The sequence below is a fragment of the Salmo salar genome, chromosome ssa28, assembly GCF_905237065.1.
Source record: "Salmo salar chromosome ssa28, Ssal_v3.1, whole genome shotgun sequence".
NCBI classification, from domain to species: domain Eukaryota; kingdom Metazoa; phylum Chordata; class Actinopteri; order Salmoniformes; family Salmonidae; genus Salmo; species Salmo salar.
The window spans coordinates 32357717-32426789 of NC_059469.1; the positions used below are offsets into that span (position 1 = coordinate 32357717).

At 43.2% G+C, this 69073-nt stretch overlaps 3 protein-coding genes across 4 annotated transcripts; all 3 read right to left on the minus strand.

The window, feature by feature from the left end:
• Positions 1–7301: 7301 nt before the first annotated feature.
• LOC106589896 (nuclear protein localization protein 4 homolog) lies at positions 7302–42999 on the minus strand. Of its 2 annotated transcripts, none has more exons than XM_014180310.2 (16): positions 42677–42999; positions 41488–41568; positions 38974–39083; positions 38547–38777; positions 33094–33142; positions 32897–32991; positions 32619–32793; positions 31769–31948; positions 30284–30370; positions 27462–27660; positions 25049–25209; positions 18459–18530; positions 17474–17566; positions 17044–17160; positions 10199–10301; positions 7302–9752 (listed from the first exon to the last, which is right to left on the minus strand). In XM_014180310.2, the coding sequence occupies exons 1-16, from the start codon at positions 42689–42691 to the stop codon at positions 9589–9591; spliced, it is 1932 nt and encodes a 643-aa protein (XP_014035785.1). In that variant the 5' UTR covers positions 42692–42999; the 3' UTR covers positions 7302–9588. The 2 variants fall into 2 exon arrangements, with proteins under 2 accessions (XP_014035785.1, XP_014035787.1); XM_014180312.2 differs by having other exon boundaries at positions 32619–32742; positions 42677–42984.
• Positions 43000–46084: 3085 nt separating this feature from the next.
• On the minus strand, positions 46085–48501 carry cnrg (Retinal rod rhodopsin-sensitive cGMP 3,5-cyclic phosphodiesterase subunit gamma). Its single transcript, NM_001141834.2, has 4 exons — positions 48421–48501; positions 46607–46839; positions 46456–46496; positions 46085–46331 (listed from the first exon to the last, which is right to left on the minus strand). Exons 2-4 carry the CDS (start codon positions 46750–46752, stop codon positions 46255–46257), a joined length of 264 nt encoding a protein of 87 aa, NP_001135306.1. The 5' UTR covers positions 46753–46839; positions 48421–48501; the 3' UTR covers positions 46085–46254.
• A 3541-nt stretch (positions 48502–52042) lies between these two features.
• LOC106589895 (oxidoreductase-like domain-containing protein 1) lies at positions 52043–55415 on the minus strand. Its single transcript, XM_014180309.2, has 2 exons — positions 55208–55415; positions 52043–53069 (listed from the first exon to the last, which is right to left on the minus strand). Exons 1-2 carry the CDS (start codon positions 55256–55258, stop codon positions 52662–52664), a joined length of 459 nt encoding a protein of 152 aa, XP_014035784.1. The 5' UTR covers positions 55259–55415; the 3' UTR covers positions 52043–52661.
• Between the last annotated feature and the right edge of the window lie 13658 nt (positions 55416–69073).

A 69073-nucleotide genomic window follows, 5' to 3' on the forward strand; every position in this document is an offset into this window, starting at 1 on the left:
CCTCTGGGAGGGGCTTCTTCCTGCCCTCATGTCATCCACAAAGCTTTCGACGCCGTCAAACTTGGTGGTCAACTCCCCCAGACGCTCCTTCAGAGCATTAAACTCCTTGTAGAGATCTCCTAGGGCATCTGATAGAGGAGGGATCCTGGTGGAGGAAAGGATGAAGGAGAAAAGTGTCACGAGGGAAAAAGAAAAGTACAGTCTATTACAGTGCAAAAACAAGCTACATATTGTAATAAAGTATTCTTGGGATCTAACTAAAAGGTATAAAGTAACAGTGAAATATCTTATTTTTCTATGTATCCAATCATACACTATGTTAAAATGTCTGATCTCACCAATTAAATTCTCAAATCTAAAAACCAACTAAAACACATCTGAACAGGATGTACCCACCTTCCGTAGTCAGGAAGCACAGAGCTGTGGTCGTTGAGGAGAAGGTCTTTGACCTGGTTCATGATAGCAAACTTCCAGTTGTCCAACACCAGGGTGAGGTTGGCACAGCCTCCAGTGTTCACCTTCTCTGCTGCAGTGGCATGAACAGAAGAAGAGGGGGGGGGGGGATGATTCCCAGTGATGTAGTGGAGGTTAAACGCAAGTAAATGTTTTTACATGTTAGAAGACACTCTTATCCATAGCGACTTAGAGTAGTGAGTGCATACATTTTCATATTTGTTTGTACTGGTGCCCTGAGGGGAATCAATCCACAACCCTGGCTTTGCAAGTGCCATGCTCTACCAACTAAGCCACACACACACACACACAAAGTAAACGCAGTTTATGCACCTTTTTTTTTAAATGTTGAACAAGGGTTCACCCACCTTTTGCTGAAAAATGCATTGAAAGTATAGGGAGCGTTACTTTATTCACCGTGAACCGCAAATCAGAGTTTACCTACCTAAAAATGTACTTTGTGAATAAATGTCATTCTGAAATGTAAACAGCCCAGGGCAGCTACTCACCCTTCGTTCTGTAGTCCCATTCCGTCCTTTTCTGAGCTGCACACAGAGCCGCCAGGCACAGCAAAGCCACCGCAGTCCTCATCCTTAAGTCAGAACAAATACATTATACTTAAGCAAAAAAGGCACAAGGGGGTGTGGTATATGGCTAAGGGCTTAGCTTAGGCAGGACGCATCGCGGAGTGCCTGGAGACAGCCATTAGATGTGGTATATTGGCCATATATCACAAAAACCTGAGGTGCCTTATTGCTATTATAAACTGGTTACTAAAGTAATTAGAGCAGTAAAAATAAATGTTTTGTCAGCCAATCAGCATTCAGGGCTTGAGCCATGCAGTTTATACTAAACATGATACCTGAAGTTACATGATATAATCATAGTTTAATTTGCTCTGCAGACATCCATTCTATTATAAGGAATGTCTAATAACCTGATTATTTTCTCAGTGTTGTTCACCAATTACTTTTTCACTGCGTTTGCGGAGAATACATGTGGTGGTAAACATAAGTAGGCGTACTTACCTGCTCTCACTCAAAAGCTCCTGAATAGTCCGTCAGTGTGTTTGTTAATCCTACCGTAGTGCAACGGTGTAGAGTGCCGACAGAGGGACCTGCTGATATACAGTCACTATGACATCACACTGAGGTTTCTCCAAGAGAAGGGTGTGTTCTCCATGTCTCCTCCACCCACTAAGAAAAAAGACTTGCACAGCTACCCACGTTATTATTTTTCATTGTCCATTGCTCATAACAAGGGCAGCAGGGAGCCTAGTGGTTAGGAGCGTTGGGCCAGTAACCGAAAGGTTGCTGATTCAAATACCCAAGCCGACAAGGTAAAACAATCTCTCCTTGGGCAAAGCACGTAACCCTAATTTGCTCCAGGTTGGGTTCCATGCGTAGTAGAAACAGCTGTTTGCGCATTCAGAAAGTATTCATACCCCTTAATGTATTTCACTTACTCACAGCCTGAATTCAAAATTGATTTACACACACACACAATACCCCATAATGACAAAGTGAACACACGTTTTTAGACATTTTCACAAATGTATTGAAAATTAAATAGAAATCTCTAATTTACATAAGTATTCACACCCTTTTGCTATAACACTCCAAATTGAGCTCAGGTGTAGCTTTTGATCATCCTTGAGATGTCACTGCAACTTGAAGTCAACATGTGGCCAATTCAATTGTTTGGACATGATTTAGAAAGAAACACACCTTTCAATAACAGTGGACAGAGAAGAAATTATACCTTGAAGTCCAATGAACTGTCTGTAAATCTCTGAGATAGAACTGTGGTGAGGCATATATCTGGAGAAGGCTATAAAACTAGTTCTAGAGCACAGAAGTCTCCATCATTGGGAAATGGTAAAAAAAATACCTAGACTGCCTACCAAACTGATCAACCGGGCAAGAAGGACCTTGGTCAGAGAGGTGACCACTCTGACAGAACTACAGAGTTCCTTGGCTGAGATGGGAGAACCTGCCAGAAGGACAACAGTCTCTACAGCACTTCACAAATCTGGGCTTTATCAAATCAAATTTGATTTGTCACATGCGCCAAAAACAACAGGTGTAGACCTTACAGTGAAATGCTTACTTACAAGTCCTTAACCAACAATGCTTTAAGAAGTAAAACAAAAAGAAAAAACATCTATATATAAATAAGTGTTTAGTAAAAAAGACAAAAGTAACAATTAAATAGCAGCAGTAAAATAACAAGTGGGGTACCGGTACAGAGTCAATGTGCGGGGGTACCGGTTAGTCGAGGTAATTGAGGTAATATGTACATGAAGGTAGAGTTAAAGTGACTATGCATAGATTATAAACAGAGTAGCAGCAGCGTAAAAAAGGCATCTGGGTAGCTATTTGATTAGACGTTCAGGAGTCTTATGGCTTGGGGGTAGAAGCTGTTTAGAAGCCTATTGGAACTAGACTTGGCGCTCCGGTACAGCTTGCCTTGCGGTAGCAGAGAGAACAGTCTATGGCTACGGTGGCTGGAGTACGACAATTTAGGGCCTTCCTCTGACACCGCCTGGTATAGAGGTTCTGGATAGCAGGAAGCTTGGCCCCAGTGATGTACTGGGCCGTACACACTACCCTCTGTAGTGCCTTGCGGTCGGTGGCTGAGCAGTTGCCATACCAGGCACTGATGCAACCAGTCAGGTTGGTGCAGCTGTAGAACCTTTTGAGGATCTAAGGGCCAATGCCAAATCTTTTCAGTCTCCTGTAGGGGAATAGGTTTTGTTATGCCCTGTTCACGACTCTTGGTGTGCTTGGACAATGTTAGTTTGTTGGTGATGTGGACACCAAGGAACTTGAAGCTCTCAACCTGCTCCTGCTCGGTCCTCCTTTTCCTGTAGTCCACAATCATCTCCTTTGTCTTGATCCCGTTGAGGGAGAGGTAATTCTCCTGGCACCACACGGCCAGGTCTCTGACCTCCCTACAGGCTGTCTCATCGTTGTCGGTGATCCGGCCTACCACTGTTGTGTCATCGGTAAACTTGATGATGGCATTAGAGTCATGCCTGGCCACGCAGTCATGAGTGAACAGGGAGTACAGGAAGGGACTGAGCACGCACACCTGAGGGGCCCCCTGTTGAGGATCAGCATGGCGGATGCGCTGTTCCCTAGCCTTGCCCCCCAGGTGGTATCAGGAAGTCCAGGATCCAGTTTCAGAGGGGTTTAGTCCCAGGGTCCTTAGCTTAGTGATGAGCTTTGAGGGCACTATGGTGTTGAACGCTGAGCTGTAGTCAATGAATAGCATTCTCACATGGGTGTTCCTTTTGTCCAGGTGGGAAAGGGCAGTGTTGAGTGCAATAGAGATTGCGTCGTCTGTTGATGTGTTGGGGCGGGGCGGGATGCAAAGTGGAGTGGGTCTAGTGTTTCTGGGATAATGGTGTTGTGAGCCATGACCAGCCTTTCAAAGCACTTCACGGCTACAGATGTGAGTGCTACGGGTCGGTAGTCATTTAGGCAGTTTACCTTAGTGTTCTTGGGCACAGGGATTATGGTGGTCTGCTTAAAACATGTTGGTATTAAAGACTCAGTCAGGGACTGGTTGAAAATGTCAGTGAAGACACTTGCCAGTTGGTCAGCACATGCTTGTTGTACACGTCCTGGTAATCCGTCTGGCCCTGTGACCTTGTGAATGTTGACCTGTTTAAAAGGTCTTACTCACATCGGCTACAGAGAGCGTGATCACACAGTAGTCCAGAACGGCTGGTGCTCTCACACGTTTCAGTGTTACTTGCCTCGAAGCGAGCATAGAAGTAATTTAGCTCGTCTGGTAGGTTCGTGTCACTGGGCAGCTCGCGGCTGTCCTTCCCTTTGCAGTCTAATACTTTGCAAGCCCTGCCACATCCGACAAGCATCAGAGCCGGTGCAGTACGATTCAATCTTAGTCCTGTATTGATGCTTTGCCTGTTTCATGGTTTGTCAGAGGGTATAGTGGGATTTCTTATAAGCTTCTGGGTTAGAGTCCCGCTCCTTGAAAGCGGCAGCTCTAGCCTTTAGCTCAGTGCGGATGTTACCTGTAATCCATGGCTTCTGGTTGGGGTATGTACTTACTGATGAAGCCAGTGACCGATGCGGTGTGCTCCTCAATGCTGCTGGAAGAATCCCGGAACATACTCCAGCCTTTTCTAGCAAAACAGTTCTGTAGCTTAGCGTCTGCTTCATCTGACCACTTTCTTATTGACCGAGTCACTGGTGCTTCCTGCTTCAGTTTTTGCTTGTAAGCAGGCATCAGTAGGATAGAATTATGGTCAGATTTGCCAAATGGAAGGTGAGGGAGAGCTTTGTACACGTCTCTGTGTGTGGAGTAAAGGTAGGCTAGAGTTTTTTCCCCTCTGGTTGCACATTTAACATGCCGGTAGAGATTAGGTAGAACGGATGAGTTTTCCTGCATTAGCCACTAGGAGCACCGACCTCTGGATGAGCATTTTCCTGTTTACTTATGGCCTTATACAGCTCATTGAGTGCGGTCTTAGTGCTAGCATCGGTCTGCAGTGGTATATAGACAGCTACGAAAAATATGTAAACTCTTGGTAAATAGTGTGGTCTAGAGCTTATCATGAGATGCTCTACCTCAGACGAGCAAAACCTTGAGACTTCCTTAGATTTTGTGCACCAGCTGTTGTTTACAAATATACATAGGTCGCCGCCCCTTGTCTTACCAGAAGCCGCTGTTCTATCCTGCCGAAAAAGCTTAAAACCCGCCAGCTGCATGTTAATCATGTCATCCTTCAACCACGACTCGGTGAAACATAAGATATTACAGTTTTTAATGTCCCGTTGGTAGGATATGTGCTTGTAGTTCGTCTATTTTATTATTGATTGATTGTACGTTACCCTCTCGGCGACGGATCCTTACAAATCGCCCGTCGTCCACGATACCTCCTGCTTTTCCTCCTGCGAATGATAGGGATCAGGGCCCTGTCGGGGGTCCGAAGTAAATCCTTACCGTCCGACTCATTGAAGAATTCCTCCAGTACAGGGTGAGTAATCGCTGCCCTGATAAAGAAGCTATTTTCAGAAATATTAATGTACAAAATAAGTTACAAATAACGCGAAAAAAAAGTACGCAATAGGTTAGGGGATTGTAAAACTGCAGCCATCTCCTTCGGCCCCATTATTCAATTCTCTTCATGGGAGAATAGCCATACGGAAGCTACTCCTGTGAAAAAGGCACATGACAGCACGCCTGGAGTTGCAAAAATGCACGTGATGGACTCAGAGCCTCCCGAGTGGCCTAAGGCACTGCACCGCAGTTCTAGCTGTTCCCCTAGAGATTCTGGGTTTGAGCTCAGGCTCTGGCGCAGCCGTTCGTGACACCAATGGGGCGGCGCACAATTGGCCCAGCGTCGTCCGGGTTAGGGGAGGGTTTAGCCGGCAGGGAAGTCCTTGTCCCATGGTGCTCTAGCAACTCCTGTAGCGGGCCGGGCGCAGTGTGCGCTGACATCAGGTGCACAGTGTTTCCTCTGACATTGGTGCGGCTGGCTTCCCGGGTTAAGTGGACTTTGTGTCAAGAAGCAGTGCTGCTTGGTTGGGTTTCGGTGGACGCACGGCTCTCGACCGTCGCCTCTCTCGAGTCCGTACGGGAGTTGCAGCGATGAGACAAGACTAACTACCAATTGGATCCCACGAAATTGTGGAGAAAAAAAAGGGCAAAAAAAATATTAATTTTTCTCTCGCTCTTTGGCCTGAACGTAAAGCGCCAAGTCTGAAGAAAAGCAGGCACAGCTCATCACCAGTCTAACACCATGCGGCAGGGACTGGTAACAATGAATGGAGCTAAACACAAACAAATCCTTGATAATAACCTGCTTCAGATGACCTTCGGAGTGCAAATGACCTTAAGTATTTTCCCCAGTTTATGTTCCAACAGGACAATGACCCCAAGCATGCAGCCAAAGCTACGCTGTAATTGTTTCATAACAAGAACGTAAAAGTCATTGAGTGGTTTAGCCAAAGACCAGACTTGAAAATTGCTGTTCACTACTGCTCCCCATCTAATTTAAGAGATTGAGAAAATCTGCAAAGAACAATGGGAGAAAATCCCCAAATCCAGATGTGCAAAGCTGATAGACATGCCCAAGACAACTCAACGCTGTAAATCAGACCCAAAGGTACTTCTACAAAGTATTGACTCGGGTGTAAATACTTAGGTAAATTAGATCTGTATTTCATTTTCAATACATTCGCCAAAATTTCTAAAACATGTTTTCACTTTGTCATTATGGGGTTTCATGTGTAGATGGGTGAGAGACCATTGAATCCATTTTGAATTCAGGCTGTAATAACAAAATGTGGAATATGTCAAGGGGTATGAATACTTTCTCTAGGTACTGTAAAATGAGTGTTTAACTAGTGTTAAAATTAGTGATAACTAATCAGATATGCTAGCATCAAAGTTACAGGGTCTGGTCAAGGGCATGGAGAAAAAAACCAGACTAAAATCAGATAAATAATCTGTAGAAGATCTCCAAGAAGCCACCAGAAATAAATTAAGGGAAATAAGTTTGTGGTGCTGGTGCTGCTTCAAAAAGAACCCAGTGGTTGAAAATGCAGAGTACACATGCAATATGCGTTTACATTTTAGTCATTTAGCAGATGCTCTTATCCAGAGTGACTTACAGGAACAATTAGGGTTAAGTGCCTCGCTCAAGGGCACAGAGATTTTTCACCTAGTCAGCTTGGGGATTTGAACCAGCAACCTTTCAGTTACTGGCCAAACGCTCCTAACCGCCAGGCTACCTGCCGCGGTTGGAGGCCCGACTTTAACCACTCCGTTAAGAGGACAAAAATCAGCCTAACAGTACAAAACAAACACGGTGCTTCATTGATAGGAATTGTTTATTGTTTTACTGGTATTTCTGATATTAAATTAAAATCCAGGTCTACAGCATCATACAACTTTCTTTCAGGGTCCAATTCTTCAGCTCAGAGTGGGAAGTTAGGATGTACGGTAGCTCTGGTCCAGGGCGTTACGTGTGGCTGAAACTCAGCATCAACAAGCTGCACACCCTGGACCAGAGCTGGGACTTATTTTATGCATTTTAAGATCATCGTTCTCAACTCACACAGGGGGAAGTGGATAGAAAAATGGGCAAAATAACTTTAAACCATTCTCAAATTAAATAAAAAAATATTTAAAAAACTTTTTCAATGGAAATTACTCCCGAGCGCTTACAAAAAAAAGCTAATCTGGGATAAAAAGCATAATTTGAAACCCATGACCCCACCTCTCCATTCAACTGACAAGGATCATTTACTGATATCAGCCCCAAAATGGAGGAAAACCTCAAGTGGCGACAGGCTCAACCGCTTGGACATGCGCTCGCTACATACAACCCTCTCCAGGAAATACTTGAAGGCTGGAAAAAAGTTGAGGTATCTCTGTTAGACTAAATCTGACTGCTACAGTGTCAAATTAGGGAGTAAAAATAAAATAAAACAATTCAAACCAAAGACTTCATTGAATGCCATCAAAATAGCAGTGTCAAGGTTTGGGCACTTTATAAGAATATAAAGCTGAATGAATTGAATTAACTGACACCTCCCCTGTGCTGACGAAGAGATACTGTGGAATAGGTACTTGTTCATGCTAACCACTAACCCATTCATATTCTCAGACATTAATGGTGTACCTAGATCATTGTAATCTGTATCTAAAAAGGGGACATGAGAAGAGATAACATTCCCTACTGAATTAATTGTGCTGTGGACATCAGTTATTTGACGTCAAATGATTACCGTTGGAATGAGTTCAGTTTTACAGCTTTCATAGTGTGGAGAGAAAATATTAAGAACAGAAACAAAAACACACCCTGAGCTCTTTAACCCTGCCTGGCCACCATCTTTCCCCGTTCCTTCACAATCCCTCTTTTTCCCCTCCTCCCTGCTTCCCTTGCCATCTTTCTCACTCTCTCCATCCCAGGTGCACAGCACATTGGCCTGCTAAAAGGCATGGCCCATTAAGGCATCTTTCTCTCTCTCCGCTATGTTGACCTGTGACCTATAGAGTCTTTGAAGGCAGAGTGATGGAGATCCATATGGACCGTCAGGGGGAAAAAAACACATTCCATACTCTCTGGCCCCTCTGGACGGGCGCCAGTCAAAAGAGGAGAACCGATGCAAGACAGGGAAGGAGAGAAAGAGGAAGATGCAGTGTTGGTAGCTAACCCAGTAAGCAAGCATCTGCCAACAAAACAAACATGGCGTACTATAAGCTTCAACTGGAGCTTCAAAACATTATCAAATTTAACAAATAACCCAAAATCGAATGGTTTCATTAATGCTAGGACCACCACTCCAAACTCACTCCTGAGGGCAGGGCATCAAGTTAGGGGAAGTGCCTGAGCAACCGAGAACACATTACTCCTGCAATACAAAACACTAAAATAAAGCAGCTAGGTTTATGATAGTTTAATTGAATAACTCTGTGAAGAGGTTTGGGCCAATCAAGAGATCTTCTGGATAGACCGTCAGTGTCTGATAACTCTTGGAGAAATGAGAAAAACAAACCCGATATATACTGTAACTACAATCAGGGGGAAAAAATGCTTCATGTGCAATTAAATAAACAGAAATCAAACCTTTCTCAAGTAATGTATATTATTTACACAGACTTTCCAGAATAAGTCGCGAGAGCTAAAGGGGGCACTGGTTGGTGTGAGTGAGATATAACTTAAAATGATTGAGTCTTTCCTTTGCTGTTGTCCTGAAGCACAGCAACATTTATTGGAGCCAGGTCATGGAGGAACATGAGGAACCATGGGGAGGAAGAGGGAAGAAGCCTTGTTGCCAAAGTGCTTTCAGCTAAACATGTCCCAGCCAATCACAGTCAGGGGCCACGGCAGAGAACGCGTGAGAGAGATGAGAGCACAGTCATTATTTGTTAAATCATTTGATTTGGTGTAAACAAATGCCATCGTTTTGCGCTTGTCAACTCCATAGCAGTCTGAGATTGGATGGACAGGGGGGCCAGGGGCCAAGAGGAGACATCCAATCACGCAGCTGTTTGCAGTATCCAATCCCAGTGCGAAATCGTTGGTGGATAAGGGAAGCGGGTGGGTAGAAGGGTTAGGGAAACATGGCAGGGGTGCCAGGGCAGGGATGGGGTTTAACCCCTCGGCAGGCTGCACATCTCGCAGAGCTCTGTGCCTGGCTGGTTCATAAAGGTACAGTGGAGGCAGGACCACATCGCCGAGGAGGATGCTGGTGTAGAGGGGCCCCCACCCATGGCCCCGTACTCCTGAGGGCCCGATGACTGCCCACCCACCGTGCCTGAGGAGGGAGAGAGGGGTCAGGGACATAAGAGTGGTGGTGACTCTTACCAGGAAGGACTTTTCAGACTTCCTTTTTATATGTAGGAATGATACATGTAATGAGCTCCAACCAAATGTATCTTTGTGGTCAATAAAGTTCTACTGTATTGAATGCAAGACAAGTTTAACGCAATCACTTTAAAATCAGATCCAAAATCAAAATCAAAATTTTATTGGTCGCATACATATTCAGCAGATGTTATTGTGGGTGTAGCGAAATGCTTGTGTTCCTAACTCCAACAGTGCAGTAATATCTAACAAAACACAACAATACACACTAATCTAAAAGTAAAATAATGGAATTAAGAAATAAGTAACAATCCATTACTCTTCAACAGTGACAGAAATGTAATCATTTCAACTAAGGCATGTCAGTGCCCTACCTGGATGGCCAGCGGTACTTACTGCACAACTGCTCGATAGTGGCCCACTGCTCAGACTTCTTCCAGGTCTGAGCCAGCTCCTCGTCTTTCGTCTTCACAGCGTCCAACAGCAGACCAATGCTGTCCTGGGAACAGATAATTAGAACATATATTTGGGTAAAAAAAAACATTATGCAACTCTTTTCTGGCCACGCCAAGATAAACCCAATCAAATGCAGGGAAACATTGTGATTTTTAACGATTGTTAACGATAGATTACAATCAAATCAAGGATTTAGAGCCAAGTTGCCATAAACAAAGAGATTTAGAGAGAGGGGGGGTACTGTTGACAAACACACAATCATTTCCACATTGAACAAACATGTGGTGATAATCTGAACCTTTTGTAGCGTGACAACAAAACAAAACATAGTGCTTGAATGTGTTTGGTTTGAGAGAGAGTGTGTGTGTGTGTACAAACAACACGGTTGAGCGATGTCTGGAAGGACACATCGTTCCATCTTCCTGTACAAACAGTTTCACGGTTTACTGAAACTTTGGTCGTTTTTCAATACTAGAACACATTTTTGTTACTTCGATATCAAAATGTGTCTCACGTCATATACAGATTGAGAGGATCAAGTCTATCTAGTAATATGTCAATCTTCAAGGGAGCAGTAGATAGCTAGCCAGGTTACTTGCGCCCATGCAGCTGACAGTGCAAGCCGCTTTTGAGAAGCAAGCGAGAGGAGAAAAATGCCCACAGCATGGCTTCTAACAGAAACACCATACCTCCACGCCCACAGCTTGTTGACAAAACTGGCTCCAGAAGTGAACTATGAACTTAAGAGCAGATAACGACAACTATGCAAAATGTGTTACAAAGCAGTGCAATGGAGGTTTAGTTGCAAAACGACAAACTATTTTACACGTGACATTTGTATTGTAACATTCTACTAGCAACTACATTCCATTTTTTTAGGAGACAATGACCTGAACATAGGGTGTGAATACTTTCTGAAGACACTGAGACATTGTTTTACAGCTTGGATTTCAAATGGATTAAATTGAGAGATTGTGTCACTGGCCTACACACAATACCCCATAATGTCAAAGTGGAATTAAAAATATAAAGCTTAAAATGTTTTGAGTCAATAAGTATTCAACCCCTTTTATGGCAAGCCTAAATAAGTTCAGGAGTAAAAATGTGCTTTACAAGTCACAAATTGCATGGACTCACTATGCAATATTGTGACATTTTTGAATGACTACCTCAAAATCGCTGTACCCCACACATACAGATAATTGTACGGTCCCTCAGTCGAGCAGTGATTTGAAAAACACAGATTCAACCACAAAAGACCAGGGAGGTTTTCCAATGCCTCACAAGTAAGGGCACCTATTGGTAGATGGGTAAAAACAAAAAAAAACATTGAATATCCCTTTGAGCATGGTGACGTTATTACTTACACTTTGGGTGCTGTATGAATTAACCAAGTCACTACAAAGATACAGGCGTCCTTCCTAAATCATTTGCCAGAGGGGAAGGAAACAATTCTGGGATTTCACCATGAGGCCAATGGTGACTTTAAAAGTCAGAGTTTAATGGCTGTGATTGGAGAAAACTGAGGATGAATCAACATTGTAGATGCTCCACAATACTAACTTAAAATGAAAGTGAAAAGTAAGCCTGTACAGAAAATAAATATTCCAAAACATGCATCCTGTTTGCAATAAGGCACTAAAGTAAAATGTGCCAAAGAAATGAAATGTCCTGAATACAAAGCATAATGTTTGGGAAAAAAATCCAAGAAAACATCACTGAGTAACAGTTCATATGTTCAAGCATGGTGGTAGCTGTATCATGTTATGGGTATGCTTGTCATCGGCAAGGACAAGGGAGTTTTTTGGGGGATAAAAATAAACAGAACAGAGCTAAGCACAGACAAAATCCTAATGGAAAACCTGGTTCAGTCTGCTTTCCAACAGACACTGGGTGACAAATTCACCTTTCAGCAGGACAATGACCTGAAACACAAGGTCAAATATACACTGGAGTTGCTTTCCAAGATGACATTGAGTGGCCTAGATACAGTTGACTTAAATCTATATTGAACAAAAATATAAAAACGCAACATGTAAAGAGTTGGTCCGATGTTTCATGAGCTGAAATAAAAGATCCAAGAAATGTCCCATACGCACAAAAAAGCTTAATTGTCTCAAATCTTGTGCACAAATGTGTTTACATCCCTTTTTGTGAGTATTTCTCCTTTGCCAAGATAATCCATCTACCTGACAAGTGTGTCATATCAAGAAGCTAATTAATTCTTTAGAGTCTAAGACGTTTGGGGAGGGTGCTAAGCTGACATAACTCAGTAAAATAGCAAAAAAACGTGCATGTTGCGTTTATAGTATTGTTCCGTATAGTTAACCTATGACAAGACTTGAAAATGTCTGTAGCAATGATCAACAAAAAACTTGAATGTGCAAATATTGTACAATGCAGGTGTGCAAAGCTCTAAGAGATTTACCAGATGTAATCGCTGTCAAAGTGCTTCTAGCATGTATCGACTCAAGGCTGAGTCAATACATTTGCAAAAATGTCTAAAAACATCTTTTCACTTTGTCATCATGGGGTAATGTGTGTAGATGGCTGAGAAAAACTCAAATACATTTCTTATTAATGCTGTAACAACAAATTTGGAATAAGTCCAGTGGTATGAATACTTTCTGAAGGCAAAGTATTCATGACATTTATGTGAGTATTATATGATTACAACCCAAAAGTAAATGTGAAATGCACTCTTAACTTCACTATGACAATGTACTTAGACTACATCACATTTATCTGGGCTTGCTAGAAGTAGCCACTAGCCAGCCAGCAGTCATGGGCGAAGCATTGCACCCTGGGAGTTGAAATGCACTCTGGGATTCGTAGTAGGCGGTGTAAAACCCATTGCATCTCACTGGTGTGTAGACTATTGCAATATAGAAGCTTTTCTATGAACAAAGAGATAGTATGTAAGGAAAAAACGGACTAGTTAAGACACTAAATCATTTCCACATTGGACAAACGTGGTGATAATCTGAACCTTTTGCAGCATGACAAACCAAAACATTGTGCTTGAACGCATTTGGTTTGAGAGAGTGAAGGTATGCGCAATACGGTTGGGTGATGTCTGGAATGACATATCGTTCCATCTTCCTGGACAAACATTAGTTTTGCCCGATATACCGAAACTTCAGTACTTTTCCAACTCCGAAGTGTGTGAAATGCACTCAACTTGCTATGACAGCAATATACACTGAACAAAAATATAAAAACGCAATCAAGTGTTGGTCCTGTTTCATGAGCTGAAATAGATCCCAGGAATTTCACCATACGCACAAAAAGCTTAACTTCTTTCAAATTTTGTGCACAAATTTGTTTACATCCCTGTTAGTGAGTATTTCTCCTTTGCCAAGATAATCCATCCACCTGACAGGTGTGGTATATCAAGAAGCTGATTAAACAGCATGATCATTACACAGGTGCACCTTGTGCTGGGGATAATAAAAAGGCCACTAAAATGCGCAGCTGTCTCACACGACACAATGCCACAGATGTCTCAAGTTGAGGGAGCGTGCAATTGGCATGCTGACTGCAGGAATATCCACCAGAGCTGTTGCCAGAGAATTTAAAAGGTTCATTTCTCTACCATAAGCCCCCTGCAACATTGTTTCAGAGAAAATGGCAGATCGTCCAACCGGCCTCACAACCGCTGACCACATTCAACCACGCCAGCCCAGGACCTCTAAATCCAGCTTCTTCATCTGCGGGATCATCAGACCAGCCACCCGGACAGCTGGTGAAACTGTCAGAAACTGTCTCCGGGAAGCTCATCTCAAAGCTCGTCACCCTCACCAGGGTCTTGACTTGTCGGTAATTTGGCGTTGTAAGTGACTTTAGTGGGCAAATGCTCACCTTAGATGGCCACTGGCACCCTGGAGAAGTGTGCTCTTCGCAGATGAATATCGGTTTCAACTTTACCGGGTAGATGTCGTGTGGGCAAGCGGTTTTCTAATGCCAATGTTGTGAACAGAGTGTCCCATGGTGGTGTAGGGGGTTATGGTATGGGCAGAATTAGGCCATGGACAACGAACACAATTGCATTTTATTGATGGCAATTTGAATGCACAGAGATACCGTGACAAGATCCTGAGACCCATTGTCGTGCCATTCACCCACCCTCCATTCGTTCTTGTTTCAGCACGATAATGCACAGCCCCATGGATCTGTACACAATTTCTGGAAGTTGAAAATTCCCCAGTTCTTCCATGGCCTGCATTCTCACCGTTTTAAATTTTTTAAATTTTAGTCATTTAGCAGACGCTCTTATCCAGAGCGACTTACAGTAGTGAATGCATACATTTCATACAATTTCATGCATTTTTTTTTGTACTGGCCCCCCTGGGAATCGAACCCACAACCCTGGCGTTGCACACACCATGCTGGCGTTGCAAACACCATGCTCTACCAACTGAGCCACAGGGAAGGCCATGTGGAATTTCTTTCATTCTTAAATGTGTTTGAGCCGATCAGTTGTGTTGTGACAAGGTAGGGTCGGTATACAGAAGATAGCCCTATTTAGATTAAGTCCATAGCATGGCAAGAACAGCTCAAATAAGCAAAACGAAAAGACAGTCCATCATTACTTTACGACATGAGGCAATTAACTGCACCTCAGATTGCAGCCCAAATAAACGCTTCACAGAGTTCAAGTAAGAGACATCTCAACATCAACTGTTCAGAGGAGACTGTGTCAATCAGGCCTTCATGGTCGAATTCATGCAAAGAAACCACTACTAAAGGGCACCAATAAGAAGAGACTTGCTTGGGCCAAGAAACATGAGCAATGGACATTAGACCGGTGGAAATCTGTCCTTTGGTCTGATGAGTCCAAATTTGAGATTTTTGGTTCCAACCGCTGTGTCTTTGTGAGACGCAGAGTAGGTGAATGGATGATCTCTGCATGTGTGGTTCCCACCGTAAAGCATGGAGGAGCTGGTGTGATGGCGCTTGCTGGTGACACTGTCAGTGATTTATTTAGAATTCAAGGCACGCTTAACCAGCATGGCTACCACAGCATTCTGCAGCGATACGCCATCCCATCTGGTTTGCGCTTAGTGGGACTATCATTTGTTTTTCAACAGGAAAATGATCCAAAACACACCTCCAGGCTGTGTAAGGGCTATTTGACCAAGAAGGAGAGTGATGGAGTGCTGCATCGGATGACCTGGCCTCCACAATCACCCGACGTCAACCCAACTGTGATGGTTTGGGATGAGTTGGACTGCAGAGTGAAGGAAAAGCAGCCAACAAGTCCTCAGCATGTGGGAACTCCTTCAAGACTTTTCAGAAAAGCATTCCAGGTGACCATGGTTGAGAGAATGCCAAGTGTGCAAAGCTGTCATCAAGGCAAAGGGTGACTACTTTGAAGAATTTCAAATGTAAAATATATTTTGATTTGTTAACACTTTTTTGGTTACAACATGATTCCATATGTGCTGCTTCATAGTCCCGACGTCTTCACTATTACTATACAATGCACAAAATAGTAAAAATAAAGAAAAACCCTTGAATGAGTAGGTGTGTCCAAACGTTTGACTGGTACTGTACGCACCAGACATGTCACCCATAGAGCATGTTTGCTATGCTCTGGATTGACATGTACGACAGCGTGTTCCAGTTTCCGCCAACATCCAGCAACTTCACAAGGGTGGGACAGTATTCCACAGGCCACAATCAACAGCCTGATCAACTCTATGCGAAAGAGATGTGTCGCGCTGCATGAGGCAAAAAGGTGGTCACACCAGATACTGACTGGTTTTCTGATGCTCGCCCCTATTTATTTTTTTTTTTTTAAGGTATCTGTGATACTATCGTTTCTGTATCGAGTATCGCTTCCGAATAAAGTGACCCTAATCTTGTTATTGGTATTAAAGTCAAAATTCTGATATCGTGACAACACTAACAAAACATCGTTGACATACGATTGTCCAAATACCATGTATTTTTTTCCCCCTCTGGAGGAGAATGTGTGTTGTGCATGGAAGGGTCAATTGGCAGGAAGAAAGCAATATAAATGGATACATTGCTAATAATTTTTTTTTTGTATCTAGTCTAGACTGCAGAAAGATGATCAAATAGGTAGGGCTGTGTTTCTCTTGTCCATAAAAATACCCAGATATCACTTAGTATTTCCTTACCTTTTAAAAATGAATATTATAGACCTATCAAGGGTAGGCTATTGTTTCCTACCCCCAAAAAAATGACAATATCCATCCGGACCTTTGCCACCTAGGAAATGTGTGTGACCGAACCTTCTCAAATAGACCTAAAACATGAGTATAGGACAGGCTAAAATATTCTGTCAAACCATGAGACTTATTTTCACGTGTTCTTCCCCCCCTCCACTCACTACTCTAGGTGATTTACTTACGTGATTAACACTAATTCCTTAAAAATGTGACTTGTAGGCCTATATTTAGGATTTGTACAGTTTGATAGGTAAAAGGCATATCCTAATAGGCCTATTCGTTTAACATTTGCCATTGTTCATTTGTTTCTAAGTGTTATAAATGATCCTTTTACTTTATGATTGTAGCCCAATTTACATTGCCTACACTTTGGTCAAGCAGAAACATGAGGTTTGTTTAAACTTCCTATTCCATTAGTATATTTTGCAAATGTTTTGTTATCTCTCGTCAACAAAACGCAATTGTAAATTCGCCCAACCCTAGGGTACAAATCTGTACGTGAGTGAGTAAGAGTATGGTGTGTGTGTGTGTGTGTGTGTTGTGTGTGTGTGTGTGTTGGGGGGGGTATTGTGTCTGTACAGAACTTACTCTGAGAGGCATGACCTCGTTGGTGACCAGGAAGAGGAGCAGGTGGAAGTCAGACACCATGTCCAGGAATACAGTGGATGTGCACTGGGACAGGTACGTAGCTAAACTGTGGAAATCCTGTCACACACAGGAAGGGGACAACATGGAATATGATCAAGAATAATAACTTCCTATGACCCCCATAGCCCAGGGACTCTAAGGACGAATTGGCAGACAATCATCAGGTCAGATCGAAAACAGAGAAATAATGGCTGTTGCCAAAGTAGGTTAAAAAGGTCAGAAAAACACATTTGGGAGCCTTCTGTATGTAGGTCATTCTTTGACCACTGAAAGAAAACAAAATATCAAACCCCACACGGCAGAACAACCATTTTAGCTGTTATCGTGTGTGTGTGTGTGTGTGTGTGTGTGTGTGTGTGTCAATGTGTACCTGTGTCTCTCCCAGGATATCTCTGTTCTCTATGGGAAAGCGTGGTGTGGAGCTGAAGGTGTACTGGGGGTCCTTGGGGAAGGTGGTGGTTATCTGGATAGAGATGGAAAGAAGGAGGAGTGAGAAACAAAGTTAACTGACTGGATCCTCTTGTCTTTTGGCCCTCCCACCTCTACGCCAAGTTAAAACTTCTGTCCTGGCACCACAATGGTGGAACCGGCATCCCCTTGAAGCTAGGACGGCCGAGTCCCTCTGCTCATTTCCCGAAAACATTTGAAACCATATCTCAAAAGAATATCTTAAAATGAATCCTATAGCGCAGTCCGTCTGCTAGTTAGAGAAGAGTTAACTGACTGGAAGACAGTTCCATCTTGGAGGGTCCCTTTGACATCAGCGAGATGTAGAGCCAAGACAACAGATGTCAGTTGAATATGAAAACAGAGGGGACCACGAGACGACGACAGAGGGGGACCACGAGACGACGACAGAGGGGACCACGAGACGACGACAGAGGGGGACCACGAGACGACGACAGAGGGGGACCACGAGACGACGACAGAGAGGAACACAAGAGAAGTAACAAAGTGCTCTCAGCTGGTGCCAGTAAATATTTGGCGAGTCCATCTAGTTCTTTAGCTAATCATTGGACAGAACAACCTCATGATGGGTTGGTAGAGTTATGGTGATTTGGATCTTTCTGTACGGCGTGGAGCTGACAATATTTTACAACATTATTGTGGAAGGAGAAAGACATCTTTACAGCGTTGGGCAAAGCTTCAGTTGGACAATTTAGTTGTTCGTAAAACACACATAGCAACTAGAAATGTGAAACGCTAGTTAGACGGAGAATGTAAGTGAACTAATATTAAAACGGACAGAAGCGCATTTCAGTTGACTGCCCTACCACGCCTCATATCATTGGTTGATTCCCTTCTTTAACCTGCATAAAACGGCAATGTACACACCCACATTCTTTCATACTTACATCTATGATAAGGTACTCCACAGGAAGGGGCCGGGCTAAATATGTGATGTCATTGCCAAATTTATCTTTGTCCTGTTGAGGGGGATGAAGAAAAATGACAATCAATGGAGAGAAATACGACAGCTGTAACTGTTCAATAGTTATTTGGTATTTTATTAGGATCTCCATTAGCTGTTTCTGTGGTCCACACAGTACATGAAACATGACATAATACAGAACATTAATAGACAAGGACAGAACTACATACAATGGCACATCAATACATACACATAATATCTAGGTCAAATAGGGGAGAGACGTTGTGCTGCGAGGCGTTGCTTTGTTTTTTGAAACCAGGTTTGCTGTTCATTTGAGCAATAGGAGACGGAAGGGAGTTCCATGGCTCTATATAATACCTACTGCTTCCTTGAATTTGTTTTGGATGAGGACAGTGAAAAGATGGCATGTCTGGTGGTGTAAGTGTATGCGTGTCAGAGCTGTGTGTAAGTTGACTATGCAAACCATTTGGAATTTAACACATTGTTTCTCATAAAAATAAGTGATACAGTCAGTTTCTCAACTCATAGCCAAGAGAGACTGGCATGCATAGTATTTCAATTAGCCTTCTGATTACAATAAAGAGCAAGATGTGCCGCTCTGTTCTGGGCCAGCTGCAGCTTAACTAGATCTTTCCTTGCACCACACGACTGGTAAGACAAAACTAGAACCTGCAGGACTTGCTTTTTGAAGTGTGGTGTCAAAAAAAAACAGCATCTCTTTATTATGGACAGACCTCTCCCCATCTTTACAACTATTGAATTTACAGTACCAGTCAAAGGTTTGGACACATCCACTCATTACAGAGTTTCTTATTGGTACTATTTTCTACATTGTAGAATAATAGTGAAGACATCAAAACTATGAAATAACACATATGGAATCAGGTAGTCAAAAAAAAAAAAAAAAAAATAAAGTGTTAAATATAAAATATATGTTGATTTGTTTGAGATTCTTCAAAGTAGGCACCCTTTGCCTTGATGACAGCTTTGCACACTTGGCCTTCTCTCAACCAGCTTCACCTGGAATGCATTTCAATTAACAGGTGTGCATTGTTCAAAGTTAATTAGTGGAATTTCTTTCTTTAATGCGTTTGAGAAAATCAGTTGTCTTGTGACAAGGTAGGGGTGGTATACAGAAGATGACCCTGACCCTATTTCTTAAAAGTCCATATTAAGGCAAAAACAGCTCAAATAAGCAAAGAGAAATGACAGTCCATCATTACTTTAAAGACATGAAGGTCAGTCAATACAGAATATTTCAAGAACTTAAGATTAAGTGCAGTAGCAAAAACAATCAAGCGCTATGATGAAGCTGGCTCTCATGAAGAACAGTAAAGCAAAGGAAGACCCGGAGTCACCTCTGCTGCAGAGGACAAGTTCATTAGAGTTAACTGCACCCCAAATAAATGCTCCAGAGTTCAAGTAACAGACATCAACTGTTCAGAGGAGACTGTGTGAATCAGGCCGTCATGGTCGAATTTCTGCAAAGAAATCACTACTAAAGGACACCAATAAGAAGAAGAGATTTGCTTGGGCCAAGAAACAGGAGCAATGGACATTAGACCGGTGGAAATCTCTCCTTTGGTCTGATGAGTCCAAATTTGAGATTTTTGGTTCCAACTGCCGTGTCTTTGTGAGACACAGAGTAGGTGAACAGACGATCTGTGGTTCCCACCGTGAAGCATGGAGGTGGAGTGATAGTGTGTGTGGGGGGGGGCTTTGTTGATGACACGGTCTGTGATTTATTTAGAATTCAAGGCACACTTAACCAGCATGTCGACCACAGCATTCTGCAGCGATACGCCATCCTATCTGGTTTGCGCTTAGTGGGACAATCATTTGTTTTTCAACAAGACAATGACCCAACACAACTCCAGGCTGTGTAAGGGCTATTTGACCAAAGAGAGTGATGGAGTGCTGCATCAGATGACCTGGCCTCCACAATCACTTGACCTCAAACCAATTGAGATGGTTTGGGATGAGTTGGACCGCAGAGTGAAGGAAAAGCAGCCAACAAGCGCTCAGCATGTGGGAACTCCTTCAAGACTGTTGGAAAACCATTCCTCATGAAGCTGGTTGAGAGAATGCCAAGAGTGTGAAAACTGTCAAGGCATAGGGTGGCTTACTCTGAAGAACCTCAAATAACATTTTGATTGGTTAACCCTTTTTCGTTACTACATGATTCCATGAGTTATTTCATAGTTTTGATGTCTTCACTATTATCCTACAATGTAGAAAATAGTGAAAATAAAAACCCTTGAATGAGTAGGTGTGTCCAAACTTGACTGGTACTATATGTTTTAACCATGACAGTTTACAATCTAAGGTAACGCCAAGTAATTTAGTCTCCTCAACAGCCACACCATTCAATACCAGATTCAGCTGAGGTCTACAGCGTCAGGAATGAGTTGTACCAAATATAAGGCTCTTAGTTTTAGAGATGTTCAGGACCAGTTTATTACCGGCCACCCATTCCAAAACTGACTGCAACTCTTTGTTAAGGGTTTCAGTGACTTCATTAGCTGTGGTTGCTGACACGTATAAGGTTGAATCAGCATACATGGACACACAGGGTTTGTTTAATACCAGTGGCAGGTCATTGATAAAAATAGTAAAAAGTAGAGGGCCAAGAGAGCTGCCATGGTACACCACATGTTTGACATTAGAGAAGCTTCCATTAAAGAAAAGTTATATTCGACGGATAGATCTGAAGACACAATATGCCATTGGTTCAAAAGCCATAAAACATACGTTTTCAACAGGTTACGGTCAATAATATAGAAGGCATCACTTAAAATCAAACAGTACAACTCCCACAACCTACTAAATATCTATTTATTTCAACCAAATCAGTCATTTGTGTCAGTGCAGTACATGTTGAGTGCCTTTCTCTATAAGCATGCTGAAAGTCTGTTGTCAATTTGTTTACAGAGAAATAGCATTGTATTTGGTCAATAACAAAAATCCTAAAGTTTTTTTTAAAAGAGCTGGCAGCAAGCTGATCAGTCTGCTGTTAGAAACGGTAAAAACCACTGCCACTCTTGGGTAGCGGAATGACTTTGGCTTCCCTCCAGGCCAGATAACGAACACCTTCTTGTAGACTCAGATTAAAGATATGACAGATAGGAAAGGCCATAAAGTCAGCTACCATCTTCAGTAGCTTTCCAAGTTGTATCCAAGTAATAATTCTCACCTCTGCTACACTAACTTAAAAGTCAAACTTACAACGCTTTTCTTTTGATGCATGAATACGATCGCTCACTGTCAGTTGTTGACATTTCCTGCCTAAGTTTGTCACCTTCGCCAATGAAGGAATCAATGAACCAATGAAGGAATCAAAATAACACCAAATGGCTGTGTGAGGAATAGATGATTCAATGAAAGATTAATTCGTTTTTCTGCCCATAATTTTAAAAGTACTCATAAGATTTTTTCCCATCATTCATCTTGGCTTCATAATACAGTTATTTTTGTTGAGTTGTCATAATTTCTCAATTTGCAGTAAGTCAGCCAGCCAGATGTGCGCCCCCCCCCAACCTCTTTCAAACATAGTGTCGCAATTTCCCATCAATCCACAGACCCTTAACAGTCAGTTTCTTAACAGGTGAATGTTTATCAATAATTAGAAGAAGCAAATTCGTCAAGTGCAGCGTCTAGAAACTCCTTATGAATCACATCAGACTAACACACATACAAGTCACAGCAGAATCTTTTGTATGATTTCTTACACACCATTTTAGGCCCAGCTTTTGGAACATTGGCTCTCCTAGATAGATCACTGCATCTAATAGGTACAAAATAATCTTCTTCCTCTTGAGCAGACAGTTTGATGAATCAATATTCTGGTTCCCAAGAAAGTAGACCTCCCCATTTACATTTACGTCATTTAGCAGACGCTCTTATCCAGAGCGACTTACAAATTGCATCACATACACTATCAAGCATTTCACATATTATTTAGATACTGACTGTTAGCACTTGGCCTATAGTAACACCTCATAATTAAAGGCTTCAGATGTGCCAGGTGAACCTGCAACCACAACACTTCAATAAACACTTGACATAAGATCTTCTCTAAGCATTACAGTGATTTGGCTCTGAATATATACTGAACAAAAATATGAACGTAACATGTTAAATGTTAGTGCCACATTTCATGAGCTGAAATAAAAAGGGACCAAGAAATGTCCCATACGCACCAAAAGCTTATTTCCCACAAATGTTGTGCACAAATTTGGTTCCATCCCTGTTAGTGAGCATTTCTCCTTTGCCAAGATATGCCACAACTCTCAGGTGGATGGATTATCAAGAAGCTGATTAAACAGCAGGATCATTACACAGGTGCACTTTGTCCTGGGGACAATAAAAAGGCCACTAAAATGTGCAGTTGTCTCACGCGACAATGCCACAGATGTCTCAAGTTGAGGGAGCGTGCAATTGGCATGCTGACTGTAGGAATGTCCACCAGAACTGTTGTCAGAGAATTTAACCCACTTCTCTACCATAAGCTGCCTCCGTCGTTTTAGAAAATGTCAGCACGCCCAACCGGCCTCAACTGCAGACCACGTGTAACAACGCCAGCCCAGGACCTCCACATCCGGCTTCTTCACCTGCGGGATCGTCTAAGACCAGCCACCCAGCAGCTGATGGAATTGAGAAGTATTTCTGTCTGTAATAAAGCCCATTTGTGGGTTAAAACTAAATCTGATCGGCTGGGCCTGGCTCCCCAGTGGGTGGGCCTAAGCCCTCCCAGGCCCACCCATGGCTACTCCCCTGCCCAGTCATGTGAAATCCATAGATTAGGACCTAATGAATTTATTCAATTGACTGATTTTCTTATATGAACTGTAACTCAGTAAAAATCATTGAAATTGTTGCGTCTATATTTTAGTTCAGGATATATAGCAACACCATAAGTATTCCCGTCTCTTTTAAATATGTTATATCCTGGTATTGCTACTGCTGTATCAAAAGAAATGATCCAAGTAAGTCTCAGAAATGGTTAACATATTATTGTTATCTGATGTTAGGAAGTTATTGATTTCATGAACCTTATTTCTAAGGCTACATATATTAATACGGGCTATTTTCAGCCCTTTCCTGGGTAGCTCATCAGAGATAGACATAATATGGAAAAGAGCAAACAAAGACAAAAAACATTTACCAGTCCGTTAAATCAGTTGGTGTGCATGTGCTGCACGGTTGAAGCTACAAACCCATAGGTTTGGCTCCCATCCCTTCCAGGCTCCCATCCCTTCCAGGTAAACTTTACGTATCGAGGGTGGACAATGAGCCTGACATAGCGGATGTAAGCAATGTCCCCACGCATTCGAGCAACTTTCATGGCCGAGAAGTTATTTTCTCTTCTGGCGCACATTTTCAGGATAGTCCTTGTTGAGGAAGATGAGAGGAACGTACAAGTTCTTGACGCTTTCCAAAACAGCTACCTTGTCCTTGAACTTCAGGAACTTTACCACTATTGTCCTGGGCCTGTCACCTGGGCCGGTGGTGGGATTTCCAGTCCTCATGGCACGCTCCACCTCAAATCTTCCTGTGGTCCATCTTCAATTTCTCTGAGATCATTTCCCTCACCTTATCCTCAGACTCCATCCAGGTCTCATGTTGAGATCCTGCAATTCCATCCACAACCATGTTGTTCCGCCTTCATTGTCCCTCCAGATAATCCGATTTCGCCGTCATCGTTATCATGGATTCACATACAGGATGAGAGCGGTGCTTACGCCCTAGGCAGAGAGCGGTGCTTACGCCCTAGGCAGAGAGCGGTGCTTACGCCCTAGGCAGAGAGCGGATGAGGGAGGTGCTTACGCCCTAGGCAGAGAGCGGATGAGGGAGGTGCTTACGCCCTAGGCAGAGAGCGGATGAGGGAGGTGCATACGCCCTAGGCAGAGAGCGGATGAGGGAGGTGCTTACGCCCTAGGCAGAGAGCGGATGAGGGAGGTGCTTACGCAATAGACCAGGGGTTGGCCATTCCAGTACTCCAGGGCCTGATTGATGCCACAGTTATGCCCCAGCTCCAGTTAACACACCTGACTCCAATAATCACCTAATCCTGATCTTCAATTTAGAATGCAATTAGTTCAATCAGCTGTGTTTGCTAGGAATGGAAAAAATAAAAAAGTGTGACACCAAATCAGGCCCTCGAGGACTGGAGTTGCCCACCCCTGATCTAGATAGATATTAAGAACTTTGGGTTACATTCATTCGGTCATTCTCACATTCTTGGAAAGATGTCATGTGATGAAAACGTTTTGTTAGTTCTATAAAGCAGTAATCCATTAGGTTTACCTCAGGTCCAAGCTAGCACCATTTATTCACACAGATCTCCCTTTAGGCTAACTCAATCTACCGGATGACATTAAAAAACAACATTTGTTCCTGCCATTTTAGCCTAAAAAGAAACATTAGGAGCAGTAAAATGACTGACTGGTGAGAGATTTTAGTGACTGTCTCCTTGTGAGTTTAGTGTGTCTCAGAATGCTGTATGAGTGCTGCAGACTTCCCCCAGCTCCCGTGTTTACCAAATAACTGTACCTTGTAGAAGACGTCTGGTACGTACTGCTCCGTGCTGGACTCTTTAGCGTAGCCCAGCTCAGGGGCGTCTCGGCAGGGCAGTAGACACTCATCTCTGACCAGGGCCATGCACTGGTTAGACACCTGGTAACCCTCAAAGTGCACCTGGTTATCAGGACCACCTGCAGGGAGAGGAAGTGAGGCACACAGTCACCCTCACTGAACATCTTGAATATCACAAGAACAGGAAGTCATCATCATCATCATCATGTAAGCATGATTGCGCCGTTATACAATAGCGCAGGCCCAGGATAGCCACATTATATTCATAGAATCACAGCCATGGCTGTGCTGAAATTTACACATCTCATTGGTCCATGGGACAACATTTCATTCACACCAAAGTTCACTTCCAAAACTTGAAGTGAGCCGTCAGGAGAATGCAGGCTAGAGGTTTGTTCTTATTACACGTATACATTAACAAAATGAGTCGGTCGGTGCAAACACTCGCACTCCCGAGGGGCGCAGCGATCTAAGGCACTGCATCACAGAGCTAGAGGCGTCACTACAGACCCTGGTTCGAGTCCCATAGGGTGGCGCACAATTGGCCCAGCGTCGTCCGGGCTAGGGTTTGGCCGTCATTGTAAATTAAGAAATTGTTCTTAACTGACTTGCCTAGTTAAATAAAAAAAGAAATGTATTGTAACAACGTTCTGCTTTACTATCCTCAAAGCAAAGTCCAACATATACAGTTGAAGTGGGAAGTTTACATACACCTTAGCCAAATACATTTAAACTCAGCTTCACAATTCCTGACATGTAATCCTAGTAAAAATTCCGTCTTAGGTCAGTTAGGACCACCACTTTATTTTAAGAAAGTGAAATGTCTGAATAAGAGCAGAGAGAATGATTCATTTCAGCTTTTATTTCTTTCATCACATTCCCAGTGGGTCAGAAGTTGACATACAGTCAATTAGTACTTGGTAGCATTGCCTTTAAAATTGTTTAACTTGGGTCAAATGTTTCAGGTAGCCTTCCACAAGCTTCCCACAATAAGTTGGGTGAATTTCTCCCATTACCCCTGACAGAGCTGGTGTAACCGAGTCAGGTTTGAAGGCCTCCTTGCTCAGAAACGCTTTTTCAGTTCTGACCACAATTTTTTTATATGATTGAGGTCAGGGCATTGTAATGGCCACTCCAATACCTTGACTGTTGTCCTTGAGCCATTTTTCCACACCTTTGGAAGACCCATTTGCGACCAAGCTTTAACTTCCTAACTGATGTCTTGAGATGTTGCTTCAATATAAGCACAACTTTCCTCCTCATGATGCCATCCATTTTGTGAAGTGCACCAGTCCCTCCAGCAGCAAAGCACCCCCACAACATGATGCTGCCACCCCCGTGCTTCATGGTTGGGATGGTGTTCTTCGACTTGCAAGCGTCCCTCTTTTTCCTCCAAACATAACATGATGGTCATTATGGCCAAACAGTTCTATTTTTGTTTCATCAGACCAGAGGACATTTCTCCAAAAAGTACAATCTTTGTCCCCATATGCAGTTGCAACCCATAGTCTGGCTTTTTTATGGCAGTTTTGGAGCAGTGGCTTCTTCCTTGCTGAGCGGCCTGTCAGGTTATGTCGATATAGGACTCGTTTTACTGTGGATATAGATACTTTTGCACCTGTTTCCTCCAGCATCTTCACAAGGTCCTTTGCTGTTGTTCTGGGATTGATTTGAACTTTTCACCCCAAAGTACGTTCATCTCTAGGATATAGAACGCGTCTCCTTCCTGAGCGGTATGACGGCTGCGGGGTCCCATGGTGTTTATACTTGCGTACTATTGTTTGTACAGATGAACATGGTACCTTCAGGCGTTTGGAAATTGCTCCCAAGGATGAACCAGACTTGTGGAGGTCTGCATTTCTTTTTTCTTCTGAGGTCTTGGCTGATTTCTTTTGATTTCCCCATGTCATCAAGCAAAGAAACACTGAGTTTGAAGGTAGGCCTTGAAATACATCCACAGATACACCTCCAATTGACTCAAATGATGTCAATTAGCCAATCAGAAGCTTCTAAAGCTATGACATTTTCTGGAATTTTCCAAGCTGTTGAAAGGCAGTCAACTTAGTGTATGTAAACTTCTCACCCACTGGAATTGCGATACAGTGAATTATAAGTGAAATAATCTGTCTGTAAACAATTGCTGGAAAAATTACTTGTGTCATGCAAAGTAGAGGTCCTAACTGACTATAGTGTGTTAACAAGAAATTTGTGGAGTGGTTGAAAAACAAGTTTTAATGACTACAGCCTAAGTTCATGTAAACTCCCAACTTCAACTGTACAGAGTCAGACAACAAGGACACATCTACACCTGCTTCTGGTCTGGTAGATTCTGTTGTAGAAGTCATTAAATGGCCTTGTTAGGTCCGTGTACCTGTGGCCACCACAGTGATGAACTTGGACCCAAAGTGTCCGTCGGGTGAGAGTCTACAGGGGTTACACTGTTGGTTCTGGAAGTGTCCAGCCGTGATGCACTCCTCCGCACTAAGGAAGTACGAGTCCTTGTTCCTGGTGTATTTGACTGTGCCTATCCTGGTGTCTTCAGAGAGAAGGTCAGTGAAGATCCACCCCACCTATAGAAGAGACCAGATAGGAAAACTATGGTCAGCAAAGTGAAGCTCACCACAACTCATCAAACTCCACATCGTTGGACTAAGAATATATTATACCTTTGTCGAGTAACCTATATTCATAACATAATTCTCTGGTGTGGACAGCTATAGTAACATACGGTGTGCATTCAGGAAGTATTTAGACCCCTTGATTTTCCACATTTTGTTACAGCCTTATTCTAAAATGGATTAAAAAAATTGTTTCCCCCCCACAATCATCAGATAATACTCTATAATGACAAAGCAAAATGTTTTATTTATTAATTTTTGCCAATTTATAAAATACAAAATAGAAATATAACATTTACATAAGTATTCAGACCCTTTCCTCAGTACTTTGTTGAAGCACCTTTGGTAAGTACAGCCTCGAGTCTTCTTGGGTATGACCCTAAAAGCTTGGCACGCCTGTATTTGGGGAGTTTCTCCCATTCTTTGCAGATCTTCTCAAGCTCTGTCAGGTTGGATGGGGAGCGTAGCCACACAGCTATTTTCAGGTCTCTCCAGAGATGTTCGATCAGGTTCAAGTCCGGGCTCTGGCTGGGCCACAAGGACATTCAGAGACTTGTTCAAGGCCACTCCTGCGTTGTCTTGGCTGTGTGCTTAGGGTCGTTGTCCTGTTGGAAGGTGAACCTTCGCCCTAGTCTGAGGTCCTGCTCTGGAGCAGGTTTTCATCAAGGATCTCTGTACTTTGCTCTGTTAATCTTTGCCTTGATTCTGACTAGTCTCCCAGTCCCTGAAAAACATGCCCACAGCATGATGCTGCCACTACCACGCTTCAGCGTAGGGATGATGCCAGGTTTCCTCCAGATGTTTCCAGGTTTCCTTCCTCTGTCTGGCCACTCTACCATAAAGGCCTGATTGGTGGAGCGCTGCAGAGATGGTTGCCCTTCTGGAAGGTTCTCCCATCTCCACAGACAAACTCCGGAGCTATGTCAGAGTGACCATCGGGTTCTTGGTCACCTCCCTGACCAAGGTCTTTCTCTCACGATTGCTCAGTTTGGCCAGGCAGCTGTGTTATTGCAGAACTTCAATGCTGCAGAAATGTTATGGTAGCCTTCCCCAGATCTGTGTCTCGACACAATCCTGTCTCAGAGCTCTACGGACAACTCCTAAGATCTCACGGCTTGGTTTTTGCTCTGGCATACACTGTCAACTGTGGGACATTATATAGACAGGTGTGTACCTTTCCAAATCATGTCCAAACAATTTAATTTACCACAGGTGGACTCCAATCAAGTTGTAGAAACATCAAGGCTGATCAATGGAAACAGGATGCACCGGAACTCAATTTTGAGTCTCATAGCAGAGACTCTGAATACTTATGTAAATAAGGTATTACGGTTTTTCACTTTTAATAAATTAGCAAACATTTCTAGTAACCTGTTTTCGCTTTGTCATTATGGGGTATTGTGATGTCATTATGGGGTATTGTGTGTAGATTGATGAGGGAATAACTTTTTTTTATCCCTTTTAGAATAACAAAAGATATATATATATATATATCCGTTCTTGCATACCCCTCACGGACCAAGGACAGGGCTGGCAAGCTGCTAGTGTGTTGCATTTAGTCTACTGTGTTCTCTGGCTTGGGTAATCATTTCTATGGAGGAACTTCCTGGAGTTGAAACATTGACAAGGCACTTAAACATAATGCACTACGTTCAATTAAACTATTTAATTTTTTTTCTTTGAATAAATAAATAAATAAAATTTAAAATTTTAAAAAAATGTGGAAAATGGGAAAGGGTCTGAATACTTTCCGAATGCACTGTATGGACAACAGAAAGAACACTGATTGGGTTTCTTTCTTAAAATCCATGATGGTTGCGTAAACTTTCTACACATTACATACACTATGGCCTGAAGGCATATGGAAGCTGTTTAAAGCCACTATCCTGTAAAGACTGAGGAATCTAGGGAATGCCCCATATTGATTAGTGCCTCATGGCCCAAGTGGTCTATAATGATGGGCCAGTCAGACTGGACAGTAGCTGTTCTGTCTACAGCCTCCTGGGCTTGAACCCAGATGTTCTCCTCAAATCAAATTGTATTTGTCACAGACATGGTTAGCATATGTTAATGAGAGTGTAGCGAAATGCTTGTGCTTCTGGTTCCGACAGTGCAGAAATATCTAACAAGTAATCGAACTATTTCCCAACAACTACCTAATACACACAAATCTAAAAAAAAGAAGAAAAAAAAGGGGTGAATGAGAATATGTACATATAAATATATTGATGAGCGATGGCTGAGCGGCATAGGTAAGGTGCAATACATGGTATAAAATACAGTAAACACATGAGTAATGTAAGATATATACACATTAAAGTGGAATTATTTAAAGTGGCATTTTTTTAAAGTGACTAGTGACCCAGATGAAGGGTTGTACATGGAAAAGTATACTACCCCTCCAATGCTGTGATAAATTGTGACATCAAAATACAAATGTGGCACTAAGTCAGCTGGACACATATTGAAGAGCACAATAGATTAGAGGTATGTAGGGTACTAGGCAGGTTCAAAATCTGGATCAGGGACATGGGAAAAATAAAGTCCATAGTTTTAGCTAGTGGTGTCGTCTAACCTTGCGCAGGCCCAGTTTGGCTGCGATCTCCTCCACGGCTGCAGCTTTAGGGTCCTCTACCAGCTCAAGACTGTTCTGGGTGGCAATCTGATGGACAGAGGAATTCACAAGAGCTCAAATTCAACAAACTAAATAAAACATGTAGGATAAAAAAATGTCTAAAAAAAGTACACAACCTTAAAGTTGTTGCCAATAGCCTAAGAAATAAATAAAATATATATATATATATATATATATATATATATATTTAATTAGCACAACTGAAAATTGTTGTTCTGATTAAAGAAGCAATAAAACTGGCCTTCTTTAGACTAGTTGAGTATCAGCATTTGTGGGTTCGATTACATGCTCAAAATGGCCAGAAACAAAGACCTTTCTTCTGAAACTTGTTAGTCTATTCTTGTTCTGAGAAATGAAGGCTATTCCATGTGAGAAGTTGCCAAGAAACTGAATATCTCGTACAACACTGTGTACTACTCCCTTCACAGGAGAGTGCAAACTGTCCTTAACCAGAAAATAAAAAAATAATTAAATAAAAGAGTGGGAGGTCCCGGTGCACAACTGAGCAAGAGGACAAGTATATTAGAGTGTCTCGTTTGAGAAACAGATGCCTCACAAGTCCTCAACTGGCAGCTTCATTAAATAGTACCAGCAAAACACCAGTCTCAACGTCAACAGTGACGAGGTGACTCCGGGATGCTGACCTTCTAGGCAGAGTTCCTCTGTCCACTGTCTGTTCTTTTGCCCATCTTAATCTTTTTTTATTGGCCAGACTGAGGTATGGCTTTTTCCATTGCAACTCTGCCATAACCCCACCAAGGGGACACTCTGTTCACAACTTTGATCCATACACGTGGGTCAGCGGTTGTGAGGTCGGTTTGACGAACTGCCATGTTGCAGGAGGCTTTATGGTAGAGAAATGAATTCAATTATCTGGCAACAGCTCTGGTGGATATTCCTGCAGTCATCATGCCAATTGCACACTCCCCCACAACTTCAGACATCTGTGGCATTGTGTTATGTGACAAAACTGCACATTTTAGTGGCCTTTTATTGTAACCAGCACAAGGTGCACCTGTGTAATGATCGTGCTGTTTAATCAGCTTCTTGATATGCCACACCTGTCAGGTGGATGGATTATCTTGGCAAAGGAGAAATGCTCACTAACAGGGATGTAAACACATTTGTGCACAACATTTGAGAGAAATAAGCTTCTTGTGTGTATGGAACATTTCTGTAAACTTATATTTTAGCTCATGAAACATGGGACCAACACTTTACATGTGGTGTATGCATTTTTGTTCAGTGTAGATAGAATGATCTGATTAAGTCTGATAAAAATACTGCTCCTGCAATGGCAGCACTTCATCAATACCCATTCCCCATTGGAAGTGAACCTACTGCCATCCTGTGGTTAACTAATCTTACTACATCTACAACTCACTAACAAACCATTGGACTGACTCCAGAGTGCAGAACACTCACCTGCGGGGGTTCGTAGATGGCAGCGACCTCAGCTCTGATGGCCAGAGGGATGTCTTTGTGCTCCGTGTACCTGCCGTACAGGTAGCCCATCCTCTGGCTGCCCGTCTTCCTCCAGAAGTCCAGGAAACGGTCTGCGATGGTGTGGTTCTCAAACATGATGTTGTCTATATGTCTGTATTTCTGTTGGCAGGGATGAGGCAGGTTATTAAATCAACATCTCCACTAGGAATGAGTAGAGGTTGAGAAACCTCTTGAGGTGCATTTGAATAGGTTACAGTGGATTCCTCTCCTCATGTCCTTTTCTAATCTGAACTGATGTGACAGAAGTGGACACGTGAAAAAGTGAAAACAAAAAGCCTTGTAAGTACCAATCCATCATATTGCCTTGTTATCACCCATCCTGTGAGACCCAATGACTAAATGAAGCCAAGGAAACAAGGAGGAGCTACTCTAGAAAAGGGTTTGCCAAACTCAGTCCTGCCCCACCCCCCTCTCCAGGGACACACTTTGGTTTTTGCCCTAGCACTACACCGATCATTCAAATAATCAAAGCTCAATGAGTTGGTTCTTTTAAAAATCAGCAGCGTAGTGCTAGTGCAAAACAAATTAAAAATGAAACATGCGCCCAGGGGGGGGGCCCCAGGACCGAGTTTGGGAAACCCTGCTTGAGACTTCCCGAGATGGACCCTTAGCAGTAAAGAGGAGTATTGAGATGGACCCTTGGCAGTAAAGAGGAGTATTGAGATGGACCCTTGGCAGTAAAGAGGAGTATTGAGATGGACCCTTGGCAGTAAAGAGGAGTATTGAGATGGACCCTTGGCAGTAAAGTGGAGAGAGTTATAGGGTGTACTTGTCTATTGAGGGTGATGGCGCTGGGCTGGCACTTTGTGCAGATCCCCTCTGGCCAGGGGGGGTGGCCCTCGCAGCCCGACTTGATCTTACAGCTGATGTTCTCCAGGGCCACAAACTTCCCTCTGTAGAGGAACATAAAGACAAACAGCTTGTAGATGTGGCCAATCCTCCTGCTAGAAAAGAGCAGAGTATACAGAGTGTATATTCTATTGATGTTGTCATGACAAACATGTTGCCAAGACAATACAGACAGATCTGGAACCTGGTGCCACTCACTTGTCAGCGCCTCCTGTCAGTTTGCGGATGTAGGCATGGAATGACATGTGCTTGACAGGTGGCTCTAGATGACTCAAGTACTCCTCGTCAAAAGGCTGGCAGATAGAAAACAATTAAACTCACAGCAAAGTTGACACGTAAAACAATTTGAAAGAAGAACAGTAAATTGTTGGAATGAAGGAGGAAAGAGCACTTACCTCTAGGGGCACACAGTGCACGCACTTTCCCATAGATCCATGTCGACACCTGAAACAACTGAACCATTACACTGATACAATTGAATGGCTTAATACAATTACATAACTAGCTGGCAACAGTCTCTCTTATGCCTGTGGATCTCTGTTCCTATAAATTATGTATATTCATATCTTACAGCTGTGGATCTCTGTTCCTATAGAGCTTTATGTATATTAATATCTTGGACCGATGTGGACCGATGCTCCTGTTAGGGGTGTGAACGTTTAAACTAAATTAATTCCTTAACGTTAAGAAAAACAATGTATCTCCACAAAATTCAAATCACAATGCAGTTATAAAAACAAAAACTAACAGCTGCTGATTATTATTAACATAGAAAGGAAAACCTTGAACAAATAAGCCCCCGTGGCCTTGCTAACGTCACAGCGCAGCCCCCGTGGCCTTGCTAACGTCACAGCGCAGCCCCCGTGGCCTTGCTAACGTCACAGCGCAGCCCCCGTGGCCTTGCTAACGTCACAGCGCAGCCCCCGTGGCCTTGCTAACGTCACAGCGCAGCCCCCGTGGCCTTGCTAACGTCACAGCGCAGCCCCCGTGGCCTTGCTAACGTCACAGCGCAGCCCCCGTGGCCTTGCTAACGTCACAGCGCAGCCCCCGTGGCCTTGCTAACGTCACAGCACAGCCACGTGCTTCTACAGCTGCATTGCTTGCTCTTTGGGGTTTTACACTGGGTTTCCGTATAAGCACTTCGTAACAACTGCTGGTGTAAAAGGGGCTTTATAAATACATTTGATTAATTAATTGATGCATCTTTCACATTTTTGGTCACGGATATAAAGCGCGAGGTACGTCATCACTAACACCCGACTACAGAAATGATTGCAGTTGATATGCAGGCAGGCATTGTCAACGGCCTAGCTAATTTCCCCCCAAACTTCGGACACTCTAGCGGTTGGAGGACTAACTCACCTCGAGCTCAACATTTAAATGGACTGGAAAATAACGGAACGTTTTGCGACTAAAGACAACCTTCTAGCTAGCTGACCACCTATTGTCATTGCAGTTTATGTAACGTAGGTTAGGTTGAGAGTAATAAAAAAATAATAAAAAAAGATACATACATATACACATGTTCAAAAGTCTGGGGTCACTTGTTTTTGAAAGAAAAGCTAATTTTTTAGACCATTAAAATATCAAATTGATCAGAAATACAGTGTAGACATGGTTAAGATTGTAAATGACTATTGTAGCTGGAAACGGCAGATTTTTTATGGAATATCTACATAGGCGTACAGAGGACCATTATCAGCAACCATCACTCCTGTGTTCCAATGGCACGTTGTGTTAGCTAATCCAAGTTTATCATTTAAAAGGTTAGTTGATCATTAGAAAACCCCTTTGCAATTATATTAGCACAGCTGAAAACTGTTGTCCTGAGTTAAAGAAGCAATAAAACTGGCCTTCTTTAGACTATTAGAGTATTTGGAGCATCAGCATTTGTGGGTTTGATTACAGGCTCAAAATGGCCAGAAACAAAGAACTTAGAAATTGTCTCTAACCAGAATAGAATGAGTGGGAGGCCCCGGTGCACAACTGAGCAAGAGGACAAGTACATTAGAGTGTCTCGTTTGAGAAACAGACGCCTCAAGTCCTCAACTGGCAGCTTCATTAAATAGTATTCGCAAAACACCAGTCTCAACGTCAACAGTGAAGAGGCGACTCCGGGATGCTGATCTTCTAGGCAGAGTTGCAAAGAAAAAGCCATCTCTCAGACTGGCCAATAAAAAGAAAAGATTAAGATGGGCAAAAGGACAGACACTGGACAGAGGAACTCTGCCTAGAAGGCCAACATCCCGGAGTCGCCTCTTCACTGTTGACGTTGAGACTAGCGAGATCTATATTGACATCAAGTGTTTAAAAATCAAAGAAAAAAAGATTGCAGAATGTCAGCTAAAATGCATCTGCTTTTAGCTTCTCCCACTACCATATTTGGTAGTGAGTGGAAACGCCAGGCGGATGCTTCACATTTATACATCCGGTGAAATATCTGTCTCATTGTTCTAGCTGTGCCTACAGGTAACAGCATTAGAACGTTAAAATACTTCCCTTTTTAACCAGTAGGCCTAAAACGCCGGATTTGATGCGTTTTCTTTTTCCCTGTTCGATTAGTGAGCTTAAAAATAGATGGGCAGGCTTTTGTTAAAACATGAAACCAAAGTAGGCCCCTAGGATAATGAATAAGCAACTTGCCTTCCTTAAAACAATGTTGTTGTTGCATATTTCAGTCTGGAACCTGGGGGAGTGGAACCTATTCTGAAAAGGCACACCGTAGCAGTTCGCCAAAAAAAAGCCTAATCTATTACTCCAAAACTGCAGCTTGTGGTTGGAACACACACACACACACACTTCCCTACTTTAACCAACCAGCCCATTTTGAATTTGTGATCAAGCGGACTTTATTTGGCAAGGAATGAACCCCTTCTACAGATGATGTTAGTGTATCCCATCAGTTAGATAGGCAATCATTTCTGTATGCCTAATGGGAGTGGAGCGTGGATGTGTAGAAGGAGCGTCAGATTGAAGATGAGTGAGAGACACGTAAGGGAGGGAAAAGGAGAAATGTAAGGAGAAGAACTGTGATCATCACATGGCTAGGTATCTTTTTTTGTTTTGAGACCCTAAACTGCAATACACAAGTAACACTCGAGTCAAATGTGAATTAACAGTCGTCTTCGGGACAAAAATGTCACTCGCCCAAAGCAGATTCCAGATGCCTAAGGCTACTATATATGACTGTGGTAGGCTTGGGCGAAATACCGCTTATACCGGGGCATTTTGAAATACCGACGGCCACTGCTTTTAACTATAAGTATACCTAAATCATATCCAGCTCATGATAAGTGGCTAGATGTCAAGATCTTCTTGGTTACAGCAGAGACCCCCATCCTGGATTAAAATCCCAGTTGCTTAAAATAGTTTGGTGCATCAAATAGCACCTGCTAAATTTGAGATTCTTCAAAATAGCCATTGACAGCTTTGCACACTCTTGGCATTCTCTTAACCAACTTCACCTGGAATGCTTTTCCAAAAGTCTTGGAGTTCCCACATATGCTGAGCACTTGTTGGCTGCTTTTCCATCTTAATTGGGTTGAGGTCAGATGATTGTGGAGGCCAGGTCATCTGATGCAGCACTCCATCACTCTCCTTCTTGGTCAAATAGCCCTTACACAGCCCGGAGTTGTGTTGGATCATTGTCCAATTGAAAAACAAATGATAGTCCCACTACGCGCAAACCAGATGGGATGGCGTTTCACTGCGGAATGCTGTGGTAGACATGCTGGTTAAGTGTGACCTTGAATTCTAAATAAAAGCAAAGCCCCCCCCACACCATCACACCTCCTCATCCATGCTTCACGGTGGGAACGACACATGCACAGTTCACCTACCCTGTGTCTCACAAAGACATGGCGGTTGGAACCAAAAATCTCAAATTTGGACTCATCAGACCAAAGGACAGATTTCCACCGGTCTATTGTCTATTGCTCGTGTTTCTTGGCACAAGCAAGTATTTTATTGGCGCCCTTGCTCTCTCTGCCTGGCTGGTTCCCCTCTCTCCACTGGGATTCTCTGCCTCTAACCCTATTACAGGGGCTGAGTCACTGGCTTACTGGTGTTCTTCCATGCCGTCCCTGGGAGGGGTGCGTCACTTGAGTGGGTTGAGTCACTGACGTGGTCTTCCTGTCTGGGTTGGCGCCCCACCTTGGGTTGTGCCGTGGCAGAGATCTTTGTGGGCTATACTCGGCCTTGTCTCAGGATGGTAAGTTGGTGGTTGGAGATATCCCTCCAGTGGTGTGGGGGCTGTGCTTTGGCAAAGTGGGTGGGGTTATATCCTGCCTGTTTGGCCCTGTCCGGGGGTATCATCGGATGGAGCCACAGTGTCTCCTGACCCCTCCTGTCTCAGCCTCCAGTATTTATGCTGCAGTAGTTTGTGTGTCGGGGGGCTAGGGTCAGTCTGTTACATCTGGAGTATTTCTCTTGTCTTATCCGGTGTCCTGTGTAAATTTAAATATGCTCTCTCTAATTCTCTCGGAGGACCTGAGCCCTAGGAGCATGCCTCAGGACTACCTGGCATGATGACTCCTTGCTGTCCCCAGTCTACCTGGCCATGCTGCTGCTCCAGTTTCAAATGTTCTGCCTGCGGCTATGGAACCCTGACCTGTTCACCGGACATGCTCCCTGTCCCAGACCTGCTGTTTTCAACTCTCTAGAGACAGCAGGAGCGGTAGAGATACTCTCAATGGTCGGCTATGAAAAAGCCAACTGACACTTACTCTGGAGTTGCTGACCTGTTGCACCCTCGACAACTACTGTGATTATTATTATTTGACCATGCTGGTAATTTATGAACATTTGAACATCTTGGCCATGTACTGTTATAATCTCAACCCGGCACAGCCAGAAGAGGACTGGCCACCCCTCATAGCCTGGTTCCTCTCTTGGTTTCTTCCTAGGTTTTGGCCTTTCTAGGGAGTTTTTCCTAGCCACTGTGCTTCTACACCTGCATTGCTTGCTATTTGGGGTTTTAGGCTGGGTTTCTGTACAGCACTTTGAGATATCAGCTGATGTAAGAAGGGCTATATAAATACATTTGTTTTGATTAGTAGTGGTTTCTTTGCAGCAATTCGACCATGATTGCCTGATTTACACAGTTTCCTCTAAACAATTGATGTTGAGATGTGTGTTACTTGAAATCTGAAGCATTTATTTGGCCTGCAACTTCTGAGGCTGGTAACTAATGAACTTATCCTTTGCAGCAGAGTTAACTCTGGGTCTTCCTTTCCCATGGCAATCCTCATGAGAGCCAGTGTCATCATAACGCTTGATGTGATGGTTTTTGCAACTGCACTTGAAGAAACTTTCAAAGCTCTTGACGTTTTCCAGATTGACTGACCTTCATGTTTTAAAGTAATGATGGACTGTTCTTGCCATAATATGGACTTGGTCTTTTACCAAATAGGGCTACCTTCTGTATACCACAACTGATTGGCTCATAACGCATTATTAAGGAAAGAAATTCCACAAATTAACAAGGGACACCTGTTAATTGAAATGCATTCCAGGTGACTACCTCATGAAGCTGGTTGAGAGAATACCAAGGTGTCCAAAGCTGTCATCAAGGCAAAGGGTGGCTACTTTGAAGAATCTCAAATATATTTGGATTTTTTTTTAAACCCTTTTTGGTTACTACATGATTCCATGTGTTATTTCATAGTTGTGACCTCTTCACTATAATTCTACAATGCAGAAAATATTAAAAATAAAGAAAAACCCTGGAATGAGTAGGTGTATCCAAACTTGTGACAGGTATTATATATAAATCTTACAGCTGTGGATCACCGTTCTTCTAGATCATTGCTTAAATACAACATATAGAAAGTAAAATAAAAGCTCTTACAGCTGTGGATCTTTGTTCCTGTAGATCTTTCCCTCCTGCTTGGCCAGGTACTGGTCGATCTCGTCCTCGGAGATGTGGGGAGCCGAGTGAGAGCGTGACATCACGGACGATGAAGAAGAGGACGAATGGGAGGTAGAGGGTAGTGATGACGAGTGAGGCGTGGCCACGTCCATGGTCTCTCCTGCTGGTCCTGGGGAGCCCGAGGGGTACAGGTAGAGCATGTCTCCATGTCTAGAGGGAGGGAAGAATTACACACATTAAATTCACCCACACACACAATGAGCATAATGACAATCCAAGGTAAAATGCTGAAGTGACGATATTGATGACAACATGTTGTAGCTCGCTAAATGGAGCAGTCTAACGACTAGTGATCCATGTGTGTAATAGGTCTAATAGTAACAATTCAATGTTGCTCCTAACTCACTTGATCTTCAGCAGGCTGAGGGTCTTATTCTGGGACTGGATCTCGTCAGTCTTGTTACGGTTCAGGAAGATGGTGAAGCCATTGGAGGGGAAGCCAAACTCTTTGCCCACCTGACAGTAGAAACAGAGTAATGACGATTAGTCCTGTCTCGCTTGCCAGACTCATGGCACGGCTGTGGGAAGAGACTAGATAACAATGAGCTTTAGTTGAGGGTTAAGTAGGGCCACTTGTCTCCTGGAGCATGGTACATCCAGACTGTAGTATAAAGTAAAGTGTCTAATTGTCTATTAAAAGCCCATGAACTAAGAAAAAAAAAAGGGTCAACATAAAGACCGCAAGAAATCTGGTTGTGTAGAACGCTCATGTCTCGCTAATCCTTCTATCAACTGTGTGTTTAACAAAGAGTGTTCACTCCACTTATTTCCACTACCCATTAAACTGTCAAAGTGGATTACCAAACAGCAGGCTGACAGAGGAGAAAGTAAGACTGTCAGAGTCTATGGTCATTATCATAGAGACATCCAAGATTTAATAATAGGAGTCCTCTGAGCCTAAGTGAGCTTTCTTGCATTTAATCAAATCCATAATGCTTTAGTGGTGCAAAGAAAGTCAACTGTTGTACTGTAGGTCACATCTCAACAACAAAGGATAAGTCATAATTCCAAGAGATCAGCAGGTAAAAAAATGAATGACTGAGGATGTCCATGTTGTCAAACTGGAAGGTTAAAGCAAGTGTCACTAAGCAGGTTTCAATCCAACTTTTTTATTTCAGTAAAGTACACACACAAAAGTATGTGGACACCCCTTCAAATGAGTGGTTCAGCTATTTCAGCCACACACATCGCCATAGACAAACATTGGCAGTAGAATGGCCTAACAGATGTGCTCAGTGAATTGGTGGGGCAGGAATTCCAGTCTGGGGCTGTTTTTCATGGTTAGGGCTATGCCCCTTAGTCCTAGTGAAGGGAAATCTTAATGCTACAGCAAACAATGACATTCTAGACGATTCTGTGCATCCAACTTTGTGGCAATTCTACAAATTAACTTAAGGCACACCGGTTAATTGAAATGCATTCCAGGTGACTACCTCATGAAGCTGGTTGAGAGAATGCCAAGCGTGTACATATCTGTCATCAAGGCAAAGGGTGGCTACTTTGAAGAATCTCAAATATATTTTGATTTGTTTAACCATTTTTTGGTTACTACATGATTCCATGTGTTAATTCATAGTTTTAATGTCTTCACTATTATTATACAATGTAGAAAATAGTAAAAACCCTTTCATGAGTAGGTGTTCTAAAAATGTTTGACCGGTTGTGTGTGTGTGTGTGTGTGTGTGTGTGTGTATGTTCCGTGTAGTGAATACGTTATTCAATGAGCTAATAGCAGAAAGGACCCCCCAAGAAATTCAGAAAAATACCAAACAAAAAGATACCTTGAGGGGTCATATAATTCTAAATCAAATAGCAAAATGATCCTTGGTATAATCTTGTTAAACAATTCCATATAGCTTCCTGGACCCACGCCCTCCCCACCCAGCTTAGACTCTTATGGGTTAATAAAGGCCTCTCTGAGCTCTTCATGCAACTCTCTATTTCCATCTCTCCCCATCACTGACTAAGTGACTGTACATCTGAGGCCAGGGAATAAAAAAAAATACCCTCATTGATCTGCAACACATTTCTTTTTTTAACTGAAAGACATGCATTTTTAATAGGGCACTGCCGCAGGCAACCCTTCTCCACGGTGACCGAAACAGTCGGCCACTCCTGATTCAGCCATTGATGTGGAAATTAGACTCCCACTTAAGATTTCCTACCCAATACTGTCTCGCAGTCGCTGAGGTCCAGTTGTACCCAAGGCGTTGCACATATTTTACTGTCATTATCGAAATGCTGCTAAGCCACAGTTAGACATTCATATCCATCTCATCCAAACACAATCTGGCTAGATGAAGTGGATTCGGAATGGAAAACCCTTACTGGAAGGTAGCTAGGTACTCCCAAGTGGTTTTATCCTGGCAGGATAGCAAGCAGCTGCTGTGGTTAATCTATTGATAGCGCGTTGTTTAAAAACATTGCATTGCACACCATTCTCTCCCCACATAACTCACAGCTTTCCCTACAGACACACACACAGGTCTCTGCTGAGCCATGCATCGGATCCATCAACAGTGGATCCCATTAACTGCACAGGCAAGGGGGGGTAAACACTGCAGAAATACCTTCGCTTTCCTGCAGAGCTGCCTGCTTCATACATAAATTAACAGAGGTTGTGCACAGGCTAGGCACAGGGAGATAAAGATGTATAAATGTCTATCTTCTGATAGTAGCTGGCCAATAGCACAGTTGGACAGAATGTGCTATGAATATGACAACAGAATGACAGAAAGAACCACAAGTTTCCCATGTGTTTGTGGGAAGTACTGTTTGTTGTACACGGCCCAACCATATAGCCTAGAGTACCACTGAGAGTCCATGTTTGTCTTCATATCATGCATCCATACTTTAATACCTTATTGAGGAAAGCGGCTGCTGTCTCCTTCTTGGTGGCTGGGATCTTCTTCATCCCGTTCGGGGACTGAACCCTGATGATCTGTAAATTAGGAAAAACATTACATTCTAAAAACCATGATATAGTATGTTGTTTCCTTGAATTTAGATTGCTTTACCAAACCAAATACATCCATTGGGGAAACCATATTGGTCATGACTCATTAGCTAATTTGATGAACCATGAGCTGGCTCGGCTACATTTATTGTTAACTGCAACCCAATGAAAACATGACACTGCTTGTTAGATTGTTCTGCTAGAGTCTCTTTCAGTGTCAGGTCGATGACAGTGCATAAATGTGGGTGGAGGCTCGTTGACACCATTGTCGTTTACCTTTATCATGACACACGGGGTCATAATTCACAAGCAATAACATGGTTGTGATAGTAAATTTACAGTAGCTAGTTTAGTTAGTTAGGAATTTTAATTGACATGAGCAGCATATATCATGCCATGGGCCAGTTAAAATACCAGTGACTGGTTTTCAGGTCATAAGCTAACTTAGTTGGATTGTTTTACCTCGAATGAGCGAAGATAACAACACTAGCTAAAGTTAGCTAGCCGATATTGTGGCTAACTAATGTTTGCTAAGTCAATTTTTCTGCCACAAGTTGAATACAAGCTAAAAACACTGACTTGATTGTATTGTTCCAAAGTTAGCCAACTGTTGTTTCTTTCCTGCAAAAAAAACTAGAGGCCAGGGTTATGTTGATAAAAACCAGTTAGCTTGCTAACCACAGGTACTGTATGTAGCTAAATAGCTAGTTAACAAAGTCAACAATGTCCCCAATGTCCCCTTTCTCAAAGTGAACGTCCACGCATTTTTTAAATCCAATAACGTTACAGAGATAACGTTATTAAAGTTAATATACTATGTACTTGCTAATTAAATAAGATAGTTTAACTGAAAACGACCGCACATACGGGCACATTTTAATTCAAACATTTCTGACTAGCTAAGCTTGCTAACAGTGAGTTAGCAGTTATCTAGGCCCTGTCATTCTAGTACTGACGCTAGCAAGTGGCTAATTCTGCTGCCTCATCACTCCGATAATCAGACTTCGGTAACGTTAGCTAGCGAAGTTAGCTACCTAGCCGGCTAACAATCCACAATATTTTATCAGTAACTACAATGTGTTGTCACACTTACAATATTTTCTGCCATGATGTTCGGGTTTGTGCTCCCGATGTATTTCGCTGTGTAACAAACTAGAACGATGTCAGAGATTAAAAATTGACTGACTGGACAGAGTCAACGAAACTCCATCCCACAATTCAAACACCGGGCGTTACACGCTAACAAGTCCGTACACGAGTGTCCCTCCTCATCAATTGCCCGAGTGAAACAATCAATATAAAATATTTCCGCCACTTTATTTTTAGCAGGATTTCCCGTTTATTATGCCCTCGATAAAGTAACCACCTTTAATTTAAATGAAATGATAACAAAAAATACGAGTAATTTGTTGGCTGTTGTTGAAATTGACGAGCCCTACACTTTTTGTGGGAGCCATTTCGGCCTGCTTTACTGTGCTCGTTAGAGAAAAGAGGAAGCGGCGAAGTGAGAGGGACGTCACTACTTACAAAAAGTCATAATTATGGCTAAACCGCGCCTATTTACACAATGTATCTTTTTTAAATCGGATTTTAAAACTAACCCTGAACTTTAACGTTATCACACTGCTAACATTATGTCAAATGAAATTTTATTGGTCACATACACATGTTTAGCAGATGTTATTGCGGGTGTTGCGAAATGCTTGTGTTTCTAGCTCCAACAGTGCAGTAATATCTAACAATTTCACAACAATACACACAATACACACAAATTGAAAGTAAAGGAATGGAGTTAAGAATATATCAATATTTGGACAAGCAATGTCAGAGCGGCATAGACTAAAATACAGTAGAATAGAATATAATTCAGTATATACATGAGATGAGTTGTTCAAAGTATGTAAACATTATTAAAGTGACTAGTGATCCAATGATTTAAGTGGCCAGTGATTTCAAGTCTATGTATATAGGGCAGCAGCCTCTAAGGTGCTAGTGATGGCTATTTAACAGTCTGATGGCCTTGAAATAGAAGCTGTTTTTCAGTCTTTCTGTCCCAGCTTCGATGCACCTGTACTGACCTCGCCTTCTGGATTATTTTTTATTTTATTTAACTTTTATTTAACTAGGCAAGTCAGTTAAGAATAAATTCTTATTTACAATGATGGCCTACCCCGGCTAAACCCGGACGATGCTGGGCCAATAGTGTGCCCCCCTATGGTACTCCCAATCATGGCCGGATGTGTGCAGCCTGGATTCGAACCAGGTACTGCAGTGATGCCTCTTGCACTAAGATGCAGTGGGGTGAACAGGCAGTGGCTCGGGTGGTTGTTGTCCTTGATTATTTTTTGGGCCTTTTTACCCACTATGAATGATTTATATTATGAGATGATGCAGAGATAATGAAGAGGAAAGATTGTCTTCTACATGAGTACACAACTACAAACTGCAGCGCACAACTACAAAATACAGTGAACATAATGAAAAGACAAGCATGCAGCATAAACACAATACACACAGGACACAATGCCAACATGCGATGGACAAAGTAAAAGACAGAACATGCAATCATATAATACATACATCTATGAACGATATATGCTATTAAAATGGAACTGGCCATACGGGTACATTGATCTCTGGAAATATGATTCAATGAAATATACAATTGAAATTAATATGAAACTACTATGAAACACAAGAAAACAAAATGATGGTAAGCGTGATAATGAAAAGAATGAGATGAATGAAATAGAGATGACATGCCCAACTATATAATATGTCAAAGAGACGTCAACATGAGCATTGGGGAAGATGAGAAACCTACAAAAAAGAAGCACAACAACAACACGAGACATCACCAACTACTACTGCCCAATCACAGCATGGTACGTTATCAGGTGACAATCACATTTGGAATCGAGTTTGACATCTGAGATTTGTGGGTAATCTGCGCAGTGACTGTCAGTGCCACCTACATCCATTGTAGTATTGTTGCACACACATTAATCTCCAATCTATGTCAGTGGAGACTGGCGGGAGCAGCTATAGGAAGATGGGCTCATTGTAAATGAATGGAATGGTATCAACCACATCAAACATACGGGAACCACATGTTCGACTCTGTTTCATTTATTCCATTTCAGCCATGACAATGAGCCCATCCTCCTACAGCTCATCCCACCAGCCTCCACTGTCCCATGTATATCATGCTGCTTGGGGTAAAACTAAAGGCAGCAAAAGCCAAAATTCCCAATGACAAGGTGTTTTTTCCAAGCCATTAAACAAGCTTATATCCCTGAATATACTTAGTTAGAATATACAGTACCAGTCAAAAGTTTGGACACACCTACTCATTCATGGGTTTTTCTTTATTTTTTATGTTACATATGGAATCATGTAGTAACCAAAAAAGTGTTAAACAAATCAAAATGTATTTTATATTTGAGATTCTTCAAAATAGCCACCCTTTGCCTTGATGACAGCTTTGCACTCTCTTGTTATTTCATAGTTTTGATGTCTTCCCTATTATTCTACAATGTAGAAAATAGTAAAAATAAAGAAAAACCCTGGAATGAGTAATTGTGTCCAAACTTTTGGTTGGTACTGTACATGTCATATAATAAAGATAGTCATAAATCCTTTATTATAAAAAATATAGAAAATCAGTGTAAGAAAAAGAGAAGTAAAGAGTATGCCAGTGTTAAACAGGATAGAATGTTATTATCGTGCTTCTGTTAAAGTGTGTGTGTGTGTAACACTAATGGATAGGTGAGGGAGGGGAAAAGGGGAGTGGGATGATGTAGCTTCATCCACATTGTCCCAGGGACAGATTCCAGATTAGCAATGACCAGCAGCTGTCTCATCTCTACAGGAGTCATGTTTTATATGTGTAATATTCAGCATAGATGGGCAGGCGTCTCTGATGAGTAGCAGAGGTGCCGAGGCACATGAAATGAGAACCCACCCATTTCACGAGTATGTCACTTGTTTGTCAACTCAAGGTTGAGGCTGCTTTGATTCGTAAGTGTCGTGTTCCGTGTGAAGGAGAGGATAGAAGAGAAGCGCGTGGCGATGGTGGAGGAGAGAAGGGCAAAATGGCTGCCGGTTGCTGCGATAGACAACGATACCAGAACAGAGTCCTAATCATGAGCAGACATTTTGTATGATGTGAACTTTGGCTGCAGAAACAAAACAAGAAACCAGTGAAAGATGGATACACTCTTAGAAAAAAAGTGTTCCAAAAGGGTTCTTTAGCCGTTCCCATAGGAGAAACATTTTTGGTTCCAGGTAGAACCCTTTTTGGTTCCAGGCAGAAGTAGAACCCTTTTGGGTTCAATGTGGAATACTCTATGGAAAGGGTTCTACATGAAACCCACAAGGGTTCTACCTGGAACTAAAAGGGTTTTACCCAGTAGCAAAAAGGGATCTACAAAGGGTTCTACAGCGGGGACAGCAGAAGAACCCTTTTAGGTTATAGATAAGAGTGTAGACGGTTCATTTTCTGTAACGCTTTCTTTATTTTTTTATTTTTTTGCAGACAATTCTTTGCTTTGGTTTATGTTTGATAGTTCTAATCAAACGCAGTGAGAGTGCTCGAGGCACATGCATGGTTTGAAGTAGATGGAGGTGGATGCAGAGGACTGTGGGATGGATGGTGAAGGTCTGGATGACTTAGATGATACCATATTTGGCCAGCTCGCTAAGCTCCAGGTGGTTGAAGGCCTCCCAGGGGCAGATTACTGTGATGTCTGCAGAGGAAACACACGTTACGTTCAGTAAAAGTCAGTAGGCCAAGCAAACCCTACAATATGGCTTTCTACAGTTTTTATGGAAGGCACAGGTAGAGTAGATGGACAGTAATAATGAACGTACCAGTGCCTAAGCCCTCCATTCCAGGGATATCATCGCCAAAGCTGTAAAGGAGACAGAGATCCTTTATTTACAATCAGACCTCATGAAAATGTCATTATGCACTTGTCGAATGCCTGTTTGAGACTAAGAAACCCAATGAAAGTGGCCTTACCCCTGGATTCCCTTCTTTGGGGGCTTGCTCTTGAACTGGCGAGTCTGCCTCTGCTTGAATTTAGGGGGTCCCTTACGTGGTGTTGCAGGGCCTCCAGTGACACGGGTGGCAGACTTGATCTCCAACTTGGGGACCTCGAGATTCATGGTTATTAGTTAGCTGATTGGTGTGTGCAGCTGGTTATGTGTTCAATCCCTCTCTGAAGTAAAGTCGTCTTGATGAAATCTCATCAACTGGGGAGAGAAACAGATTGTATTACACCCACATTTCATGATAGAGCTCACATTGTTATAGCTTGGTGTTTTATCAATTCGGTATTTACTGTTTGGAGTTGAGGTAAGAAATTCAGTATTGACCGTTTGGAGTATTGACTGGCTGCGTCACCTCTTGGTATGGCAACTGTATGGCATCCGACCACAAGGTGTTACAGAGGGTAGTGTGTTCGGCCCAGTACATCACTGGGGCCGAGCTCCCTGCCATCCAGGACCTCTATACCAGGAGGTGCCAGAGGAAGGCCCTAAAAATTGTCAAAGACTCCAGCCACCCAAGTCACAGTCTGTTCTCTCTGCTACCGAACGGCAAACAGTACTGAAGCACCAAGTCTGGGACCAAATGGCTCCTGAACAGTTTCTACCCCCAAGCAATAAGACTGCTAAACAGTTAATTAAACGGCTACCTGGACTTTCTGCATTTCACCCCTACCTACATGTACATATTACCTCAATCAATCACACCAACTACTTCATACCCCAGTACACTGACTCAGTACCGGTACTCCTTGTTTATAGCCTGTCAAAAGCCTGTCTATAGCCTCGTTATTGTTATTTTATTGTGTTACTATGTTATTTTGATCTATTTGTTCATTTTCTTACTTTTTAATTGCATTGTTGGGAAAGGGCTCGTAAGTAAGCATTTCAGCGTAATAATAAAATATAATTAAAAGACAAGTCCCTGGCCCTTAACTTTGTCTGACATATAGACCTCATCCTAATCCCCTTACTGATCGTATTGCCCTTGTAATTTAATGTCCAATGAATGTCTAGCTCGAATAACTAATGACCCAATTTCATCATGTAATCCCCAGTTCACGTAAATAAGCACCCCCCCTCCCTTTCCCACCACATCCTCCTTCCTCATTTCAAGCCAGTGGCCAGCCATCTACACTTGGGCTAATCTTATTAGTGCAAGGACAACACGGAGAATATGCCGAGCAGGCAGAAAGGGTCTAAAAGAACCAATCCTATTATCTACCCCTCATACAATGGTGTTCCTAAAGCTAACAAGGCTCTAGAATGTTTCTTACTGGGATCAGCTGTACATTATGTTTAACTCAACAGGAGGTCACTTTCAATGCACAATGATGCATTGAGCAGCAGTTGAGAAAATGAAATATGAAAATCAGCCATATTTCCATTCTCATTGACAATACAAGAATGTTCAGAAATGTGATTGATCTGGGTCTGTCGAATTTAAACTGCTACGTGTATCAGGAACATTTCACACATTAAACAGACCTCAAACTGAAAAATGTATCCACACTACAAAGTTATAAAGCAGTTCTCTCTAAATCCATTCAAGAAACTCCCAATATCAATATAACCGGTCAAAACTCTCTCCCTTCACACATTCCCTCTTTAACCACACGCATTCCCTCTTCAAGTGCCAACTATTCAGCAAGTAGTATACTTTCTTACTACTTGAAAAACTGCTCTCCCCTCCTCTCTTTTCTACGAGGTTCAACAGTACAGTTACAAAATCCATCACGTCCCTGTCATCATGGGCTATGTGTCTGAATGGATGGTGGGTGTACTCACCTGCTGCTTGGGTGAAGGCTAGCCAGAAGAGTGGGCGCTGAGCGCAGCTCTCTCTAGCAGATGTGTGGGTCTCTATGCTAGGTTGGCTCTGAGGGCCAGGCTGGGCTGACCGGACTTCTTATATTCCTCATGGCCCCTTTGCAGATTAGGAATGTCCCGCCTCCTATCACTGACCCCTTGTTATCGCGGCTCTAGCCTGAGGTGCGGTTCAGTGGGTGGGGGTCAGGGGGTGGGAGTCAGGGGGACCCTTGTGAAGGGTCGCAGAGCAGAAGAGGGGGTGAAGGGAGATGGATGGAAGTTAATTGGAGCGCTAAGGCAGCAATAACTTGAATGCATTTAGTGTTGATTGTATTCTAGCATGTTTTCCATACATGAAATCCAAGATGACACCTTCAATGGTCTTTTATCTACAGTCTTCAAAATCCTTCAAACTAAATGGAGACATAATAAGGGATACCACATTGCATGGAGGTGTGGATTAATCAACTGGATGAATGATGTCATCGTGGCACCCAGAACCAAATCAGTTCCTGGATTTAATGAGAAAACTGTCACGAGAGATTCTGAATTACGTAGCTAATAATACATTATTGACTTGGATGGTAATGAAGATTCTCCATATGTCCAGAACCTTCCAGTCCTATCCCTACTGACCAGAACCTTCCAGTCCTATCCCTACTGACCAGAACCTTCCAGTCCTATCCCTACTGACCAGAACCTTCCAGTCCTATACCTACTGACCAGAACCTTCCAGTCCTATCCCTACTGACCAGAACCTTCCAGTCCTATACCTACTGACCAGAACCTTCCAGTCCTATCCCTACTGACCAGAACCTTCCAGTCCTATCCCTACTGACCAGAACCTTCCAGTCCTATACCTACTGACCAGAACCTTCCAGTCCTATCCCTACTGACCAGAACCTTCCAGTCCTATACCTACTGACCAGAACCTTCCAGTCCTATCCCTACTGACCAGAACCTTCCAGTCCTATACCTACTGACCAGAACCTTCCAGTCCTATCCCTACTGACCAGAACCTTCCAGTCCTATCCCTACTGACCAGAACCTTCCAGTCCTAGCCCTACTGACCAGAACCTTCCAGTCCTATCCCTACTGACCAGAACCTTCCAGTCCTATCCCTACTGACCAGAACCTTCCAGTCCTATCCCTACTGACCAGAACCTTCCAGTCCTATACCTACTGACCAGAACCTTCCAGTCCTATCCCTACTGACCAGAACCTTCCAGTCCTATCCCTACTGACCAGAACCTTCCAGTCCTATCCCTACTGACCAGAACCTTCCAGTCCTATCCCTACTGACCAGAACCTTCCAGTCCTATCCCTACTGACCAGAACATTCCAGTCCTATCCCTACTGACCAGAACCTTCCAGTCCTATCCCTACTGACCAGAACCTTCCAGTCCTATCCCTACTGACCAGAACCTTCCAGTCCTATACCTACTGACCAGAACCTTCCAGTCCTATACCTACTGACCAGAACCTTCCAGTCCTATCCCTACTGACCAGAACCTTCCAGTCCTATCCCTACTGACCAGAACCTTCCAGTCCTATCCCTACTGACCAGAACCTTCCAGTCCTATCCCTACTGACCAGAACCTTCCAGTCCTATCCCTACTGACCAGAACCTTCCAGTCCTATCCCTACTGACCAGATCCTTCCAGTCCTATCCCTACTGACCAGAACCTTCCAGTCCTATCCCTACTGACCAGAACCTTCCAGTCCTATCCCTACTGACCAGAACCTTCCAGTCCTATCCCTACTGACCAGAACCTTCCAGTCCTATCCCTACTGACCAGAACCTTCCAGTCCTATCCCTACTGACCAGAACCTTCCAGTCCTATCCCTACTGACCAGAACCTTCCAGTCCTATCCCTACTGACCAGAACCTTCCAGTCCTATCCCTACTGACCAGCCCTCCCACCTTTTACGTAACCCTCTCTCCATCCATCTGCTGGGCCAGGTTCTCTGGGCTGGCCTGGCCTGGCCAAGGGGTGTCACCAAAGCCTCAATGCCCATCCCTCAGGAGTATCTCAGATTGACTGATCTATTACTCGACGCACCAAATAGGCTAATCCTCTACGGTGAGTGTCTTCATGGTAGGCTACTCACCAGATGACTCACTTGTACCTCACTCTAAAGACACTCCATATGCTCTCGGATGGATGCTCACTTCACTGCCGTCTCCCCTCCCTCACTCTGAAAAACAGAAAACAATTACTCTGACTGGAGTTGGGGATTAAAGTGGCTGGCTTCTGTTCTCTGGTTAATTAATTACATTGGGTAAACCCACAGTGAGGCCGGGATTATTTCACCTCAGTGGGATTATTTCACCTCAGTAGTTATTGGCCAATCGGTTTTCAATTTTGCTCATCATCTACATGCATTAGATTTGAAATGAATGACAGACCAAATAGACTGCATGTGGCTCTGCATCAATACCGTCTCCTCTGCATCAATACCATCTCCTCTGCATCAATACCATCTCCTCTGCATCAATACCATCATTACCATCTCCTCCGCATCAATACCATCTCCTCCCCATCAATACCATCTCCTCCGCATCAATACCATCTCCTCCGCATCAATACCATCTCCTCCGCATCAATACATCTCCTCTGCATCAATACCATGTCAGCGTGTGATATTCATCAGAGCCCAATAGTAGGCCTATGGCATTGACTATTGTTCTTTCTGACCTGAGATATTTTGTTTCATGTTGTCCGTAGCACATTCCATGTATTGTACTACAATCCTATTTTTCAAGTGAATGCCATTACTATAAAATAAATCCAATAGACTAGATGAATATTACATCAGGTGGCTAAACATTATGTTTGCTATACAAGGCATAAGTTAAGTGACATGTGACCTGGAAAGAAAGGATACATAATGATTTCAGAGTGTATAGCATTGTAAACTCCCAGGTATCGATCTCACCATACACCACTGCACTTTACTAGGATCCTGAGTTGACTTCATTCATCTGAGCTGTAGTCAATCCGTAGTTGTCCAGCAGTGTAGAGTGCTGCCACGTTCACAACTGTAAAAACGAAAATCTCTGGTTTCCGACTTCAGTGCGATCAAGACAACTGGAAACTCAAACAAAAACGAGCTCCGACTGGGAAAAATTGTTTTGAAAGAGTCATCCAAGTCGGAAACTCTGGCATCTTTCTAAAGCTTTTTCTGAGAAAGGTTATTGTTTGATCTGGGTTATTTGAGGGGGATTATACATAAGATATTCTTTAGGGTGATCAATCCAGTTGGCTATGATGTCATGGAAAAAAATGAAAGATTATGCTGGTTGTAATGTAGTTTACTGCCAAGTGTCCATGTCGCAATGCTACATGTCATAATGCTACGTCACAATGTCACATGTCATAATGCCCTTACTGCCAAGTGTCCATGTCACAATGCTACAAGTCATAATGCTACGTCACAATGCCCCTTACCGCTAAGTGCCCATGTCACAATGCTACATGTCCCCAATGCCCCTTTCCTGTGCATTTATTCTCACATGGAAACAAAACTTGAATGTCAGAGGTGTCAAGAAGTATTATTAGTCAATATCATAGAGGCAAAATGGTCAAAGAAAATGAGTTCATTCAGTCATACAAGATTTATTTCAAAACAAATGTTGTCCATCATCAACCTACACTTACAATTTATATGTAAATAATAAACAACTCATCCACCACCAACTGATATGAAAATAAAATCAATCCATATACCTAAAAATGTTTAAATCCATCAAACATAACTGTGTGTATTCTATTTCAAGTGTCAGGGAAATGTATTTTTCAGGTTCATTTGTCACAGCATAGCAGAAACTAACACACTGTCAGAGGGCATAAATAAATTAAACATCAAATGTATTGTGATTATGTAAACATTTAAATCATTAGGCCTACAATTATTGAATGCCTCAACAAAGTAGGCTTCTACGGCACTAGGCTATATCTATGCATGAATGAAATTATAAATTATATATGATTTACTCATGTAAAACACTATAGATGAGGTAAGAATATGCAAGATTATGCGATGACAAAAACTAGTTGAAATGCCCATGATTAAGTGAAATGACAGTTTGATAGATACGTAGGATAAAATGCATACCAGTATTCAAATCTGAGGGAGTGGTTTTAAAGTGCATACAGTGTCAAAAGACCCTCAATGTCCCCATTCCCTCTCTGCCACAAAGACACAATAAATAAAACAGTCTACTTCTTCTTCATCATCATCCTGATCTCCATCTTCAGGAAGGCTTTCAGGTTCTCATCTGATACGTTCTCCTCAATAGCAGCCAGGGCACTCTCTTTCCCAAACTCTCCATTACGGTAGTACGCTAGGAGCTGCTCTGCGTGTTCAATCCACACACAGTTATGGCAACCGCTCATACAACAGTGGGTGGGGGCGAGTGGAGGGCCAACGGCCTTGGCAGGAGGGGGGTCAGAGCTAGACTCAGGGCTACTGTCTGTGGTGGCTGAGGTATTCAGAGTAGGAGGAGTTGGAGTGGTTGATCCAACTTCAGTTGTGACTCTACGGACAGTTCCTAGTCTGAGGTAAGGTTTTACCCACGGCAGTTGAAACTGTTGAGAGATCCGCCCACCCAGGTACAGGACACACAGCTGGTAGAAATACAAAACATATGGCCTAATTTCATCACCATCATGTGATAATGAAAGAAGGGTGAGAGAGAAACGGGATGGTGTGGTAGGTAGGTAGCTAGCTAGTTAAAAAATGTACTGTTAAGGAGTGTAGGCTTGGGGAATGAGAGCTAGTAGCTAGCTATCCCTTGATCATGACTCTCAGTTCCTTTATATTACATATAAGAGTGATCTTCTGTATGGGGGAGTTTTCTTATGAGCCCCGACACTTGGTCTGAACATAAACACCCATCACGGTTTTGGAAGCATAAGGAACTTATCTTTCATATCAGCAAGAAATAAATGTACAAAAAAGTGAAATGTTAAATTGATACACACCTTTATAGGATTAGTGTTGCCACATGGCCATACCTCCATGTTACAGTGAGTTCACGGAAAACAGACAGAAGACAGTTGACTACCTGCGCTAATTATCTGTGCTAAACCTCAACCTTCCTCTCTCACAAGTGACATTTCTGATCCCCAGCTACATGGGCACCCCTACAATTAACACATTCCACTACTTTCACCAATACTACACATTCCTTTGTCTCATGCCCTTCTGCACATTTCTCACACCTTGGACCAGCTCTCCTACCCACTGCTGCCACATGCCCATACGCTTGACACCTGTAACATCGTAATGTATTCGGCTCCTACAGGATAACTTATAAATCCTAACTTCACTTTGTCGGGCAAAGACTCAACTTCAAAACTCAAAAGAACAATGACTCTTCTGTTTCACCACTGTCTGCGTCGCATCAAACGACGAGCATCACATACACCGGGAATCTTTCCCCTCAGCTGGTCAACGTTTATATCTACTGCTACCCAAGTTATCACTCCTTTCATTGGTGCCCTTTTCTTGAGAACGAAACAATTCACTTTTCTTGCCCCCATTCGTTTTTACTTCGAGCGCATTCTTCTTCTGCCCAACAGAGGCAAACAATTATCACTAGACCACTTCTAGTTACCCTCACCGATTCCACATGACACAACTCTTTTTTCACCCACCATAAAACCACAAATGGATCAGCCAAAATGCAGGAGTCCACTTTTTCCATAAACTTCACTCCTACTGTCAAAGACTCTTGTTTATCCTGATCCTCGGTTCATACCTCGGTCTCCAATAACTTCACCACACCTACCACCTCCGATACTTCACCCTCATTCACTTCCATTTCTCCTCCTGTGTCTTCAGCTCACTCTGCTTACACTTTCTACCATTCTACTTTAACAAACCATCTCCCTCCCCCCCCCCCATTTTTATCCGACTCAAGCTCACCCTCTTCTTCCCTCACTCTCTTAGACCTCTTCTCCAAGTACACATCTCCTTATGACTATACTGCCGCTCCATCCCTGACACCCATATTGTACTTGCTTTATGTAGGGACTCCATTTCCCCCTTCGGGAGATATGCTCATCTGCCTCTTATTTTGATGTGATATGAAAGTAGAGGATTTATGTTTCAAGAACCGTATCGCAATAAAGAATCAACATGCGTTTAGATGGGAGTATTTGGCTATTTTGGCTTCCAGAGTCAATTCGCCCGGAAACAGAACACGTAGCCAATATCCTTGGACTATAAGGAGTAATGTTATGTACCTTTAGTCCAATATTGGACAAAACAGCCAAATAGTCCATCTAAACGTGAATCGATTCGCAATTGCGCTACGGTTCTAGAAACACAAGTCCTCTACTTTCATATCACATCAAAATAATTTCATAAATACAAAATACACACTTACTCTACACCTTTTTAACCAGTTTTAGCAGTATTTTACTGCAACAACACCTCTTCCGTGTACAGGTGTTAGGAGATACAGATAGGTAGTCATCGGGTTTCCGTAAACAAACGCTGTAACATGGAGATATGTTCGTGTGGGGAACACGAACCCTGTTAACGGTCTGTATCAATTTAAACAGTTTTTATATATATATATATATATATATTTATTTCTCGCTGATATAAAAGATAAGGTCCTCATGGTTCCAAACCCGTACAGCAAGCGATGCGTTTTAATCTTCAGACCGAGCGACGCGGATGAAGACGCCTTCGTCGAACGGATAACGGTACTGAGAATCATGACCAAGGGACAGTACTTCTGCGGATAACCAACCTTCTGTAAAGACGACGATGATCCCATGATATTTCCTCTCAAACGAAACATCTTTCTGATGTATATGTTACTACATATCTGAAGACTTCATTTCCTATGTAGAGTACAATCCACACATCTATTCCCCCTCCTCCCCAAGTGTTTCAGCTACTTGGCTAACTAGCTAGCCGTGAGCTTCCGCCATGTTGGAATGAACTATGACCTTCAGTGGCTGTAAGCAACGTTGCTGATTGGCTGAAAGAAAACCTACTGCATGGTCATCTTGTCCAGCAGATGTCATTAAAGCATGTCATTCAGTTAAAACGTCCCTCACTGTCTGATTTTTGTCAAGAAAAAAAAACGGAGCAAACGAATGTACAGCATAAAGGTACATTTATAAACAACGGATATTTCAACAGATTTGTATTGAAGATGTTAGATACATTTTTTATATGCCCTGCTGGCTGTAGGCTACATCAATACATTTGTACTTCCAACAAAGAGAGATTCGTGTTTCATCACTACCACATCAAGCTGAGGATGGATGGAGGGTGTGAGTATTACCCGATGGACGTCTTGTTGCCAAGGACTACCTGCTCAGAGTTGAAGAGCTGTGCATCTGCCCTGTCAGGATTCTCTCATTAGTGAATGAGAAAGGAGTCTAACACAGTGTTAGATTAAAATAATTAGAACATCATATTATAAGCTCTATGGTTCAGCTTTGTAAAAAAAATAGTTTCAGTTCGAAGTCATATATAATGCTTTATGTAGAGGGCTATCCCTTTGAGCAAAAGCCGTTGAAAATATTTATTTCTGAGTAAAATACATATTGTTTTTGTCTCATGCTCACTGGGATGGTGTTATTCAAGTATTACATTTTGTTGCAGCACACCAACAAGTCTCCTCTGTTCTAAAGTATGCCAACAACCTAATATCCTGATGCCAGCCCTTCACTGATTCACTTCCTTGCAATTACTCACACCTCCAAAAGAAAATGATTTCCTTTGACTGCGTTACAATGGTTGGCAAACATATGCAGCACAATTGTACATCTTGTCCAGAGGTCTGTTGGCATTAGAATACTAGCCTACCTCTGTGTGTGACCGTGAATCGTGGAAGTCAATATTACACCAACAGGATTCTCTCTCACTGTATAGCCAGCCTAAAGACTACATTAAGTGCAGGTATTTCTCCATACAGCCTAACCTACTACAGCATATAGTAACAACCTGATTTTATTAAAAAATCACCTTCATTTAACCAGGTAGGCTAGTTGAGAACAAGGTGACCTCTCTAAGCAACAGTACTCTTTTTATTTTTTTTATTGGTGTTCTCATTTGCAACAGCGACCTGGCCAAGATAAAGCAAAGCAGTTCGACACATACAACAACACAGAGTTACACATGGAATAAACAAACATACAGTCAATAATACAGTAGAAAAAGTCTATATACAGTGTGTGCAAATGAGGTAGGATAAGGGAGGTAAGGCAATAAATAGGCCATGGTGGCAAAGTAATTAAAATATAGCAATTAAACACTGGAATGGTAGATGTGCAGAAGATGAATGTGCAAGTAGAGATACTGGGGTGCAAATTAGCAAGATAAATAAATAAATACAGTATGGGGATGAGGTAGTTAGATGGGCTATTTACAGATGGGCTATGTACAGGTACAGTGATCTGTGAGCTGCTCTGACAGCTGGTGCTTAAAGCTAGTGAGGGAGATATGAGTCTCCAGCTTCAGTGATTTTTGCAGTTTGTTAAAGTCATTGGCAGCAGAGAACTGGAAGGAAAGGCGGCCAAAGGAAGAATTGGCTTTGGGGGTGACCAGTGGGATATACTTGCTGAAGCGCGTGCTACGGGTGGGTGCTGCTATGGTGACCAGTGAGCTGAGATAAGGATGGTTGGCAAACATAAGCACATTTGTGCCACACACCGAGAGGTCTGTAGACCGGTATTACCTCTGTGTGACATGACTGAAGTAAATATTTTCAGGGTCTCTGCACAAAGGTGATATGTCTGTTATTTCGTCATAGTGTCTGTAGCCTTCGAGGCATGCTGAAATAATCTCAAGACTCTTCGTTACTCATAGGTTGCATCCCAAATGTCATACTATTTCCTTAATGGGCCCAGTTCAATAGTATTGCATTATGTGACCTGAGGGTGCTGCAGCACCACCTGAAAAATCTGATAAAAAATATATATATATTCAATAAATGTAAAAATCTTGATTTATTTTTATTTTTTCCACAAAAGTAGTGAACAGGGCCTTTACTAGTCCTGTATTAATGGCCATTGTGGACAAATACATTTGTCCAGCCCCCTGTTGAAGAAAAAAAAACACAGCTCCCACACTCCCAAACTACTTCCCGCGGCTATGGGCTGGGGGAATTTGTCATGATTTCGGGACATGTTGTCACGTGAAACTTATTGAAGCCTCTGCCCCTGCATATCCATTGCATGGGACTGAAGGCTCACATTTAACTAATGTTAAAACTCTCACTCTCTCTCTCTCTCTCTCTCTCTCTCTCTCTCTCTCACTTTGTCACACACACACACACACACTCACACACACACACACACACACACACACACACACACACACACACACACACACACACACACACACACACACACACACACACACACACACACACACACACACACACACACACACACACACAGAAAAGAACCCCACACCCCCACCACCCAACTACTACCCGTGGCTATGCTGTGTGGGTAATAGGAGGCCATTTGGGACAAGACCAAAAGGTCAGTCATTCTTTTTTAACTCCCTGAGAGGAGTTCGCTGACTGGTTCAGATTTGGTCACTAATAAATGGCTTCATTATGTTCATGTGTGATAATATGTTTCTTTGATGTGTTTATTCTCTGTGAGCGTAGGCAGGCCTGTGGCCACAGCCCATGCTTTGTTACTCTATTTGACCACTTCGGCGATGCATGACGAAGTATGTTAGTAGTGTTGTGTGTGTGTGTGTGTGTGTGTGTGTGTGTGTGTGTGTGTGTGTGTGTGTGTGTGTGTGTGTGTGTGTGTGTGTGTGTGTGTGCCCTATGGGCCTTAATGTTTGCAAGCCACTTCCATGGAGACTCTGTAGCATGGAAACACTCTAGTCAGATGCCTGACTGGGCCTCTATCTGAGATACCAGGTGACCTACAGGTGTGTCACCTACAGGTGTGTCACCTACCTGGGAAAGGTCTTGAGACATGATGGAGCCACTCATCTAGGGTGAGGCTGTCTGTGATTCACATGTTCTATCCTGATTCATTCCACAGGTTAAAAGGTACTCAAATGTATCATGGGACGGTAACAGTGTCAATGTCAACACATGATGAAGTCACTTGTCAGACTGTGGGAGATAACAAGTGGACTGCGGACTGACCGTTTAGTGTTATTAGTAGTAGTGTAGTACAGTCACAATGACTCTGGAATGTACGGACAGATATCTGTTGTCAGGTGGGGTCTGTCATTTAGGTTTATCAGTTAGAGGTGGCGCCTCACGTTGTTCTTTATCATGGGCTGGTCAGAGAGGATAGGTTACTTATCATGGACTGGTCAACCTGAATGGTAATGCAATTGCTTTGCACAACTCTCCACCTGTTGCACAATAACAGAGATGGGGTAGCCAATTACTTTTGATTACTACATCTGCCACAATCTGTCAACTTAGTAATGAAAGTATTTATATTTTGGATACAAAGGATCAGGTTCTGGGATAGAGTAACCCAGGACATGTCTGTGTTTAAAGAGCCATAACTTTCAAGTGAGCAGACATACTCCAGTGAAGTGCTGTCCAGAGAGTTACTCCAGAGAGAGAGGGAGAGAGAGAGAGGGAGAGAGAGAAACCCTGTAAGAATGCCAGATATGTCTCTAGTAAAAGGGGGAGGAGAAGGGTACTCGTTCTCTCACACTGCCATAGCGTTTGCATCTGAGGCAGTCAGCCCCCCCCCCCAGCAGGATAGAGTTTCTCTCCACACCTGTTCCCTTGGAAACCAAGGAACCTCAGATTACCTCAGGCAGGTATTTCCTTAGGGCTCTCGGGCTCAGAATGCGGGTCAGATTGGCCGAGACATATGCATGGTAACACGAGAAAAATTTCGAAGTGGACTTTAACAAAGAAAAAATATATGTCTGTTACAATACACATGACCATCATGTTACACATGTGGCTACAAGTTACAGGATAAAGAGCTTTAGCTGTCCCGGTGTTTGAAGCCTTCTGACTGTGGGCTACACAATGGGCCTGGCTGGCAGCCTTTCTGACAATTTCCTTTTGTCCTGGTGGCCGTTCTGCAATGTCCCTGTCCCTCTTCAGAGGGAAAACATCCCCGCTCTAGTGACAATAGAGCACGCCGTGACCAAAGACAGAGGGTCTTAAACTGAGGCTGAGAAAATATCAGTTTCCCTCCCCTTCAACAGTTGGCGAAGCCGCTGTGTTCCTCTATGACTGACAAAAGAGGTTCAAGGGGTACTTCTATGCGTTCGCATGGCATGCATTAGCTGTAGTTCTACCTACTCTGATGTAGCCTTCCCATGACAGTCTGACAGTGTAGTTCCTGAAGGAAGAGGGTAGCCCACTGCATCTGTGTCAACAGGCTGGGCAAACACCTGCAGAGCTCTCCTGGTCGCTCAAACGGGATAGTCAGAGGAACATTACTGGGTAACACAGTATTAATGACTCATCAAGCTCTTTCCCTTGCACTCACTTCTACCCTCTCACTCCTACCCACCTACTCCTACCCACTCACTCCTACCCACTCACCCCTACCCACCCACTCACTCCTACCCACTCACTCCTACCCACTCCTACCCACCCACTCACTCCTACCCACTCACTCCTACCCACTCCTACCCACCCACTCACTCCTACCCACTCACTCCTACCCACTCCTACCCACCCACTCACACCTACCCACTCCTACCCACTCAATCCTACCCACTCATCCCTACCCACTCCTACCCACCCACTCACTGCTACCCACCCACTCCTACCCACCCACTCACTCCTACCCACTCCTACCCACCCACTCACTCCTACCCACTCACTCCTACCCACTCCTACCCACCCACTCACACCTACCCACTCCTACCCACTCAATCCTACCCACTCACTCCTACTTCTATTCACTCCTACTCATACCACTTACTTCTACGTTTGAACAACTTGACAGCTACGACCACAATGAGTGATTCGAAGGTTGTTGTCAAGGAGTTTTCCATGTCTCTAAATGTGTTCTTCACCTGACTCTTCAGTTCACCTGACTCTTCAGTTCACCTGACTCTTCAGATCACCTGACTCTTCAGATCACCTGACTCTTCAGTTCACCTGACTCTTCAGATCACCTGACTCTTCAGTTCACCTGACTCTTCAGATCACCTGACTCTTCAGTTCACCTGACTCTTCAGTTCACCTGACTCTTCAGTTCACCTGACTCTTCAGTTCACCTGACTCTTCAGTTCACCTGACTCTTCAGTTCACCTGACTTTCAGATCACCTGACTCTTCAGTTCACCTGACTCTTCAGTTCACCTGACTCTTCAGATCACCTGACTCTTCAGTTCACCTGACTCTTCAGTTCACCTGACTCTTCAGTTCACCTGACTCTTCAGTTCACCTGACTCTTCAGATCACCTGACTCTTCAGTTCACCTGACTCTTCAGTTCACCTGACTCTTCAGTTCACCTGACTCTTCAGTTCACCTGACTCTTCAGATCACCTGACTCTTCAGATCACCTGACTCTTCAGTTCACCTGACTCTTCAGATCACCTGACTCTTCAGTTCACCTGACTCTTCAGTTCACCTGACTTTCAGATCACCTGACTCTTTCTATTGGCATTGGTTGATGCTTTGAAAGGATGTAGCCTACAAGCTGAACATCTAAGGTTTTGGGTTACAAGATTATCTGTTCAGGGGATGACACAGTGGTTGTCCGCAGGACAGGGGGCTGTTGTGGAATATCTTCCCTGGCCCTGCCTTCCTCTGACTCTCCTCTCTCACAGGACCAGCTCTGTCCCAGACACACAAAGACCAGACTGTTCATCTCCTCTGGCAGTCCAGCAGCCACCGCTACGGATCCAAAATGACATCTTAGTGACACCCCAGACTCCTCACCTGACAGGAATCCGGATGGCCACAGGCTACAGTGTGAAGAGAACGCAGAGGGAGGGTAGACAGATTTAGGGGAAGAGGAGGACAGAGACCTGTCCTGAGAGGATCATTTGAGCATGTCTGTTCCTACTGCAGTTGGACTTATTTATTTATAGAAGTGCATCAAAAACATATTTTTTTGCATCTAGCGCCGCTGTTTGGATTTTTCTACTATATTCTTCTCATGCCTCAAAACCATGCCATAGATATGTTGATATGGTATAACTCTGTGGTTATCACCCCACAGTTGTACATCAGTAGTGTGAAGCTGTTGTCTGTCATGATAATGACTGTGGCGGTGATGACCTGAAACAACAATGCCCTTCTCCACAGGGAGGTAGTGCCCAGAGCAGATGAGGTAAACAAAGGAGGGAGTCGTCAGAACACTCCAATTAAGCACATGAGAAGAGAGACAACCCTAAGTAGTAGAGAGCCAAGTAACCCTCAGGGATAAGTAGTAGGTGCCAAGTAACCCTCAGGGATAGGTAGTAGACAGCCAAGTAACCCTCAGGGATAGGTAGTAGACAGCCAAGTAACCCTCAGGGATAGGTAGTAGACAGCCAAGTAACCCTCAGTGATAGGTAGTAGGCAGCGAAGTAACCCTCAGGGATAGGTAGTAGACCGCCAAGTAACCCTCAGTGATAGGTAGTAGACCGCCAAGTAACCCTCAGGGATAGGTAGTAGACAGCCAAGTAACCCTCAGGGATAGGTAGTAGATAGCCAAGTAACCCTCAGGGATAGGTAGTAGACCGCCAAGTAACCCTCAGGGATAGGTAGTAGACAGCCAAGTAACCCTCAGGGATAAGTAGTAGGTGCCAAGTAACCCTCAGTGATAAGTAGTAGCGGGCCAAGTAACCCTCAGTGATAGGTAGTAGACAGCCAAGTAACCCTCAGGGATAGGTAGTAGACCGCCAAGTAACCCTCAGGGATAGGTAGTAGACAGCCAAGTAACCCTCAGGGATAGGTAGTAGACAGCCAAGTAACCCTCAGGGATAGGTAGTAGACAGCCAAGTAACCCTCAGGGATAGGTAGTAGACAGCCAAGTAACCCTCAGGGATAGGTAGTAGACCACCAAGTAACCCTCAGTGATAGGTAGTAGACAGCCAAGTAACCCTCAGGGATAGGTAGTAGACAGCCAAGTAACTCTCAGGGATAGGTAGTAGACCACCAAGTAACCCTCAGTGATAGGTAGTAGACAGCCAAGTAACCCTCAGGGATAGGTAGTAGACAGCCAAGTAACCCTCAGTGATAAGTAGTAGACAGCCAAGTAACCTCCAGTGATAGGTGTTCTATTCCCCAGAATATCTATGTGGAAAAGCATCCGGTGGATAATGAAGAGTTCACTTATGAAAAAGTAGTCTCACACGTGAGATTTGGTTCTGGGTTCAGAGATGAATGAAAAAAGACCATGTTTTTTTGCTCTCTATTTTTACTCATGTCAAACATTTGCCTTCACTGTCATCTATACCGAATTAATCAGTATCACAGTTGCTAATGTTGCTATGGTTTCCTCAGTGAATTACCTGTTGCTAATGTTGCTATGGTTTCCTCAGTGAATTAACTGCTGCTAATGTTGCTATGGTTTCCTCAGTGAATTAACTGCTGCTAATGTTTCCTCAGGGAATTAACTGTTCCTCACAGTGCTAATGTTTACTGATACAGTGAATGGAGTGCCCTTGACATAACCCTACCATACAATCAACACAATACATAATGCTACGTAGATGTACACAGAAACAGCCGTATAGATTTGTTTGCAGTATACAACAGGGCTCTGATATGGACCATTAATGACTGTAGTTGTGAGGCGAGTCTGTACTGTATTTTATTTAATTTAATTTACTTAACCTTTATTTTAACTAGGCAAGTCAATTAAGAACAAATTCTTATTTACAATGACTGCCTACACCGGCCAAACTCGGACCATGCTGAGCCAATTGTGCGCCGCCCTATGGGACTCCCAATTACATCCGGTTGTGAAACAAACCAATTGAACCAAGGTGTCTGTAGTGACGCCTCAAGCACTGAGATGCAGTGCCTTAGACCGCTGCACCACTCAACAGGTCTCTCTCTGTTTGCTTTGACCACTGGCTCCAGGTCATCTATAAGTCTTTGCTAGGTAAAGCTCACTGGTCACCATAGCAACACCCACCCGCAGCACGCGCTCCAGCATATCTTTCCTTCCAGTTCTCTGCTGCCAATGACTGGAACAAATTCAAAAATCGCTGAAGCTGGAGACTCATATCTCCCTCACTAACTTTAAGCATCAGCTATCAGTGCAGCTCACAGATCACTGCACCTGTACATAGCCCATCTGTAAATAGCCCATCCAACTACCTTATCCCCAAACTGTTATTTATTTTTTGCTCCTCTGCACCCCAGTATCTCGACTTGCACGTTCATCTTCTGCACATCTATCACTCCAGTGTTTAATTGCTAAATTGTAATTATTTTGCCACTGTGACCTATTTTTTGCCTTACGTCCCCTATCTTACCTCATTTGCACACACTGTATACAGACTTTTCTATTGTGTTATTGACTGTATGTTTGTTTATTCCATGTGTAACTCTGTGTTGTTGTTTGTGTCGAACTGCTTTACTTTATCTTGGCCAGATCGCAGTTGTAAATGAGAACATGTTCTCAAATGGCCTACCTGGTTAAATAAAGGTGAATAAAAATAAAATAAAAAAGAGATGTAACTGTCCCCAGCTTTTTGCAAACTGCTGGTAAATCATTCCTGAGTGAGAGAGGTCACCTTCCCTCTAGGTCGGGGAGGGGGGGGGCAATTCCAGTCCATGAGGGCCTGATTGGTGTCACAGTTTTGCCCCAGCTAACACACCTGACTCCAATAATCACCTAATCATGATCTTCAGTTTAGAATGCAATTAGATTAATCAGCTGTGTTTGCTAGGAATGGGGGAAAAGTGTGACACCAATCAGGCCCTCGAGGACTGGAGTTGCCCACCCCTGATCTAGGTCATAACTGAATTCTAAACCGATCCCCATATTGATATAGTAACTTGCACTGAGAGTGGCTAAAACTCACTGTAAACATGTATTCTAAACGATCTCCTATTCCCTATGATGTAGCTCATGGGCCAATGGCTCTGGTCAAAACTTGTGCACTATATACTGTAGGGAATATGATGCAAGCAGCCTATGTTTCTCCTGTTATGGACTGTATAACCTTACAGACCGGTGACCGCATAGTGACGCTGCATAGCAACGCAGTCAGTCAGTTAGAAGGGGCCTCTGGCAGGGCAGGGGCCCAGTGGATCTGCTAGCAGTAGGGGTGTAAGCCCGTTGGTTAACATGACAGAGGTTCAGCACAGGTTCATGAGTCCAAAATGAGAGGCTTCCTGAACCACGTAGCTGAGGTTCAGGAAGACAATCTGTCAAACACCACTTTAAATGTTAATGAATGTCATAGAAAAGCAGGGAGAGAGTTATAGCATCAATAAACAATAACAAAAACACGACAATCAATTTCTCGTAATCAGTGATTTATATGTCCAGATTGTGCCATTTAGTTTATTGCCTGGCTTTATTTGATAGATCCATTATGTCCATGTTTGTAGTCCATTATGCCCAGGTTTGTAGTTCATTATGGCCGTCTTTGTAGTTCATTATGGCCATCTTTGTAATCCATTATGTCCATGTTTGTAGTCCATTATGGCCGTCTTTGTAGTTCATTATGGCCGTCTTTGTAGTTCATTATGGCCATCTTTGTAATCCATTATGCCCATGTTTGTAGTCCATTATGCCCATGTTTGTAGTCCATTATGCCCATGTATTCAGTCCATTATGCCCATGTTTAAAGTTGCAGGGTAGGACTGTCTGTCCTTCCAAAAAGCTCCAGAAATGTGTTAGGCAGCTAGCTCCTGATGTGACCACACTCATCAATGGCTGGAGTTTGTCCTGGCTGCGGGTGTTTCTCAGTTTGCTTGCTGAGGGGACCTCGGCACTGGTGTTAAACCTGTGGCAGAGGACGAGAGGTGGGCTTGAGGCTGGCTGAAGGGAGGCTGGCCTAGAAGGGACTGTTATTGCACTGGGACAGAGGGCCTTTGATAGGAAGTCTGGCCTTGCACTGCCAGAGATTGTGTGTGTGTGTGTGTGTGTATTTGTGTGTGTGTGCCTGTGCGTTTGCCTGTTTGTGCAAGTGTGTTTGTGTGTGTGTGTGTGTGTGTGTGAGAGAGTGTTGTACCTGTCTTACTCTCATCTCAGTCAGTCAGAGAGAGAACATGTTCCTGTTTATCAGGCAAAGCTCTGCAGAGGCTAATGCTTATGTCCTCTCTCACGTAGGCCTAGGCTACAAATAAATGTACCCTATTTGAAGTGATTTTGCAGCTGCTTTTATCCAAAGTGTGTCCAATGTGGTGTGTGATATGGTGTCCAAGTGTTTGAGCTCATATTGCAAATGTTTTCAATCAAAGTCTGTGTTCAAACGGTATCCAGTGATTGTGGATTCAAATGAGGATATCATTAACATAGACAAAGTTGTTTAGCAAGCCATTTATCCCTTTGCATGTGGTACAGTGAGCTGTGATGTAATACAGTAGACTGACACCTTACCTTTCATGGGAACACAGACATTTGCATATTGTTTCTGTTGATGTGAGCGAAACTAAGGCTTCAGTGACCAGAATACACACAGTCACTTCTTCTTCCTAGTAATACAAGCATATCCGGAAATGGTGTTGCTTTTTTTCACTGACGTGGTATTACTGACCACAAAGGCATTATGTTGTTCTATTTCTCAGCTCAGTTGATAGGACCAGTATTTACCTACGGACCAGTATTTACCTATGGACCAGTAGTTACCTACAGTATGGACCAGTATTTACCTACAGTATGGACCAGTATTTACCTACAGTATGGACCAGTATTTACCTACGGACCAGTATTTACCTATAGTATGGACCAGTATTTACCTATGGACCAGTAGTTACCTACGGACCAGTAGTTACCTATGGACCAGTATTTACCTACAGTATGGACCAGTATTTTACCTACGGACCAGTGGTTACCTACGGACCAGTAGTTACCTATGGACCAGTATTTACCTACAGTATGGACCAGTATTTTACCTACGGACCAGTAGTTACCTATGGACCAGTATTTACCTACGGACCAGTAGTTACCTACGGACCAGTAGTTACCTACAGACCAGTAGTTACGGACCAGTATTTACCTACGGACCAGTATTTACCTATGGACCACTTAAACAACACATTCTAGATCTGAATGAAAGAAATAATCTTATTAAATACTTTTTTCTTTACATAGTTGAATGTGCTGACAACAAAATCACACACAAATACTCAATGGAAATCCAATTTATCAACCCATGGAGGTCTGGATTTGGAGTCACACTCAAAATTAAAGTGGAAAACCACACTACAGGCTGATCCAACTTTGATGTAATGTCCTTAAAACAAGTCAAAATGAGGCTCAGTAGTGTGTGTGGCCTCCACGTGCCTGTATGACCTCCCTACAACGCCTGGGCATGCTCCTGATGAGGTGGCGGACAGTCTGTGGTGCAAAGTGGCGTTGGTGGATGGAGCGAGACATGATGTCCCAGATGTGCTCAATTGGATTCAGGTCTGGGGAACGGGCGGGCCAGTCCATAGCATCAATGCCTTCCTCTTGCAGGAACTGCTGACACACTCCAGCCACATGAGGTCTAGCATTGTCTTGCATTAGGAGGAACCCAGGGCCAACCGCACCAGCATATGGTCTCACAAGGGGTCTGAGGATCTCATCTCGGTACCTAATGGCAGTCAAGCTACCTCTGGCGAGCACATGGAGGGCTGTGCGGCCCCCCAAAGAAATGCCACCCCACACCATGACTGACCCACCGCCAAACCGGTCATGCTGGAGGATGTTGCAGGCAGCAGAACGTTCTCGACGGCATCTCCAGACTCTGTCACGTCTGTCACGTGCTCAGTGTGAACCTGCTTTCATCTGTGAAGAGCACAGGGCGCCAGTGGCGAATTTGCCAATCTTGGTGTTCTCTGGCAAATGCCAAACGTCCTGCACGGTGTTGGGCTGTAAGCACAACCCCCACCTGTGGACGTCGGGCCCTCATACCACCCTCATGGAGTCTGTTTCTGACCGTTTGAGCAGACACATGCACATTTGTGGCCTGCTGGAGGTCATTTTGCAGGGCTCTAGCAGTGCTTCTCCTGCTCCTCCTTGCACAAAGGCGGAGGTAGTGGTCCTACTGCTGGGTTGTTGCCCTCCTACGGCCTCCTCCACGTCTCCTGATGTACTGGCCTGTCTCCTGGTAGCGCCTCCCTGCTCGGGACACTACGCTGACAGACACAGCAAACCTTCTTGCCACAGCTCGCATTGATGTGCCATCCTGGATGAGCTGCACTACCTGAGCCACTTGTGTGGGTTGTAGACTCCGTTTCATGCTACCACTAGAGTGAAAGCACCGCCAGCATTCAAAAGTGACCAAAACATCAGCCAGGAAGCATAGGAACTGAGAAGTGGTCTGTGGTTACCACCTGCAGAACCACTCCTTTATTGGGGGTGTCTTGCTAATTGGCTATAATTTCAACCTGTTGTCTATTTCATTTGCACAACAGCATGTGAAATTTATTGTCAATCAGTGTTGCTTCCTAAGTGGACAGTTTGATTTCACAGAAGTGTGATTGACTTGGAGTTACATTGTGTTGTTTAAGTGTTCCCTTTATTTTTTTGAGCAGTGTAGATACATGCACAAATATTCCCATACAGATACAGTTTTCTCACACCTATCTTTTTAAACTGATCAGAGTACTCAACTCCTGATGTTAAAGTTGAAACACTGAGGTAAACACTTAATGTTCAGGCACTATTTAAAAGAAGAAAAAAATACGTAGAACACTTCTTGCCTTCCAAAGAATTATCAAAGAACCCATTCTTTCCAAAAAAGGGTTCTTAGGATGTTAAAGATTCTAGGTAGAACCCTTTGCCTTTTAAAGAACCCTCGTTTTCCAAAAAGGTTTTTCAGATGAAAATGGTTCTTGGTAGAACCCTACAGAGAACCCCTTCAGAACCTTTTTGTTGTTGTTGTATATCAACACACAAGTGGATATTCTGGACCTTAAACCAGTATTTTACTATATCCTGTCTTACTTTAGGCGGCTCTTATGTTGTCATAATACAACCAGGGAGAGAACTATGGATAGATGTATGGTATCTTTCATATCAAAGGCAGAAAAAGGATTATACAAACCTAGATGAATTATTTCCATCCCCTTTGATGACTGGTATCGTTCCATCCATCTAATACCAGTCAGTTTAACTGACACATTGCTATGACCACGTACGGTACTGTACATTATGTAATGACACGCTAGTATGAAAATAACCACGACTGCTTTTCCAATTCTCTCTCTTCACCGGTCGATCAGACCGTCTGGGTATCGGTAATACACACCTGGAAAATAATGTTGCAGAAATGACCTTCTCCCAAAATGACCTTTTGTGTTATCCTTTTCCACAACAACCTAACCTAACATAACCACATTTCCCATGCCGCTGTCCCAGCTACTCGATAATATTAACAGTCTATAACAAGAGACTAGCAACTCACTGACTGTGCAGTATAGGAACTTATCTGTTCTATTCAAATACACACCGACTCTTCATGGGAGATTTATGGTTTAGTAAAATTACAGGCAAAACAAATGAGGGGAGCGAAAGTCAACAGAGGCCGGCTCTCTTAC

Coding starts and splice junctions, on each gene's coding strand:
- LOC106589896 (XM_014180310.2), bottom strand. Junction 38,778..38,973: donor CTCAGCCTGCTGAAGATCAA/GTGAGTTAGGAG, acceptor CCCTCCCTCTAG/ACATGGAGACATGCTCTACC. Junction 31,949..32,618: donor CCATCACCCTCAATAGACAA/GTACACCCTATA, acceptor CCCTGCCAACAG/AAATACAGACATATAGACAA.
- cnrg (NM_001141834.2), bottom strand. CDS start 46,752: ATGAATCTCGAGGTCCCCAAGTTGGAGATCAAGTCTGCCACCCGTGTC. Junction 46,497..46,606: donor CCAAAGAAGGGAATCCAGGG/GTAAGGCCACTT, acceptor TCTCCTTTACAG/CTTTGGCGATGATATCCCTG. Junction 46,332..46,455: donor AATGGAGGGCTTAGGCACTG/GTACGTTCATTA, acceptor TTTCCTCTGCAG/ACATCACAGTAATCTGCCCC.
- LOC106589895 (XM_014180309.2), bottom strand. CDS start 55,258: ATGTTTCGTTTGAGAGGAAATATCATGGGATCATCGTCGTCTTTACAG. Junction 53,070..55,207: donor CATCGTCGTCTTTACAGAAG/GTTGGTTATCCG, acceptor TATTTCTACCAG/CTGTGTGTCCTGTACCTGGG.